The 67,968-nt window shown below is 42.7% G+C and overlaps 1 protein-coding gene across 1 annotated transcript; it reads right to left on the reverse strand.

Annotated features, from left to right (window-relative positions):
* Positions 1 to 40,122: 40,122 nt before the first annotated feature.
* On the reverse strand, positions 40,123 to 56,282 carry LOC308127907 (transmembrane protein 47-like; the record flags this gene model as incomplete). The annotated part of the gene is made up of 3 exons (XM_080493317.1): positions 40,123 to 40,301; positions 43,949 to 44,089; positions 56,054 to 56,282. The coding sequence occupies 3 exons, from the start codon at positions 56,280 to 56,282 to the stop codon at positions 40,123 to 40,125; spliced, it is 549 nt and encodes a 182-aa protein (XP_080349443.1).
* Positions 56,283 to 67,968: the final 11,686 nt, after the last annotated feature.

Genomic DNA, 67,968 nt, shown 5'->3' on the forward strand with positions numbered 1-67,968 from the left:
GCAAAGTGTCTCCCTCTCTCCTCCTCCTCCTCCTCTCTCTCTCTCTCCCTCCCTCCCTCTCCTTCTCTCCTCTCTCTCTCTCTCTCTCTCTCTCTCTAATTCTCTCTCTCTCTCTGCGAGGCGCTTCATTCTGCCAGATGTGACGAATGTACTCTTTACTCAAGTAGAATAACAAATATACCTGCGTAAAATCCAACAAATGTACCGATTCAACTCATAAAGTAAAGCAACTTTACTGTATTTCAGTTGGATAGTTGTGTTAAATAACATACAGCAAATGATTTCCTTTATTTATTTTTACTTTAAGATAAAAATGGTTAAATAAAGGCTTTGGATCACTTTTCTTGTGCGTAAATATCACGTGCGGGTAGTTTGTTCAATTTCTTTTTGTATTAAGGTGAAATGTATCATAGTTTTGAGTCAGAAATCAACTTATTTTCTCATTAAAAAGCAAGTTTAACCTGACTTATTGTAAAACACAATGGATTCAAACTTGAAACAGGAAGCCTTGGAACCATTATTGATATAATATCACCTGTTGCAGCTTTGATCGTTTCACATCGAGCTCTTTAATGTCATCATAGTTATAGGAATCTAAGTACTGATATCTGCATTCAAAAAGTAATTTTAGAGCAGCTTTTTTTAACACTTCTCATCAGATGAAATATGTTTGGAAACGCAAATCATGTTGAAACTGAGGATAACAGCTCAGACAGTTTTATATATAGCTTTACTACAAATACAAAATCTGCATCTTGCGTCACAATTATCAAGTTTCATCAAAAAGAAATAAAATAATAGACATTCTAGGAGATTTTTTAGTAGTTTTTCTAGCTTCTGTAGACATTTTAAGTCTTTTTAGCACTTTATTAATATATTTAGTCATTTCTGCAATTGTACTTAATTTAGTCTTATGAGCTGTTTTTGGCCATTTCCCAAGATTTTAGCCATTTGAGTCTGAGCATAAGAGTCCTTTTGTAACACATAGCCAAGTACTTTGCACTCTTCAAGAAGGTTGTGGGGTCAAAACTGGGCCAGGCCTTTCTGTGTGGAGTTTGCATGTTCCCCCCATTGAATCCAACGTTCACCCTAAACCTCAAAAGATTCCTCTGTTGTGCTTGTACTGATCCAACTGTGTCTAATTTCAAAAGAAAAACCTGAGTTTTGTGTGGATATTGCAGGAGTGAAGCCAGTGATGTCAACATCGACTATAATCTGCAAACAATTATTTGTTACGGCTCCTTTTTCTCCATGTTGGCGAAAGCGATCAGCGTTAGCAGCAGAGAACACGAGAGTGACTTTGCTCCTCGCTGTGCGGCACCACAGAGGGTTTCATTTTCCTCTGTGCTTCATCACTCAGCCTTATGGGCAGAATCGGATGTAAAAATCACTTCTGAATAAAAACATTCCAAATGTAGACGATCGGCTTGACTGACGACCATTAACTTTAATGAAAAATGTAATTCTTTCCGCTCTCCCCGTCTCCGTTCCAGCCAGCTGAGAGCTGAGCTGCTTGTTAGGTGGCCTCATGTTGTGATGGATGAAGTTCATTTCTCCACATTTCCCAAATATAGACGGCTGCATTACCTTAAGTGTTGTATTTTGTAAATATTCGCCTCTGCGCAGCTAATGGCTTTCATAAGCCGCGGTTAGTTTCTCCATCACATTCACTCGGTGGGTGTACATGCTATGAAAAGACGTAGCTCCCATTTGGAAATCAACTTGACAAGCTCCTGATTTATTCCTCCGTCGTCGACTTTTAAGCGTGTCCGACTGCTTCCGCCGGCTGAAACATTCATCAAAACCCAACAGTGGGAGAGAAGATTATTCCACAGAACCGAGTTTGATTTTAGAATATCCCGGTGAGATGAAACTTAAATGAGGGACAATTATGGAGCGTGAGGATCGGAGCCGGGGTGACTTGATCTCTGAGCAGATCTGCAAAGTGTATTTTACTTCTCATGAATAGAACATCAGCTCATTTCCTGGGTCATCTGATGCAGGGGTAATTGGCTGGAGGGCTCGGGGCACGCTGAGCACATCCGACCTCTACATCCAGAGAGGAGGAGGAAAAAAGACCATGTGGAACGCATTATGAGCATTTTCAGCCACGTTTTGTCAACAACACTCTAGATGCGATCACATTCTGCAGTGTTGTTAAGAGGAAAGACGATTCACTGCAAAACAGCACACAGTTGTCTTCTAAACCTGGAACTTTGATGAGTCTTTCTACTTATCAGCGATTAAACAGACTTCTTAACTCTCCAAACCCTTTGAAAGGTGTTTGCCACCAAGACGTGAGCAGAAGAATCTTTATGTCCTAAAAGTGGGACCAATGAGCCTTGGTGATCCATGACCGTGTCGCTGACTCATCTGTTTTCCGTTCTGAGACCATTTATAAAAGATGCAGACCAGGAACCTCACAGGAACTTCAGGTATTTGTCAAACTTGTGAAAATCCTTTGCCAAATTGTCGACGTTGGTGTGTTGTTCACACAAACGTCACAACTTTTCTGATGTTAAGTTGGTAGAGCTCATCATCATCATCATCATCATCCAGTCTCTTTATCTGGTGCCTGATGTGAGATTATCGTTAGTAAAGACACGGAACAGATTCATCATCCGATCACGTAAAAAGCATATTAGGACATACCGACTAACGCTACAAACTCTTTTATTACGCAGTGAACAGGATACTACCTCTTTCTTCTGAAAGGTGCCACATAAATAAAGTTATTTATTATTGTTCATGTCACCACAGAAAAAGATTCCCTTTAGTTTCCACACAAAATCCTAAGTTATGTCAGTTTAAGTGAGTGTGTGTGTGTGTGCTGGTTGTTGTGTGTCTGGACGAGCAGTTTCCAGCTATTACACTCACACACAATATACACACACCTTTTCAAATGCAAGTTGTGGTCCAATGACACAGAACCTGCACACTGGAACACGACCCGCTCCACCCACTGCTCCACAGCCGCCTCAATAACCACAGATATCACGACCAGCAGGTGAGCATTAAGCCACACTCTGGTGTTTGAAACTAGGCGCTGGCATGAATATTTGCAGTCAGATAAAGAATCCAGTCCACTGCACTGAGTTTGACTTATCTATCGTCTGATGCCCAACGGTTCGGGGCTCCACTCATTCCTCTCGCGTGCGTCTCGCCGTCTGCAGCGCGTCCCTGTGGCATATTAACACTGTGCGTTTAACACTGGAAAATGAATATTGAGCGAAGGCATTTGCATTCTGCTATTAGTGGAATCATCCTCAGGTGATAAGAGCAGAATCGGTGTGAATGCGCATCCTCGCTATCTGAGCAGGAGGGGCGGCCATTATTCACAGGCGGCGGCGGCGGAGGCCGGGAGGCTGAAGCCGTTCATTCACCTGCAATGGGAATAAAGCGATCAGTCATATGAAACTAGTTCTGTCAGGCGTGGCCTTATCTATCCAGGATTAAAGCGAGCTGACGGGATAAAGCACCGACGTGACCGGACGTCCAGCGTCCCCCAGGTCCCTCCGAGTCGTCAGCACCCGAGTTAGAGGGATACCAATCCTCTGATAGCGATGCAAGGAGAAAGAAGGTGAAGCGGACATGGTCTCACACCTGGGATTTTCCCACTTTGACTACAGTTCTGCTCAAGGTTACCAAGGAGAGCGAGGAGTGATTTTTCCAACCAATTAGAGCAACGAATGGAGCAGTTATTAAAGTGTCGTCTACGTCCAGTAAACAAAAACACTTAGAAAAGCTCCTAAACACAGATTGACTTCTTTTCTTACTATATCATAACTTTGAATAATCATACTTTTACTACTAATGTGGAGTTTCTTGGGCGATGCCTGATGTATTTTACAGTTTTCTTCTCGTCATTTTTTTGTGGCGTGAAAATAAAAACCAACAGATAGTTAAGAAAACTATTGTTTTTTCCACACAATCATTCCTAGTAATTTTTGTCATCAAAAGATGACATTTCTACTTTCTCTGATACCGTGTGGTGGTACGATGAAACAAGGTTTAACGTGAAATTATATCATTAGAATAGTGGGTTCATTTTGTTTTTGTTTTTTTCCAAGAACTAAAAAAGTGGAATTTATATACAATCAAAGATTTGACTTGACATTAGTTTGTTTGCTCGATTAAATTTGACTGGATTTAGTGATTTGGAATAATTTAGTGGTTTGATGTAAATGGACTTGGGGCTTGAGTAAAAAGTGGAGGGAGTAAGAATTTGAATATTTAAGAGACATGATTAAAGGATTGGGATTAAACGTGATTTCATGATTATTATGGGAAAGTCGGGTTGTTTCATGAAGTCAAATATAATAAGTATATTGTGCTGATGTTTGATTAAAGAGTAAGAGAGTATTTCTTAAAAATGTCATTCAATTGGTCCTACTGAGTGATTTAATTCACATTTTTGCTTTTTCATTGACGGTTGTCAACCTGTCAAATGAACATTTACTGTTCCTTTCTAATAAAAAAACAACTGATTCATTGAAGAAAAAGGAACAAAAGCAGGAAGTTGTTCCCTGTCCTCCGTTCTCCGCTATGCCAGGTGAAGTTTAGGCTGAAAATTAAAATAACTCCACTTATATGAAGCAGAAAACAGCTGGTGACTGGAGTATTTTGGCTTCAGTGCTGTGCACATTAATAAATCGACTGAAGAAAGTCAGCTAGTTTGACTTTAACAATAACTTATTGCCTTTATTTTTTACATGAATTGACATTCTGCATTGTCAGGTTGAGGTAATAATCCCCCCCAAAAAACCCAAATAAATGATAATTTAGCATATTCGTGAATGTGTGGTTGTAATCTGTCTGCTGTAATCCTCCTGATGGATGTTTTACCGAACCCTGAAGGCATATTGTACCGATGTGACATGCTTCTGTGACTTTACTTGGACAGAAATGAGTCTTTTTAGCATCCATGACTTTGCTATATGTGCTGTCTAAAAACCCTTAAAACTACCCGTCTTTAAAGTGTCTCTAAATGAAGAGGAGACAAAGAGGCAAGCTCAACTTTAATAACACCCACAGGGACACAAAAGTTCACAACTGGTGGAATTAGTTCTCCAAAAAGTGGAAGTGTGATTTCACTGCCTGATTAACAAAGTGACTGTGAGGGATTGGAGGCGACTGTGCTTCCTCAGCAACCATTAAAATCCCCACCACTACATTTTAGAATCTCTATTAGCGGCTGCAAATATTTCAACAGGGCTGTATTAACCACTTAAAGGGCCACAAAGGGGCAAATATTACTTGTTAGGCCCCACCTTGAATCCTTTAAATTTCAATAATTGATGGTGATAGATTTTACATACTGGTTAGTTTTAAATCAATTAAAAGACCAATTTGCTTCTGAAGCATGATAGGAAATAAGTTATAACACCATGTCTGAGGTCTTTATGTTTCTTTATTTTAATTTGGTAACTTCCCCATGGGAGTTTTGAGAAAATATCCATATTAATCTCACTTTGTTTCACTTGATTCATGTTGATCTATTTCCATATAAGTTCGTGGCTCCAACACTTCCCAAAGTTTATAAATCCCTAAAAGTTGTTCAAGACACCGACACTGAAGGAATTAAGACTGAGCTTATCCCTCCATCCTCACTTTCACAAGTCCTCCACTTCCTCTGCATGACACATTTAATCTAATTCTATTCAGTTAAGAAAACAACATCGTGAATGAAGAATTGAAGAAAAAACACCTGAAACGATCCAGAGATGGAAGAAAAGACGAGCCAGCAACTTTCAACAATTCTCAAGCGAGGAATCAAACAAATGGAAAGTGTGGAAAAAACACACACAACAGCCAAAGTAGCTGGCACGCAGCATTAGTAAGATCTTTACAATCTACAAATCATTGAGGAGTTTAAGTGAATTTCACTGAATCGAAGTGGTTTCAGGTCTTTATTTCTTGGTTGAACTCCACATCGATGAAGTGCTGCTCAAAAACAAAGCTGTAGCGTCAGAGACTTCTGCAATATATAAATTAAATTAATGATTACTACAATATCACTATGTATGATGTGATGACCATGTGTTAGCAATTCTATCCATTTTTAACCAGTTTTCCCCTTTCGCCATGTCAGATCAACTGAATTGTGATAAATTGTGCTTTAACTCGCTATTATTTCACAAGACGTTTGCAATTAACAAATTTAAACATTTCGATCAGGCGTCAGCACGATAGTGGTATCGTACTGTACCTGCTGACCACAGAGCAGAAGTCAGCAGCACAATTATCAAGGAAATGGAAAAGACAACAGTCATAGCTGGTGTCTCATCTGCAAAAGTGATTTTTGAGGCCATTTATGTTTAAAAAAAAAAAAGAAAAAGACAGATGTTGTTGACTGACTGGAGCAGAAGAGGTTTCATCACGACTGAGTTGTGCATTAGTTTCACCACAATAATCAGTAAACAGCCGTATGACCAAAACTCAAGTTTTATACGGATGATATGGTTCAACCGATGTTCACGTGTTCATGAATTATTCAAACGCAAATATTTTAGATGTGAAGGTGTGTGTGTGTGTGTGTGTGTGTGTGTGTGTGTGTGTGTGTGTGTGTGTGTGTGTGTGTGTGTGTGTGTATGTTGTGAGAGAACAGCATATGGTCGGTGTGATTTGTGAGCAATAAAACCCAAGGGACGATGTGCTTTTGGAATATTGACAGTGTACAGTATGTTGCTGTTCACAGTCACTGCATCAGATCTGCAGCCTGGTTGATGGTTTTTAAACTTTAAACACTTTTTCTAAACCCCCCCAAAAAAAAGATCTGAATCTATTATGTTTAGAATAAGTATCAGTGTTAATGCTTTCAGTTGGTTACTTTGCATCCTCCACCGATTTGACATTATGCAGCGACTTTCCAGTTGAAACTAAAGCAGAACTTATTAATATCAGCGTTACTGAAAGAAGAAAAAAGGGCTTGAAGTTTGGCTAAAATATCACAATAATATGATTTTGGTTGTAATCTACAACTTAAGGGAAACTAAGTATTTACAGATGTTTCTGGTCCATTAATCCTTTTTTCTTCCCTGATGTTGTTTTTAGCTTTCAACCTGGAGAGGAAACTAAAACCGATGAACAGATAAAAACAACCTCCAAAATCTTTGCTGCTTCTGATATCTGTAGAAAAGCTTTGAACACTTACGTGACTGATGTTGGTGCATTCTGACAGAAAATTACGGCCAAAAGCGGCTGTGTAAAGTTACTTCAAACCCCCCCAAAAAGCTAATACAGAGTACATAAATCTTTAGCGCGATAAGGCCTCTTAATCTCTTTAAAAAGCCTGTGGGTCTGCTTTGCAATTATCACTTGAATCAAGAGGATGAAGACAAAGAAAAGGCACATAAAAGAAATTAATAATATCACAGATTGTACGCGGCCCTCATTCATATTCACAACGTATGTCCTTTTAAACGCCGCAATAAAGCATCTGGCTCTTTTAAGGAGAGTGACGGGAAACAGGAATCCAGACAGAGAAAACCTGCAGAGTTGGGCTTTAACCGCCTCCAGGAGACGGGTCAGCCTCCGCAGTGAGGAGGATTACTGATAACCGGAGGGCAGTCGGACTGATCCCCGGCACTGCCTGCAGGTTGAGTTCCAGTGGTGAATTGAGGACCAGAGAACATCTGTTTTGTTGTGTTTTCATTCATTTTTTTATTCTATTTGTTTAAATCGTCCATGCTTGCAGTCAGTGCTGACCAGCCCTGGAGCAGAGACGCTGAACTGCCTGGAGGACGGTGCAGACTTTCAGTACGAGTCTGTTCACATCCAGTCTGGCCTCGAAACCGATTCTGATGATCACGAGGCAACTTGGAGGCCGGTCTCGATCAGCGCCGTCATACTTTTCATGGATATACTCCACACTCGGCTCAGACAGCTCTGACCTGAATCAGAGCTTTAATGAATTCCAGGAACTTTGTGTAATTGGTTAAAATTTGGTATCTTTGTTTCTATACTCGATTGAATCCCAGCTCTACTCAGCTTTCATTAAAAGTCAACTTTGAGCCACTCACTACAACATTTCTCAGCATTGTTCAGAAAAGCCTTGAATCAGTGTGAGTTAAGGGTTAGTCAACTGGTAGCATCGCCAGGGGGAAAATTGTTTCCCCCTTCAATCGCCAGCATACAATAGCTAATAGTTAACTGCTGCAAGTCCAAACACAAACAGACTTTTGACTGACTGACAAATATTCAGACGGAAACAGGCCAGAAGTTGCGACTGCGATTGGTTGTGCCATCGAGTCAGCCTGAGCAGGAAGCAGATTCAGTTTTCGTCTGCCACATTTAAGTCATTATGCCCATACCCCCCCCCACCCCCCGATTTCATTGTCCGTGTAGAAAAGGTGAAGCAGTACAGTTGCCGCTGGAATCAAATATGTTTCCCTGCACTGTTCTCATATTATGCCTCAGCAGAACTGGGAATATCATCATTCTATTCTGGGCAGGCATCCTCTTGCCAACTTCGCGACTGCCAAACCTGTAAGAGCAAAACTAAATCCTACAACGCGGCGCATCATCCCCAGCAGCTGAGCAAGCCTGCCGACACGACACACAAACCGCCGAGCTGGCGTGTCCTCGCCCCGCGAACATATGCCTTTATTTACAGCAATCACGAGCGCCATTAAGCGCTGCCGTTAGCCAGCCAGCGCAGGAAATGGCACGGATCCCGCTTGCTCATTGGCTGAGGGACCTCCTTAAGGGGTGCTGATTGGTTTGACGATGACCTCCCTGTGTGTGTGTGTGTGTGTGTGTGTGTGTGTGTGTGTGTGTGTGTGTGTGTGTGTGTGTGTGTGTGTGTGTGTGTTGGCGGGGGTGACAGATAGGAACACAGCCGGACCAGCTGGCTCAAAATCACCACAATCTGCTGCCGCGTTCAGTTGGCACGAGTACACACACACACACACACACACACACACACACACACACACACACACACACACACACACACACACACACACGCACACGCACACGCACACACTTAGTTAAACACTTAAATACATTTCATTATTTACACTATTTTGTACATTAAGAGTTCAGAGTCTGAGATGATTACAGAACAGTTCTATTAAGTGAGAATATTTGGGTAATGAATATCAAACGGCTGTAAGGCAGGAAGTGGACTCATTCGTGGGCCTTGGTCCTGACAGGAAAACATCTCCTCTGTCCCCTGGTGACACCGCCGGCGTGCGTTCGCTCTCTTTCTCACTCGCCCGGCGGAGGAGCGCAGCCTTTTGCAGCTCATTAAAATAATTTATTAGAATTCTCAATATTCTCTTAATTAAAATTCACTTATCGCGGTCGGGGACTTGAGAGCAGGGCCATTAAGGAGACAATTCTGTCGGGTGAACGTATAGGACGGCTCCCGGTGTGTGTGCCTGTGTGTGTTCACACCAGAACGTGTGTGTGTGTGTACACCAAATTTGTGCTTTTAATCTCAGGTTTTCTTGATTAAACCTCTTGTGAGGCAATTCACTTGCAAAATATTGCAGCTTGCAATCATGGTCTGTAAACAAGGAGCCAACTTTTTAGCTTTTTTTTTTAAAGCCAACTTTTCAAACAAGAGCTGGCCCACCTATCAATGAGGGACTTGACCAATTACAGTTTCTTCCAATTAGCGAGAATACTTCCCTTGGCATTGATAATTCCATTTCCTTTGACTCATCAGGGTCATCACATTTGTTAAAACACTGCAAATCTGGTTGGACAGTGCGCAGCTGAATGTGTCTGATGAATTCCTTTTACATGTGTTTATAGTCTGTTAGTGCAGTGTTTGTTTGAAAGAGCTGATGTAGTTGTGTGATCTGAAATTGTCTTCTGGCCTTGTATCGGTTGTATTGTGACCACATGGGAATGTCCATTCACATGAAGACAAGATCAGGTTCGATGCGTAAACCAGAGCATGAAAGGAGGCAGATCAATAATCCCAGATCAAAGAGTTTGAAGTAGAAAGATCCTCCACGCTTTATGTTTTTTATTTATGAAAGCGAGGCTGTTTTAAAGAAAATCTTTATAAAATAACCTTATCACCTATCAAAGAGGGAGACATACACATATTAGGTGACTACAAGTAGAATATTTAAAAACCTGATTTTAATGCTTTAAAGTGGATGCATTACCAAGGATGTAGCTTGGTGTCCATGAAAAAGGAAATTAGAATTGTCTCTGAGTTCAAATAACATTGCAATGGAGTTAATTTAAGACTGCGACCCATAGCTGTCCACATTTCTGTTTTAGTTGAGGTTTCATCTACGCAGACTTCAGAAACAAGTTCAATTACCTTCATTCATTCCATTGAGGAGATGTTTCCTCCGTAATTTGGCCTCCAGGATTTTTAGTTAGACCAATCTACACATGTGAGGGAGTGTCTTTGACTTTCCCCAGAGGAGAAGAGAGGAAAACTAGGAAGTCAACAATTGTAGCACAAGTATTGATACTGAGAAAGAGGAACAACTTGATCTCCAACAGCAAAAACTTCCAGCTTTTGTTAATGGCTTCGAGTCTCAACACTGCCCCCCTATGGCGACGGTTGGTCCTGCTCAGTTGGTCTGTACGGTTTCAGGAAACTGAATGAAATACGAGCGTGACGAACGTACATTTGCAAGGCTCTGTGCCTATCAGATGAAACATCAAGCATAAATAATATGATCTCCACTTCATGGTCTGCCTGAAGGAAACATTGCACTCCCCAGTTTCCTGATTGCAGAACTCATGATTTGCTGTCACATTTTCTTTTAGATCAAAAAAAGCATTGTTTTTTTTGGTTTTTTTGACAAATGCTGACTGGCGAAGATGGATATCTCTTTTCCACAGACACTGATGCACACTATGAAAGTGACAGATGATAGTGACGGCCCCAATTCTCCAGTCGGAGCCATTAAACCACTGGAGAGGAAGGAGCCCCGACGAGATGATAAAAGAGTGCCAATCAAACCTGGAAAAAAAGCAGAAAATAGGATGGCAATACCTCCTTCCTATTGCAGTGGAAGGAAGCATCAGTTCTCTTGTACAAATATGCCAAACATGAACGCTTTTTTGCCGTTCTAGGTCTGCTAATTAAACGCACATGACTTTCTATCATCGTTTCCAGCAATGCTGTGTCACCGGTTTTCCTGCTCACCCCCAAGTTCTCAGTATAAACCGAGGTGGCAGCTCAACAAAAACACGCCGCGGGCAAAACAATCGGCTGCAATTTCAGTCATGGAATCTTTAGAAAGGATTGGTTGGATGCAGCATCTCAACGAATGGAGAATGAATCTCTCCACAGAGACAAACCCCTCATCTGAGCACCCGCCGGGCGCGTACCACCACAGCCATATGTCGGCTCCAGCTGCCTTCAGGCTCCTCGGGACTTTTCTGGGGGACTGCCCAGGTTGCCAAGGACCCCCCGTGCCCCCCTGTATGGTTTCCCGGCCACAGTTGCCATGGCATCTGTATTGTTGAGCTGCCAGAGGCAATGGACGTATGCATGTTTCCCACAGAGAGCGTTCCCGCGGAGGGGTGGAGTCATTAGCCTAACGAGCGGCGCTCAAAACGATAGCACAAAATCACAGATGGAGACACACATGTTAGAGTGAATAAAAATACTCAGACACATATTTGCACACTGGTATGCTGTAATTACCGGCTCTTTCCTCCTGGCAGCGCAATAAAAAGTCAGCAAGAGCGCTTTTGTCTATTTACTCCCTGATGTGTGCACGATGTGCCTCAGTTTGTCCGCTCGGGTTACTTCCCAACGCGGCGCCACGCCCACAATTCTCACAAAACTCCAGAAGGACGCGTGGCAACATTGACCCCGATTCTGAAGCGCTCATCAAAAAAGAAACCCACCAATCTACAGGTAGCTTGTGAAAAGAGAATGTGAGATGGGCTTCTTTGAGTGTCTGTGACTGAAAAGTCAAGGGCAGCACCAGCAGCTCGCAGGTTTTGAATGACACTCAGGAAACACTGGAACAAATTACCATCTTTTAAAAGGAACAATCAACATCGTTGTGTCAGTGTGAGTTGTGTCAATCAAGAAGATGATAACAAATGTCAGAAGTGTTTGCAAATGCCTCAACAATGCCTCAGATTGTGTTTCTTTCTCCATGTTAACATTATCGCTACGTTTTGCCGTCATCATCGACACTCTTCTATGATCGAAACAAAAGTTGGTATTTTGTGATTATATTCATTCAGACTGGCACCATCTGGTAGATTGATCGTCGAAGGCTTATTAAAACGCATCGAAGTATAAAGGCAGTGACTTACTGTATCTGTTTGATGTATCTCATCTAAAATTGTAACGTCGTCTCAGAGCACTTCTACAATTATTCTAAAGGCAGTAAAAACAGTCAATACCCAACACTTCAAGTATCGTCTTTTCCATCAGTGTTTACTAAGGCGAAGACTGGAGGAAAAAGCATGCACGATCCAGAAACAATGTCTCTGCTTCGTGTAGGTTTTCCCAGATCTGAAAGGCCATCGACTGAAGGGGTTCAAGGTGCGGGAGAGGCCAGGACCTCTAGAATCCTGTGGACGGTTGGTCGATGGGGGCTGCGCTCAGGGTCAGAGACCCAGCAAAGCGTGGCGGAGGCACACGCTACCACACTTGGCCTGACCTGAGATCGCTCTGTGAACGCTGTAATCATAGGCGAAGCAGGCCTGTGATTAAATAAAGCACAGCACAACCACTCAAAGTACATTTTTCCAGAGTGTTGTGGACGTTTCCACAACACTCTGGAAAAATGTACTTTGATTAACTTTAATGGAACATTTCATTTCAGCGCTGAAAATATCTTGTAATTTTTCCACTTCCCAGCTTCAAAAATCCCTTTCGAGCTTTTTCTTTTATCGTTATCGGAACAAAAGACATTTGAGGCTGCGTCCAGTTACCTTTGGCTTCACTGAAACGTTCTAGTAAATCAGAGATGAAGAGAGGTAGGAACATTTCTTCCGGGGGAGCTGGAACGCTCCACGGACAAAGGTTGGGAACCAGAGCATTAAAAACCAAACTAGATTTTTCTGTGTGCTTGTATGTGCGTTCGACTGCAAATAAAGCCGTAGATTACCACAGATGAAGTGTAAGTCCTCAGTAATCTACTCCACTCATGTTTGATTAAACAAACAAGCCAGGGGAGGTTGGATCATTGAAAAGTCTCAAAGCCTGTTTGAGTCTATTCAAAAGACCCCCGGAGTCAGACAACCTGTGAGCTAATCCAATCCCAGTGTTTGTTTACTGGTTCAAGTTTGAAAGCCCTGCCCTGAATGAAAAAAAACAATCCGAGGGGTAATTTAATTGTGTGTTTTGTTTGTTTATTAAGAGCGTTTTTCGACCTCCCGTCCCCCGGTGAGCAAACAATTAACCTGTGTGATATTCATGTGACAGCCTCGAGTCAAGCAAGCTGCACTGTAATAATTTCCACCATATTGCAGGTCTCTGGGACCATTTAGAAAACACTAACTGACTCCTCTGCTTCCACACGATGAACGGAATTATCATAATCATCATTACTATTATTATTATTAGAGGAAACAGGCCAGTAATTTTCCTCTGTGATTTAATAATTCAATTAGAACACACTTTGACACACATTCCTCGAAAACTATCAACGGAAATGAATAATTCTTCCTTGCATCAAACTCTGAAGGACATCTGAAAAATAAGAAGGTATAAAATACCTGTTTAGACAGCTGGGCCTACTTCACCTCTCTTAAAGATACTGCATCACTAAAAAGTCTATTTCGTTCAGGCAAAGCTTTTCATCTAAAACTGGTCCAATGAGCAGTTTGAAGAAAAGAGTTTCCAGAGAGTCTTTCTATTGCTACTACACCATACTACTACTTTCTATTCTACTGCATCACAAAAAATAGGACTGGAATACAGCGGAACAATAACAACCAAAGTCATATCACAATGATGCTACCAATAAAAGCCATCAAGAGGCCGATATAAACATGGAGGAAGCAAAACTAGTGACTTAGAAAGTCTTTTAAAAGCGACTACAATGCCTTAAAATTCCTATAACTGCAAAAAAGACTTAATATGGCTAAAATAGCTTAAAATGATTTCAAAAAGACACGGCTGCATTGGCAATGCAACAATGGCAACCAAAAAATGGAGGGGGGGTTACAAGAAACAGCTGAAACAGTAAAGAATTGTTTGAAAAAAGCTTAAAATTGCTAAAATAATGGATTCAAATACAGCTAAATTGTCTAAATATGCAAACAATATGTCAAATAAAAAATACATAATTCAATGAAATGGGAAAACAAATACTGTATAAATGTTAAAAGTGTAAAAACAAATTGGCTAAAAAAAAAAGGCCTGAATGGATAAAATGGGTACAAGAGCAAAAGAAAAGCTTATTGTCAATCAGAGCATATCTCAAGGAACAGTACAACAGCAGTGGGTGATGGTATTGTTCTTTATGGGTTTGTTTTTGTTGAGTGGGAGTCTTGATTAAATATTTAGGGACGAGGTGCCGGGTGCAGTCTTCAGAATTTCTTATACAGTCTGACTGGATCAAACTATCAAACCAGACATCTGTTGCACAAAACTGTCAAGCTCTAAAGTAGCTTAAAAAGCCGGGAATTCTTGATAAAGTCAAGTTTAGCTTTTTTTCCTTCCACACACAAGCTGACTGCAGAAAAGCTTCACATCGCTCAGTTCTGTTCACTACAGCAGAACACTTCTGCCTTCGGGAAATGTGAACTGAATAATTCAGTGGAACGTTTGACAGAAGACTATAACAATATTAAAGAATCCAGCAGGATGAAATGTGACGTCCAGAATTGTTGGGCACAAGCATGACTCAGCACTTCTGCTCTGATCGACTGAGGATACTAGATTTGGTGGTATCTTCAATGCCAGGCTCCTTCAACAGGTTTCCGTCACCGTCACTGATGGCTGCCATAGAAACGAAGCTTCCAGAGTTAGTGACTTCGATTGGTCGACACTTGGCGTCTGCCACACGCCCCCATCCAGTTGCCCTCGGGATCGGCTCCCTGCAGCTTTAAGAATAAAATGACTCACTGTAATTTCAAGGTTTGACCCTGGAAAACCAAACTGACCTTAAAGTGGAGCTAAAAAGGTGAACAGTATAATTACATTTAGACAAACCTTCAAATGCTCTCAAATCCACAATATACATTTCATAAGCTAAGACAGGGTCAGACGTGAATATAACGCCTATTAAACTGCACCCAAGTGTGAAAATACTTGCAACTGTTACCGTATTGTGTGTATAACTTGTTCTTGTTGGCAAAATAACGTCACAATGGACTGACAGCAGCAAAATGCCCAAACACAAGATCAGCCTTCATGTTTGACAAAAAAAAAAAAGAAGCCAACAAACTCATTTCCCTAAACAGTTCTTTGAAACGACGGCCAAACTTCTCCTACTGCACGTTCCATTTCACGCCAGTGTAACTCCCCGTGGTTGGCTTTTCAGCACCTTGCTGAAATTTCTCTGGTTCTGGCAAATTCTTGGATTAAATTTTGCAATTCCAGGCTGGCAAGTCGTCTACTGGCGGCGCTGCTCAGCGCTGAGGGCGAGAAGATTCAAACTCAGACACCTGGACTCCACTGACGATGGAAGAACTCAGCCATAACGGAAAAAGCAATACTTTCCCTTGAAGCGATTCCTCTTTTGCATTCAAAACTCAGGCTGGAAAATACTTGAGTGACTGTGGTATTAAAGTCCAAAGCCCTTTAATGACTATAATTCAAGCTTAAGAGCAAATAAACTGATCATTTAAAGCAGATTCCCTCATTAAGACTAAATTCGGACGGATAAGAGATTGGGCTCTGATCAGTTCAGATCAATTGATGTAAAATTACCACGACAACCACCAAGCTGGTATTGATTGGTAGGCGACGCCTGTCTCCAGAGCCGTCAGACAGCAGCATCACTAAACCCGCTCTGTTTGTCACAATTAAGAAAATTAAAACTGGGTAGATTAATCACTCCACCGGAGGCAACTGCATCAAGCCAAACGAGGGCTTCTACTTCTCACTAACCACACGGGCTAACTTGCCATCATTTACCCAGAGCCACTGTGACCCTGGCCGATAACCGCAGTCATTACACTAATGAGCCTTCAAGATGTGATTTGACTTAATAGAAGGTTTAACGTCTTCAGGGAGTTAATGGAAGCCTGGATACACAATGCAGGGACACTGAATGTTCAATGCTGAAACAGAGATGTATGCAACAAAGTTCTTGGTACAGTTACTGGAGATACTGGAAACTAAAGGCTTCAAAATGTTGACCGTTTCCTAGGCGCTTTACTTTTTTAAAATTGATGTTTTCTTTAGTCTCCAGGAAACCAAGCCGCCAGGTTACCGTTCATTTACATGCTGAAATCTCTTCCAGCTCATTAGTCGTGTTTAAAGTCAATTGGTGGAGCAGGACAGATGGAGGACGTCTCCAACCATTCGTGGCTCATAAAGTCCGGTCGCTATAAAGTTTGATCGCCGTCCCGCTGCGTGACGAGACCTCAGAGTCGGGATCCAGAAAGAAAGATGGGCGGCTCTTCACAACTCGAGGCAGTGTGGCTTCCTGTCTGGATGAGATGTGTGGGTGGCGTCAAGGTCCATTAGGAAGGGGATATATTTGAGCGAGTACACATTAGAGTTATTTAACTTCGTTATCAGAGAAACGTTTGCTCCAATCTGAAAGTAGAGTGGATATTTTTGGTGGCATCGCCTACTCAGCAACCCGGCTTTATGTTCTTCCTCTTTATCAATTCACATCATTGTGAAGCTAATTCCTCACTCTTGGTAAAAAAAAAAAAAAAAAAAGAAAAAGCGCTTTTCACCAGAGTTTACCGAATGTAGCAGACATGCTCCAACATTCTTGAACCAACCAAAATATAGGAAAACTCGTTAATTCTGGAATGCACAGGGCCTGAAAACATTTACTGTGGTTCAGTCGATGTTTAGTATATGCATATTGCTCATGTTTATACTGCGACCTTCATACATTGGTAATATTGTGCAGCCGGCAGCTTAATATTATGTAGAAGCTCAGTTTATTTGCAGCATGTCAAGGCGTGGCCTCCTGAACCCACACGAGCTGCCATTTCTGGAATCAACTCACCCAAACCTTTAACTTTGTTTGTTTTTCTGCTTCTAACACAGTAGCTGGGGGAACAAAATATTCCTTTTCTGTCCTTTTCTGCAAATTTCTCCACATGCGAGATAAATAAAGGGATATCTTATCTTATCTTATCTTAAGATGTCCTGTGGAAACAACTAATTAACTCTCAGTTGTGACGATTTGGTGTGTTGACACAATTTAGCCAAGCTAAACTTTACCGTCTCCCATGTAGAAAAGTATTAAGAAAGAAACATCAAAAGTCGCACCAAGTTAATTAGTAGCAATTCTGCTTTTTCTGTCACACTGCTGCTGCACACCGTCGAACAAGTCAGCAAGCGGCAGACAGAAGCAACCACTTTCCCTGAGAATCACGTTGTTTTGTTTAGTTTTTGGAATAAGACTCTTGTATTTACAATACTTAATCGAGGAATCGATGAAAAAAAATAACCGGTCGAGACGGTTCCAGTTTGAGGTGTACCGGGCATGAGCAAACCGAATGAGAGAGTTTATCGTTTGGTTGCATGAGGAGCAGCTTATGTTCCAAACTATGAGCTGGAGGAAGTGGAAGGGATTGGAATGACACAACTTATATTCTCCATTATGAAGTTTCTGGAAATACGGTAATCATCCTTTTTAATAAGCAGCCTTTGACACGTTGATAGCTATAATTGTAAATATCTTCAACTCCTACTGGTATGATATGGGGATCATATGGGCGGTATCACGAATCGCCGTATGAGCTCGGTAATGATAGCAGTGGTATCACAGATCGGTCGCTGTAAAGGAGACAAAGACATCGAGGCAGGCACATAAAATCAACGAGCGGAAGAATCGTTAAATACATACAAATACAGCGTTATCAATCATCCTGCTCCCTGTGTGGGTTCGGGGTGTGGAGGCTGCGACGGAGGTTTTGAAATATAATCTATGTGCTAATTATAAAGCAAGGCTAAAGCATGAGCGGGCCGTCGCTCCACTGCGCTCAGGGCGAGAGTCAGCCCAGAGGCTGGGGAGGAATTAGCATCACCCGCGCGCACGTGCACACGACGTGCACAGAGCCTTGGAGTGATTAGACCCGCCCTGGATGTGAACAGCAATTAACTGCAATCAGAGGCCTGTCCCTGTCCTCCCAGCCCTCCCACCTCCTCTCCCCGTGTCTCTCATCTGCACGTCAGCTCTTTCACACAGGTTTTGTGTGTCTTGATTATTTTAAAGAGGGATCCCATGATATTCGGGATTTCGCTCGAATTCTGTTGCACACAGATGGTATTAAGTCTGTCCTCGGGGCTCTGAGGCACGAGCTGGAGGAACCAGGGGAGCTCAGAAAATAAGCTCATATAAAAACTGAGGAATTCACAGTAGCAGCTCGTTTTCAAGCAGAACAATAACCCGCAATGTATCGCAAGTTCAGCGTTATCAAGATAGCAAGATGTAAATGTCGCAAAAGACCATAAGTTGTGTTTAAGAGACAGGCGAAAGAACACTGTTAATTGGATGAGGAAATCTCACAACACTAAAGCACATCATCTGCATAAGTGTTTGCATTTCGTGCAATTTCACCTAATATTGTGCAACACGAGCGCCGTGTCGGGAGGAAAATCATATTCACGCAGGAACAGCCTGTTTAAGGCCACAGCATCTCAAACTAATCCAACACACCGTCAAACGATTGAAATATCTAAAAAATAAATAGGCATTCTGAAACTTGTCAATGTTGGCTTCATTGTTCAAGCTTTTTCTAAGACACAGTTTTGACCTGCGTTCTCTCATTTGCTTCATGAGCACAAAGAAATGAAGAGACCGTTTTCACCGCAAACCTGAACGAGAAGTAAAAGAAGGAAATGCATTATGCGTGCAATCAAGGCAACGTTACGCTATTATTTCTCCAGCAAATATGCAAATTTGAGGGAGTTCATGCATAAAATTACAAGTCGAGGACAGATACCAGTGTTTTGCAGTTTGTATGTATGTGACTGTTTATCTGCAGTAGCAGCAGCTGCCTCTGTGAGAGTCTTTATATTGCATTGTGTGTGTTTTCTAAAGGCGTCCTGCTTTGAGCAGCGTGCAGGACTGTGAAGGTGCCGAGGATACACCTGGTGCAGCTTGTGGCTGAAAGGACGCAGCTTTTCTGCAGAATGTGCTCGAATGACCCCTGAGGAAAGTGTCAAACTTGAAGAACGCTGCTCGGGTTTGAGGTTTTTTCCACAGGAAGGCGATGGAGTCGGTGGAAATCTGGATGATTTTTTTTAAATTTCCTCTCCGGGCACTTTGGTCTTGCATGTTTCTTCCATGTTCGGCGGGATATCATCATGTTCCAGTGGCTCTGATCTCCAGGCCTCTTGTAATTCTGATGATGAGAGCCGGGGCTTATTCTGACGTAACGTGCTGTCAGGGGCTGAGAACACCGAGAGATTTATGAGGGGGGGTTGGAGATCGGAGGGGGTGAAGGATGAGGCGTTTGGTGGGTTCAGGAACTGGACGCACGCTTGCTGCACTGATCCACCAAAACAGCCCGCAGCTTTTTAATGGATCTCTGGAACATTAAGCCCCTGCTATGGGTAACAGCGGCCGGTGGCAACGTGCAGCACCAGCAACAGTGTTTAAAGGAGAGATTTCTGCACTAGATTGGACCGGGGAAGAATCTACAGAGACTACCGAGTATTTCATACTTTCATACTTAATAGCAAAGATGAAACGTAATAAATAAACAGCTTGATTTATTCTCCTCCTGATCCCAGGCAGAGATGCACAATCGCTATCTCGATAGCTACAAGTGCAAAACAACATGACTCATGCGTCCGTGTACTGGGCGATTCATGTTCTGCAAACTCAAAATGATTGTGGAAGAAAGGTGTTATTGAGTACAATTAAGGTAAAAGATTATTCGTTATCATGGCAGAAATTCAGTTATCACCAAAGCTCCACGGTGCACAAAAGATAGGACAATATTAAAGAATCCTAACGATTAACATATGATGAATACTTAAAAAGAAGATGGGGAGAATAAGAATTTGCAATAAAATCCTGAAAGGGAAAGTTTCTGGCTATGTTGGGCCGCCGGTGTTTTTCTTTTTTCTTTTAACTTATTCTAGTTATATTTTATGCCCTTTGGTTGTTGTATGCCAGTACGCGCTGGCACTTTAAATTTCCCTTGACAATAAATATTCTATTATATTGTACAGTTTTATTGCAGCGTATGAATGACCTGTGGTAAAACTCCTTCTTGGCAGGAGCTGAATCACAAAAACTGTGATGAACTAATTAAAATATGTTATTGGATTGACAGGAGGGATTATTTCATAGTCACAGGACAGAAATCAGAAGTACAAAAATCAAAGAAAAAAAAACAAAAGTGATGAATTTAAAACTTGATATAGTTCAAGTATGGAATAAAATATGACTCCTATATCATAATACATGAAACAAACAGACATATTCTGAAGGAGTGGGAGGGTCAAACGTATTAAATCCCATTCCAGTAATCTTTTTTTAATACAATATATAACTATATGTGCCTTCATAGCTGACATTCTTAAATTACCATGGAAAATACGTGCTGAAGATTGAAGAAGAATAGATCCATGTGTCTCATAACGCCTGCAAACACAAAATTATGGTCATTTCACCCATGAAATTAGACAATATCATATCCCTATACCTTCCGGTTTAATATTTGAGGATTGATTTAACTCCATTTTATATATAAAACACAAAAAAATTGGATATGAGGCACAATGAAGGTGAACATTTTCAATCTCATGCTTGAAAAACATCCATTACGCAAAGTTGGGGTATGTCCTGTTGAGCATTAATGCATTAGCTGTGATGGAAGACGTCATCCAAGTCGAGACGTTTGGGTCATTATCGTTACAACAAGACGTGATCAGGTTATCATGCCACATGCAGTAATGGCATAACGATATAGTTTTCAGATTTGGTCGGCCAGCAGGAACGATGCTCTTTCACCTAATTTCACCAGATGCTTCTCAAAGAGACAAAATAGACGGACGTTACACTGGTGTTTTATTTTAATATGAGTCAAATGAGCGTCAAACAACGACGAGTAAATACTGGAATTCATCTCGTGTTTGGTTGACGTCTTCACGAAAAGAAAGATTTTTCCTCATTGTTCTTTAGACTCATCCTCCAGCCTGCACTTCATCAAAAAAAACCTTGAGTGGCCCTCTCCATCGTCTCCTCATCCCTCCGTCCTTCCCTCCTTCCAATCATGGTTTCAACCTTTCAACCCAGCCTGCCCCCTGGCCATCTGTCTCCATTTATCAGGACGCTCCTCATCTGTATTTCCTAAATCATTCCTCCCTGCTCCCGTCTTTGCTTTTCATCAACACATCAAGGAGCGAAAAATGAAAAGAACATCGCTGACGGTGCGTTTTTTAGAGCGGATAAGGAAGAAAGGTGCGAGCATAAGACTGTATGCATGAGAGAGAGAGAGAGAGCAAATAACTGAGGAGGAATACACGAAAACAGAAGCAAAAATGAAGAAGGATGGAGACAGAAGGCAATACCAGAGCAGAGAATACAGAGACGCTCGGAGAGATGTCGAAGGACTGAGAGAGCAAACATGATGGACGGGGAGCAAATATCGCAGCCAAAGGCCAGAGTAAGAAGTACTCACACACACACAACTGTACTCATCCAGAGAGTCCGAGCAAATACTGCACACATCCGGGGAAAGACACTCAGGGACACGAAAGTCCATCCAAACCCAGAAAGCACAGCAGCAATATTCCAGCACCTTGCCTGGATGAGCAGGCGGCAGCTTCACGGGCTATTAAAATTAAAATTCAAGTTCTTCTGATTAACGTTTTCACTTAAATTAAATGAGGCAGCATGAAGCATTGTTCATCGTGTCCGACTGACAATAACTTCAGAATTTTATTTAGTTTAAGTTTATAAGTATTGTAAGTATATTCTGTTTTGAACCCCTTCACTGAACCAACCAACCAGCCTGTGAAGCAGACTTTGTTCTGATGCTGGTCCATCACTTCCTTTGGATCTCAGGATTTAGATCTCAGGATTTACAGTGAACATCTGCAGAGCAGTTCAGCATTTCTTTTCTCAATTGTCTTTGAATAATGACACTAAATAGTGAATTAATTGGATGTGATGTGAAGCTGACGCTTAGCAGGTACACAAGCCTCATAAACTTTATTAATACCGTTTATTCTCTCAGTGTTGAATTGAATTCCAGTTTTTTTCCTAAATGTTGTACTGTAAACTGATCAAATCAAAGAATACTTGATTATAGTAAAGTGCTGCTTAAACTGAGACTAAATGTTCATTTCAAAATGTCATTTCTTTTTCACAGAAACCCAGGAAGAATGTCAATTTTGGAATTTTAGAGCGAGAAATAGTCAAATTTGGGTCATTTTCATCAGTTTCTATACCACAACGTAGCAGTGAAAGTTCTTTTTAAACTAGTTGATTGGTTTTAAGACTCCATGCGTTGCCTCTGCACTGCTCACAGTTCATTACGAGGACCGAGTGTATAAAACATGTGCACTGTTTTCATTTACATACCACTAGGTGTCCCAGTGGCTGAGCCTGTAAATAAAAGATCTTTGGATCTGACAATGTGAGCGGGCTGAAGACATCACATCGGGCTCAGAGAATCTGTGATGAGACTTCTCCCTGCGTTCTGCCACTTTATGGATTAACTGACAATGAGATTCTCATTAGTTGCAGCCGCGGCCGGCTTGAAAAGAAGGTCTTTATCTCTCCTGAGTCACTGGGTTTTTGCTCTCCATCTAAATCAGGAGCTCCTTTGCCGTCTGTGTACATCCACCTATGTATATATGTATAAACGCTGGCTCCTCCAAAGCAGCATTTATTAGGATGAGAGGAAGGAACATCTCTAATGCAGGCTCGCTGACAATGGAAATACTTTCAGGAGTTGGCGCATTTGAAAGTCTCGGAGAGAGAGATGGCTGCAAGGTTTCCAGCCAAACGTTGAAGGATGCACTTGGAAGAAGGAGATGGGAGTCAGACGGGAGCTGATGTCTCTTATAAATTAAACTTTTCCTTCGTTTCCGCATTTGCTGCCATCTCCCACCATTTCCTGTCGTTTGTATAACTTAGTTTGACTTATTCGCTGGCAGGAAACACGGTGTGAAGCGAGCGGTGCTGAAGCGAGCGGTGCTGAAGCGAGCGGCGCTGAAGCGAGCGGCGTTACATTCAGAAGGTAGGGAGCTAATATAACGTACATACTTCACCCAAAAAATTTACTTTCTGTACATATTTTGTCTCGACTTCTGTCTCTTTTTATTTTGAACTCTTCTCTTGGTTGGTAGTGTTGAAGTTTAAGAATTCATTCTGAAATTTGCTGAAAGTGAGAGAATTGTCAGTATCCAGTCTGACTTCATGATAATGTTTCAAAATAAAAGCAAAAATACAAGCGATACAAATATCACACATATCAACATCACAATGATAAGTTTGTGATATTGTGCAGTCATGGTGAATAAATATCACACGCGTACTTACCTCGAGTGAAGAGCATAAACTGATGAGTTTTTCAAAACTGTTGAAAATTAACAATTAAAAACAAAAAGAAATTGTAAATTAGCTACAATAACTTGTGAAAATTCTCCTGGAGCGACAGTTGGTGATCAGAAATATTCAGGGAATAAAATGTTCAGAAATGATTTGTGATTGGTCACCTTGGAAAACAAACATTAAACTAGTTCACCCGTATTTTATAGACCTTAGCCAGGATGCATTTTGAAACTAATTGTCCACTTTACACAAGTAAACACACACACACACACACACACACACACACACACACACACACACACACACACACACACACACACACACACACACACACACACACACACACACACACACACACACACACACACACACACACACACACACACGTTGATTTGCTGAGACTCTGGAGGCCGCGCTGCTCATCCCAACACCCCCGCCTTTGTGATGCACCTCAGACTCAATTGTTTGTTTAAAAGTTGCCTCCAACTATTGATCCGCACTTTGACAAGTCGTAAATCTCTCGCGTAATCCCGACCCGGCGAGGATTCTGATCCAGGGCCCGGGACGTTTGCGTTCAGATTCAGGGATTCAAATTGAAAACTCTCCACACTCGCACGTCGGCCGCAAAGTTAATGTGACGCCACAACAAGTGCTGCTGGTTGATAACGGAGCATCAATAGAGCATGATTATCTGTTGTGGCTCACGCTGACCCAGCTTCACTCCGTCCTGGTCTTACAGTCGGACCGTTATTTAGACCGTATTTCTAACAGTGTCAGAAATTCACAGACGACAACCTGCAGCTCCTCACCAGCCGGAATATGATGCAACGATCAGCCGATAGACTGCAACTGGATTTCACTAATGTAGCACTTTTTTAAGTGACTTAAATCTTACATTCACACACCAAAGGGAGCAGAAAGCAGTCAAAGAGCTCAAACCACCAGGCGCACGTGTCAAGATGGGGGAATCGAACCTGCAACATTCCAACTGAGCGACGACCCATAATAAAGTGATTCTGCCAACGCCGCAATTTCCTGAGGTGAAATGCAAAAATCTCCCTCTACAGTAGGTTTTTCCCTGAATGTTTACGCCACAAGAAGATTTCAGTGACACATGATGCAGCCGAAGGACTTTCAACCAAGTTTTATGACTTTGTGTCAAGTCATCAACTTAGCAATGTTAAACTCGTACTGTAGTAGTACTACTGTAGTAGTACTGTCGAGGCTCTCACCCCACTTTCCTCGTATTTTGACAAAAAGACTTTACCAGACATGACCCTTCCAACCAGATAGTTGTTTTTGTGTGTGTGTGTGTGTGTGTGTGTGTGTGTGTGTGTGTGTGTGTGTGTGTGTGTGTGTGTGTGTGTGTGTGTGTGTGTGTGTGTGTGTGTGTGTGTGTGTGTGTGTGTGTGTGTGTGTGTGTTCAGGCTGTTGTGAGTGTGACTGAGATAAGGGGGGCTCCGGTGGGATCCTCTTTACGACGCCGCCCCTGTACATGCTGCCTCTGCTCCTTCACTCTGTAACGACCCAGAAACTCCATGTGGGTCAGACCGTACAGTGAAACCCTCTACATAGTGACATCTATCACAAGCTTGTCATTTATTCTGCCACCCATCTTTTTATGTTCCCTCAAGAAAACAACAGATGCCTTTCTTCTGCAGCTCATTTTTCTTGTTTTGTTTGTTTTCCCCTCCGTCCGTACTCCCCCCCCCCTTCCCCCCCTCTCTCACTCTCTCTCTCTGTCGGTATCAGTCCACCCTATCTTTTCCTCATACACAGCCAGACTGAAATCTCCCCAGAACAGGCGGATATGTTCCCACACATTCATCTAATGTGCCAGCAGCCTCTCGGAGGACCCGGCCAGCGGCTGCCTCTGCTGCCATCTTCTGCACAGAGACGTCATTACTCGACCGCACAAAGCCTCTGACCTGAAGCCTGGGTTTCAAACCTCTCCATGAGGACAAACACAGCCCAATTTGATGTATCCTGAGAGGTTTCTTTTCTTCTTCTCTATATGTTTGTCTATTTCATTGAAGCACATTTCTACTTCTGCCGTTGCCTTTCTCAAAGGCATCATTAGTCGAGCTTGTTCGCTCGATATAAAAAAAAGGTTTGCACTGAGCTGCACAATTTATGCTCTGGGATTTCAGTAGCCAATGCTCTTTCTCTCCGTGGGACCAATTTTAATCAGATGCAATTGCGCAACACATGTTCAACCGTCAGCGTTTCAGACCCGCACTTTTTCTTGTTTTCAGTCATTTTTTCGTAGATTTGATTGTTTTTGTGCTTCTGGCCTGCCGTCACCAGGTCTGATGTAACGTTGAATTAATGATGTGAAACACAATCAACACGATCCAGTACTGGAAGCTGTTGACATGCAGAGCATGGATGTACAAGGCATGGAAACTTCTTCAATACGTGTTCTGTGTTATGCATAGATTGGAATTCCCAGGAACAAATGGAAAGCTCCGTAAGCCTCCCGAAATTTACTCTTGGCAGCAATTGATCTATTGGTACCATCCCAATTGGATGTTCAACCCAAAATCTTCAGACAAACATGGGACGATCATAAAGTACCAACTCCTTAGATGTATGTCGTGCAGTTTAAATTTGAGTAGATTCTATTTTTTTCCATTCAGAATTCAACCAAATGGTCAAACAGGGTGGAAAATATTGAATCATCTCCATGAAGGAAAAAAAAACAACACAACTTAAACCTCTAATTCTTGAATATGTGAGAATCTGGCTTATTTTTCTGGGGTTATTTCAACTGCTGCTGAAATATTCATCGCAGCAAGCCGTGTTTCAATCAGATCGAGCATCCTAGCGACCGAAGAACTTAATTTCCCGAATGGCACACATCAGTCAGGCTTGAAAAATTTGTCTTTTGTGTCGTTTCATTTTCTTCTTTTCACTGAGCTCAATTCAACAAGGGCAGGTACACGGCGCAGCTGCCTGCCCGGAGCGCGGGGTATGGCTTGTACACTTCGTTCCTTGTTCGGCTTGTTGGCGTTCTTCTTGTTCGTTCGGTGCGTGAGAAGTTAGTTTTGTTTTCGCTCCTCGGTTGAAGTCTGGAAGAAGCAAAGTGGAAGCTAATAAGACCAAGAATGTAAGTTGTAGGTGCTTTTACACGAAATTGTCCAAAGATTGTAAACCTGATATTCTTAACACAGTTTTATTTATCAATTAATTTGTTTTTAAAATGCTTCAGTGTCATTCAATACATACGCCCATAGGCGCATACAACAACAAATGTTTTCACACAAGGCTCAAAAAGTAGGCTTCTTAAAAAAGCCCATTAATCTGATGCAGTGACGATCACATTCCCAAGCACAATTCTAGCAATTTTTCAGTTTTGTTTTCTAAACTTTAAAACCGAATGCCTTGATTTCACCAGAAAAACCAGCATTACACTGATATAATCTCACAAGTTTCAGAGAAAAAGAAGCAAAACTGCAATAAGAAGAATCAGATGATAGTCAACAGCCGCACATTGTGACTCATCTGATCAAACCTTGTGGATTAAAACTATTTGTCTGTGACGACAGTTTGTTTTCAGGACAGAGAAAAATCCCAGTATCAGAGCACGGAGGAGGCACCATCAAGGTATTGGTGTGCCGTTTCCCTCAAGCAAACAACAAATGAAGGCAGTTATTTTCATCCTCTGGGTAAAGGGGTCTAACGCAGAAGAAGTCAATGAGACAGGAAGTCCAGCTGAAGCTCCAGAGTGGCCAACAACCAAATAGTTGAAGAAGAAATCATATAAATATCAATTATATATCCAGAAGGTGTTTTTAATAGACGATCTGTTTTCACTCCCACCTTTAGCTTAACCAGTAGGAGTCGTGAGTTTTCCTTATCTCAACCGACTTTGCTGTTAAAAGATGGATCCTCAGATGATATTTAGAAAAACACAGAAATCTTGTGATTGATTTCATCATAGATTAATGAATTCTGCTATTTCTAACCTTTCTGTCTCAGCATGTGACGGCACTTCTTCTTGCACACAGTTGATGCTCGGTACCGGATCAGGACTAAATGGTGCTGCACCAGTTTAACAGGCCTTTTCTTAGGTTGTCAAAATTAGATTAGAAAGGAGGTCTGTGGCCTTTTTTACAGGCAATCTGGGTGGGGTGGGGTGAGGTGGGGTGGGGTGAGGGGGCTCCCAGGAAAAAAGGTTAGGAGCCACTGGTCTATGTAATTAATGGGGAAGAAGTAAATGTCAGGCCGAGTAAACTGACCACAGAGTCCTCGGAGGACTACTTTTATTAAGGGTCCACTTTGCTGTAAATTACAAAGCCGTCCCCAAAGTGTGTTTGTTCACATTATGAGAGACGCTCACGGTGAGTTCGTCTCAGGATGAAGATTTTTACACTGAAGGTGTTCCTGCTCACACACTCTCCCGACTCCCAAAGTCAGTGAGCGCCGGCCAATGTTGATGAATCCTGCAATGTAAAACAAACAACAACCACCTATGGACTAAAACAGTGTCACACGCCGACATCCACGCACGGTTGGTTGTTGGTGGCGCCGCATATTCCTCTACAAACTGACAATCACGGCCAAGAAAAAACACCTCTGTCTCATATTAACACTAACGTGTAAACTAACTAAAACACACGTTTTCTTTTTTGTTTTATTCAAACGGAAGAACAAGATATGAGATTCAAACTTCTTTTAGGATTTCAATCCTTTAAATGCCAATTAATGCAAATTGAAATATAAATAAACTAGGATTTCAGGAGTTGTTCTATAATGGGTAAATGATTTATTATGGCGGAATACAGTAAACATGTGAAATCTCACTATTTTTAAAATGCTAACAATGCAAACTATTCAATTTTCTACTGTGATGGCACTGAGAGTAGAAATTGTGTGGGTCTTAATGGAAGCCAATTTGTTGTTTTTGACCACAAAAGCAGCAGAAGGAAGAATCTGATAAAACATAGAAAAACAATGCAATCAAATCAATCAAATCACCCATATATTTACATTCTTGCTGGTGTTTTGCTTGGATTCAATGGAGGAAAAATAAATAAAGTGGCATTTACACAGTTTAAATGATTGACAGTTTGGTCATTTGGAGAGTATTTGAAGTATCTGAACGGGAAAAAAAAAAAAAGAACGGAAAGAAATAGCTATATGGCAATACTGAATCTTGGTTCTTAACGATGCAAAATCCATTCAGAGAGGCGACAGGAAAACTTTTGTTTAAAAAAAAAAAACCTAAATGATGGATAAAATTAGAAATGACTGTGGTGTTTTTAATGCCCGCTGCAGACAGTCGGCAGGTGCAGGGGTGGAGGGTCGGGTTGGGCAGGGGGGTCTGAGTGCAGACAGTGAACATTGGTCATGCAACAACCTCCCGCTGCATGACTCCTGCACACCGTCTGCTCCTCCACGCCCAGGGGACATTTGTGGACAGATTTAGGCCACCCTGGTGCAGATCTGCATTTCACATGCTGTAGCTCACATGCTATATATTCGCGCTGTCAGAGGTGACGATGTGAGGCTTTCTTTGGGTTTATGTGACAGTGAAGAAGCTTTAAGGAGATTTCGGATCACCAAACAGACTTAACGATCTCTTAAAATGTCCAAGTGTTAAAAACTTTTCGAAGAAAAAGGTAAAATAATTCTGTTTAATGATCCAGGTAAGAACCACAGGTCTGTGTGAAGGGAGATCTTTACACCGGGTCGTGGCTCCAGACGCCTGACCGTAGTGTCAATTAGCATTCGCACTGATTCCTTTTAAGTAAATACAACTCGTACTGAAGGTTTTTGAGAGAATTCCACAGCCGCACAGTGCATATTAAACGGAAATATGGCCTGGAAATGGACTTTTGATATTACAAGACACCGTGTGGCATGTTTAATGTGGGAGAGAGAACGAAGGATGCACATGAAGAAAAGATGCTCGTAGAAAAACCGAGCAAGGGAATGCAGAGTGAGAGGGAGCGTGGCTGCCTCCCAAACTTTGCTATCTGACACCACACAGCAACCGTCCATCAGGCCAGCTGAACGCTATTTAAAGCTTGAGACGACCCACCAGCTGTAGCTCTGGGGGGGCGGCGGGCGAGAGACGGCCACACAGACAGGAGAAAGTGAGAGAGAGAGAGAGAGAGAGAGAGAGAGAGAGAGAGAGAGAGAGAGAGAGGGTTTATTTATTCATGTAAGTTTTATTTAAGAGGTCACTCAAGGAAAAAGGTTACCGCCCACCAGCAGAACATCCGTCTGTCCCCATCAGTCTGCCAGTGCCCCCCACCACCCACCCTTCCCACACATCCTCCACCCTCAGACCACTCCAGGTCATCTACTATTTACAAGAGTTATAACAGGAAATAAAACCTTGGTGGCTGCCAGCGATTTGGTGTCACGCACACACATCGTACATCCGAGTGTCTCTGAGCCGTTAGCAGGGCACCTGTTCAACCAGTGCAGCCACTGAGCCTCTGAAATCTGCAGGGAACCACCGGAGAGGATTTTTATTTATGGTTTTTGAGTTTTTTCTCTAAACAACACCAACAACTGTTCGACCTCTGTTTCTTAACAAATTATAGAGGCAAAGTTTGTTTTCAAAAGAATTCAATTCAGTGAAACATCCTTATATTTTCTATTTAATACAAATAATAAATATTTTATAGGTTTTAATGTTTTAAGAAAGTAAATTTATTAGTATAGCCTTTATCACAAAGTGCTTCACATTAAGTGAATTAAAAGCTTCTCTTAATAAACTTATGTTTTATGTAACTTTTTCTTCTATAAATGTGCTATTAAGTCAGGAAAATCTCAAAAACAGTATTTGAAAATATTTGAATTTTTTCTAATGTTTTTAGCCAAAAGCTACAATTATCGCAAATAAAAGTTTAAAAAAAGCTTGAAATGTTTTTTTAGTGCACATATTAAGTGTAAAAGTTTTTAACTTTAGACTAAAGTTTTATTCATTTTCCGGTAGTAACTTCCACGCTGCACTTTGTACAAGAAAAGTGATGATTAATTTATTCCTCATGAATTACGACAATTATGTAATTAAGCACTGTTACACAACTTAATATTTCACATTTCTTTTTTTTGCCAATTCTGGGTGAAAACAATTTTTTTTTGTCAGTTTTATACTAAAAACTAATTTTACATTACTTATTAAAGCACTAAAATAGTATTTTTTAGTAACTTTAAAAAGTCCCTTCCCGTATTTTCCAGACTATAAGTCAAACTTTTTTGTTGTCGTTTGTCTGGTCATGCAACTTCAGGTATCAAAATATATAGTACAAACAGTTCAGAGTCAAGAATGAAACCCTGATAGACAGAAACATACAAACTCTTCACAGGAAGGACCCTGATTGTGAGGCTCCAGAGCAAACCACTTCACCACCGTGACACTTCAAGTTAACTTAAAGAATGGAAACATGCAACTGCAGCAGAGTTTGAGTTTCTCCGTAAATGTCATCTGCTCCTTTCAAATCTAAAGGTATAACTTTTTTACATGATGACACAAAATTACTGACAAGACGTTGTCAACAACAACAACAACAAACCCATCCTCACTGGGTTACAGCAGCTAATATGATGAAGAGTTTTAAAGGCATAACTAATATTATTCCACATGCCTGCCTTCTTGGAATAAACTCAGTAAGTTGAACAAATAAATGATTCAAATGACCAGAAAAATATTGATATTATTACTGGTGTGATGTAAGAATAGAAAAACCTTTAAACGTTGACGCACACAGCTGGAATAACGTGTATAGGTGGAAAGGGAATTTGGGAAAAATGATATTTCTTGAAGTAACAGAAAATGGAACACTTGAATCACTTTCGGGTGATTTTGGTGTGTTGTGGGGCATCCTGATTTAGCCTTGGGGTGGGGCAGATGGTGCTTTCATATTACATACATCAGCAGCTGGCTGAGACCACACACGCGCGCACACACACACTTCGATCTCCTACCAGATCTACACTTGATGATCTCTCCGAACTCGTCCTCCACCGGCTCGTCGCAGTAGTCCTCGGGGCGCACACCCTCCGCCATCTAAAAGTGGGTGTCAAAAGTTACTGAAAGGGGAGTTTTTCGATAAAAACACGCTGTTAAATCCACAGGGAGGAGAAGGGAAGGGGGGGAATCAAAGATCAGAATCCAAAAGGACCCGTCTAAAGAAGCGCGCACGGTGTTTCCACACAAGACCCGAGAGGACGAAGGCTGGGGGAAGAGGCGCACCGGCCGGGGCGGAGGCTGTCACACAGGGGGGGCAGACGGAGAGGAGCAGGTGTGTGAGGAAGAGTAGGGTGCGGGGTGGGCGTCAGAGCATTCCCACCTCTAAATAGTAGGGTGTCGGGGGGAGGTGGCGCGCCGCGGGCCCCCATTCCGTGTGGCGGACGCCGTGCGTAAAACCGGACACCGAGCGGACGCATCAGCGCGCGGGTATTTCAGACGGGTGATGTAGCCGTGAGGCGTCAAGGTGAGCCATCCGAGCAGTCAACCTTGACCCTCTCCGGGTGGGTGCTGCTGCTCACGTGACAGTCTGGAACAATCTTGAGAAAAGAAAGAAAAAAAAAACAAAACAGTGACGCGTCACGATTTTCCGCCGAACCTCAACGTGACGAGCAGAATGAGTTTAGTGGGTCAGAGAAGTGGAGAAAAGAGAGAAGTGGAATAAATCAGAAGTCACATGACTCTCAGCAATGCCCCCCGTGGGGTGGGACCAGGGCACTAATATTAGCGCTGCTGATAAACTTGATACTCCGGATTTCCAGACGGGACTTCAGAACTTCTAGTGTTGGCTCCATTACGCACGACGCGCTGCGCATTCATGACTGTTACTATAATTAGAAACTATGATATGATGGAGCGGGGACGCTGTTCCTGGGTGGGGAAGCACAGGCTGGCCTGGTGGGGGTAAACCTGGGGGGTTGGGGTGGGGGGGGTTATGCCAGGTTGGGGGGGGGGGGGGGGGGGTTATGCCAGGTTGGGGGCTACTGATGCTACTCAGCTGCTGCATTCATATTTACAAGAAGTAAAGTCATTAAAGTTACACCTGTTGAAACTGGATTTTCTATTTCATCCTCCTACCATTCTTTCATCCCTTTTTTCGCTTATTTTCTTCTCTTCCCTTTTGTCCACCACTCTTTTCTACTTCTTCCCATCTGTCTTCTTGGGGACGGTTTTTCTCTTCCTTCTTCTGGTCCTCCTGGTTTCTGCCTCGTCCATCTTCACCTCCTTCTTAATTCTTTTCATCTTTCTGACTGTCCTCTAACTTCTTCACTTCTTGTCACCGTCCTCATCTTTCTTCTTCTCCCTCTTCATGTGAGCCGCTCTTTGCTGCCATCTCTTTTCATCCTTCCTTCCTTCACCTTCTCACATTGTTCAGTTGAAGCACAATACAATAGTCGCCAAATCAGCCAGCTTTTCTCACTTTTTGGAACAGTCTCAAGTTTTAAAGTGAAAGCTGCTCAGACATCAGGGCGACCACCAGACGGCAGCAAAATAAAGTCAAGAAACCACGAAAGAAAATTCTGCAAACAAGACGTGAGTGCATCTGGAGACTGATTGGTTAATGAGCTGCCGGTGTGGTGAGAACACAGGAAGTGACCAGGTGCGCAGTTTCTGACTACAACATTAAACAGGAAGTGACAAGAAAGCAGACGATTGTCACACAAACTTCCATCTTTTACATTGTAGATGGAAGAAAATCTGCACTTCTTGTTTGAGTTAAAACCTAATAAAAAAGAATGAATAAGGTTAATTCTTCCGGTTTCTTCCAAATTAATTCTGTTAAACGAATAGAATACGCGATGATCCAGCTTGTGTTATAGGATAAAGAAACTACGGAAAAGAGCAATTGAATTAATGAATAATTCTGATTAATCTGAATTATCAAATCCATTATTGAAGTGTAAAATTTAATATATCTTTATTTGTGTTTGTATATATGAAACATGACAATACTATATGGTTATTTATTTTAAGAAAGAATATAGTATTGTATATTATATATAGTGTATCTATTGTATTCCTTTTGAGATTCATGATGAATTCAATCGTTTTGCATTAAGACTGCCTGCAGTAACTTTCTCTGGCCAGCAGAGGTCAGAATAGGCCCACATCTGTTTATAACGTTCAATACTCATTTTGTTATGTCTATTTTATCTTTATTAACACTCCTGCACAGTCGTCCAGGCTCAATTTGATTACATTGGATGATAGATATAATGCAGTCGATAAAAAACAGGCAGGATTCAAGGAATATGAGAGATTTAATAGACATTCTTTTACCCTTTAAAATACAAACAATTCTTAATTATGTGGAAAAAACCAACCTAATTCTTCAGTTTATGAATCTCACCTGAAGTTCCACTGTGTGGAGTTGGTGCTTGTTGCACGATGTGCCCAGCAGGGGGCGGTGCAGCTCCACAGTACAGAGAACTCAGAGTGTGGAGTACAGTATGACAGTCCTGTAAAGTAGGCCAGGAAGGCTTTGGGATGATGTTCAGAGAGGGCTGAGTAAACAATACAGGAGCTGAGCGACGGAAATATAATGATCTCCTCCATTAATGTTGGAAAAGTGGATTTTATGGTGGTGATGGAGGCTCCAGCTGTGATCGCCAGCTCTCCTGCAGCCTCAGAGCTTCTGAATTTATTGCACCAAATTAACAGAGTGCAGGTGGAGAAGGCTTTGTGTGGACTGAAGTTCCGTAACTTTATGAGATCCTCTCTCTCCTGCTGTGATTTCCATGTTTCCTGACACGGCAGCGGTCATAAACCTCTGAACCTCCAGATGCACGTCACAACTCTTTTTATGTGTGCGAGACTCACAGGGTGTTTACAGTCGCCTCCTGAAGCAGCAAAATGTTGACATCACGTTGGTGTTTCGGGTTGTGCTGGTCAAGTGTTCGCCCATAATCGGCAGAGGGAGTGTTCAATAAGAAGTCAGGAGAATGTTCTGATTCCAGCTAATGAGTGAGAAGTTTCTTTGATTACCTGGTGGTGAATTCGTAACTCCCTGGCTGCCTGGTTATCTGGCCTCCTGGTCTGGGTCAAAGGTCATCCTGACACACACCTGAGTCCTCATCCTTTTCTGCTCCTTTGCACTCTGCACACACCACCGATACGTCACTTTCACTGGTTTCCTTTTTGGATTTATTCAACATTTTGGGACTGTGCTTATGTAGTAATTTGGATTTAGGTAGATTTGAACCCGTGTGCTCCAGTTAAGTAGCTTTGGATCAGAGTGGGTGCACCTCAAGGTGCTCCCAATGGAGGATGAGCATCTTGCAGGAGTTTTCTTCCATTAATGTGTGAGAATAATTAAAATGAGGCCTCGGAGGTGAAAATGTGCAGTCTAAATTCATACGTCTGGTACAGTAGTGAAGCTACTATATAATTGGAGATTTGTACAATGAGGAGACAAACTCATTTCCAGAGGTTCTACCTCCGCGTACCTGGAAGGGACGAACCCGAGAGTGAATTAAGCCGGGCTGGAAATATTTCGGGTCTGAATAAGAAGCGATGGTGTACTCACGTCCGATTAGACCCGCAGTCCTTCCAAGAACGAGACAGAGACGTTCTGCTCAGTGCTTTAATGTGCCAACGTACAAAGAGATAAATGCTGATTACTGACATCTCTACAGTGGCATCTAAAACATGCCATATACACACACACACACACACACACACACACACACACACACACACACACACACACACACACACACACACACACACACACACACACACACACACACACACACACACACACACACACACACACACACACACACACACACACACACACACACACACATCCTAAATCCCTATGCACATCATTAGACAGTTTCTCGCCAGTCTACTGGGAAATGATGCATAAAACAGAGCTGCCTCTGTTTACGAGCCTCTACGTTTTCATCAGTAAATTAATAACCAAACGAATGCTAATAACTACGAGTCAGACCTGGGAGAAAGCGTACGAAGAGGCAGCGGGGGTCAAAAGATCAGTAGCGTTTAGCGAGGTTTCCCCATAGAAACGACACCGAGGGGCCCAACATAACAGTAAATAATCATATTCATATGGAGCCATTATGACGGCCTTCATTAAAAAAGTAAAATAAATCAAAGCATGTAGGTCATTTTTCCCGCTGCTGCAAACACATTAGCATCGTCATTTAGCATCAGAGGCTGTTAATTACAAGTGACGTGACACTCCCAATTAAAAATAATGGAAACAGGCAGCAGCTTTGAATGCATGTACTTGGAGACAGACGGTATGTTTAGTTTTTTTTTTTTTTTAACCATTTTAAAAATATACAATTGTCACTTTGAGTCCAAGACTGACGATGCACTGATATCAGCAGCTAGTCCAACGTCAACCTATCTGATAAGATATACGTCTGAATGATTTCTAATTGTCATTTTTATGTAGTTTTCCGATTAAATCAATTATGACTGGCTCAGAAGTCAAGCTTCAATTTAAGGAATCAAAAAGCATTGCTTATACTTGTAATAACAATGTTCGTTGACATTTTTCTGCAAGTTATAATGGTTTGACTTGCGACCTCTCATTCACAGTTGAGTCCAGCGCAGTCATTTTGAGAAGACAAGAAGAAGAAAAAGTGTTGAATCAGCTTTTGTCCTGCACACAGTGCTATTAAGCATCCTTGTATGTTTTAACCCAGGTCTGTTACAGTATTAGTGCCTAAGGCTCCGCTACACCACCAAAGCACGGCGACATTTCTAGGTAGCAAAAACACCCTCACTAAGAAGTGATCAAACGACAGTAAATACAGTATGAGCACGCCACATATCCCACTGGTGGCGTTGATCTCAATTACAGCTCATTGTTTGAACGGTCTGTCTGCATGTGTGAGTAAAAAAAGAAAAAGGCTTTGAAATTCAGGGTTTCCCACTTGCTCAAGCTTCATGTGCCGTTACATCCATGAGCTCCCGGCTAGATCCTACAATAAACACTGTGGATTTACATTATGAGGTTTGATGTAAAGTGGCTTCACTCTAAATCCTTTAGATTATAGTCCAGATTTAGGATCGAGGGACTCAGGAGCTGCAGTAGCTGTTTATGATTCACCATTAATTTCAGAATGAAATCCTCTCACAGCAGTTCAAATGCTTGTAATTTGTCACCAGCCTCTTTATAAAGCTTGTTTACATAACTTTCTAAACACCAGTTTACACAAAATGAGTCAGCACCACCATATTTAGAATATAAATTCAACCTTAAACTGTATGTTTGTGGCAGAATGATCCTGTTTGCGTGCTTCCTTAAAATACGGCGTCATGCTGCTGCTCTCAATGAAATCTCTGAGCTATCTTCTTCTCTAATGCGAGCACAGATCATTTGATGGATCTCTATACTAGTGTCTTTATCATTGATTTAAAACATACACAGTTTAGAGTCTCACTCACTTTGTTCAGGATTAAGGACGAAAGTAAGAATTTGGTAAAAAACACTTTGTTGATTCTTATTCCCACAAAATGTTCCTTTAAGTTTGCTTTCCTCTAAGATTTTAGAATTGATACCTCAGAATAAAACGCAGGGCATGAAAGTGACTGTGTTGAGTCATCGTTATTGTGTTGCCTCGTACTGGACTGGAATCTTAAGCAGTGATTCTCAACTTATATATATATATATATATATATATATATATCAAGACCTGTTTTGTCAAACTAACTTCAGGACAGGCAAAGCTTCTGACCCTCTTTGTGAGTCCTGGTGGCCCACAAAGAGGCCCAGAACCCAGGTTGGGAACCACTGAGCTAAAGCATTGAGATCACAAAACTCATAAGAGCTGTTTTTGCCGGATGCATAATAAATGGCGAAATGCGTCGTCGGCACAGTTCTACATGAGTTAAACTAACGGGGGAGGCAGCCTGAATCCTATTTCTGGGTGATATTTACTTCTCCAACAATGAAAAATGTAGAAAACCACAATAGTCTTGTTCGTCTCCCTGCGCGCTGACAGCTCACTCAACGGAGGAAAAGCAGGTCAGGAGGTGAACGAGAGGATTCAGCACATTGGGAGACAGAAAAGAGCTTTGTCACCCAATCTAAAGTGTAAAATCCCAATTAAATGTCGAACATTTTGCTTCTTTTTGCATCACATCCAGAGAAACGCTCCAAATACCGATTGGAGACGAGCCCTCGGGGTGGGGAATCAGCACAAACAGATAAACACTGATTAAATCAGCCTCTTGAGACGTGAAAACAGCAATAATCAGATCATCTTTTCTGTAGGATGTTAAAAGCTTCAACGATTATACAACCCGACTTTTGTCTATAGGCGACGCTGCTTTTATTAATTGTGACATTCAATTCTGGCTGATATTGACATTTCTTTCCCCGAACCAACAGATGTGTGCCAGGCTTGTTTTCCATCCAAAAACCTCTCAGTGTGGGAGCGGCGCTGATCTCTGACATTTACTGTAGACAAAGAGACGCTAATGAAACGTGGCCTGAACTTATCAGCAGACGCCATTTGAGAAAAACCTGCTTCAGTGGCTCTGTTTACATGCACACGGTGCAGCACTTGTCACTGTGACTGTTGTCTTTAATTAAAAATGCATTTTTTATGATGATTTGAATTGACACTTTCACCACATACCAATGTTTATAATGCAAACCTTATAACAACTTTACATGGCCTCTAGACTGAAATGAGTTCGACACACCTGGCTTAGATCCTAAAAAGATTCCTCTGTTGATCCACCAGTGTTCACACCTGAGGTGTGATCCTTTAGTCTGGACCTAAGAAGATAAAAAGGGGAATGTTTGCACTGTAGTAACAGTTTTTAACTTTGCACCAAAAGACGTAAACTGAATTCCTGCTACATTTGATAACCGCACCAGAGGTGGCTACTTACTGAGTTTCAGATGTGTCAGGCTTGCATCAGGGTTCCGAAGGTGGCATTCACACTTACACAAAAGCACAACGCTAACACTGCAGGTTTCTTTTTTAACCGGACCAAACCAAACAGGGGGACTCACACAGAAGTAACATGAATGTAGGCACTGTGGAGTACCTCAGGGTTCAATGTTTGGCCTCCAGACTTTTATCTCTGTAAGTATTCAACCAGGACAAGAGATTGTGTTTTTCATGGCGGAACCAAAGGTGAGCCACATCATGTTTACAGCAGGAACTTTAGAAGGGTCACGGTTGGTGAACGATGGCGAGTTGCAAGCAGTTGAGCTGATTTAGGAAAGAATACATGATAGGTTATAAAAAGGCAAGGCGGTGATCACTTTGCATTTCAAAGTGGAAGTCAGACTTACAAAGTGACGAGCATGAGATCATAAGTCGTAACGTATTAGATTGGTGTGATATGTACTTGATATATAAGTCTACATACATCTACTGTAAGTACAGTGCTCTATAGCTGAACCTGCCTACCTCCGCCTCAGCTGACCTGAAATGAAAAGGAGTAAAGCAAAGCCGAAACCCCACTGCTGCTGTGCATGTAAACATGGCCACCGAGAGGCTGCAGCTATCTGCGGCATGTAGGGCGAACTCTCATCCACACAGGACGCAGAGAAGCGGGACCGGAGGTGGAAAGGAAGCGTCGATTGTCATGGTGCTCAATGGGCAATCAAAATTTAGCAGACCCCCAGAGGCAGCTGAGCGCCGTCCGTCTCACACCTCCGACCATGGCTAATCAATCATGGCAGCTGCATGTGCACACCCTGTGGGTTGCCGCAGCAACAGACACGTGGGTCGATAACAGAATATTGAGTAGGTGTCTTTATTTCACCCTTCGCGTCCCCCCCATCCCCCAGAGGAATCTATCCGTCTTAAGAAAAGTTATGAGGCGCAACCAAGATGTCTAGTCTGCATCCACGTCCTTGTGGAAGTTTGAGAGCTTTGAACAACGATGGCAAACAAATGACACTGCTCCTAATGAAGCACTGGTGGTGATGAAGATGACGTAGCTGTGGCCCCGGGACATGTATTTCGAACACATCCATCCCAAGGATTTGTACAGGTGAAGATACACGTGCCTTTGCATGTGCATGCATGTGTAACCGTGCGGTAAAAGTCTCCCAGTCTGACATCCTGTTTTCTCGGCAACGGAGTTGATCGGTTGAGTTGTCACAACACCGTAACAGCAGTTCTCGCAGTTCAGAATGGAGGCGCTGTCGTCGTAGATCTCCTCCACGCTTTGTTACTGCAGGATCATCAGTTCTCCCAAAGATTGCGTCACAATGCTCGGGAATAAAATCAGTCAGCCCCCCCCCCCCCCACACACACACACACACACACACACACACACACACACACACACACACACACACACACACACACACACACACACACAACCCCAGGTGACTCTCAGGCTGTCACATGAAATAAAAATCAGCCTCAGACACATGAGCGTCCTTCTACTGAGGCAAGAAAAGTCATCCACTGACCACCAGAGTCCTCCCTTGGGTCACAGTTCTGAGGAATTGACAAAGACCCCCGTCCCTCCCTTTACCCCCCTGGCCCGATTCACCTCCCCAACATGCTGCTGCATGAATCCCGGCTAGTAGTAATCCTCGTAGTTTTTGGGGTTGAGGCAGTAAAGGATTCCCCCACCGAAGGAGAAGATGGTGCCCCCCCAGGCCAGGCCGTACCCCCAGTTGAACTCGTGGTAGATCCTCAGGTTGATGCTCTCGATGAACTTGATGGGATAGAGGACCAAGCTGCAGGCCTGGAGGACAACTGGAGGAGACATGCACACGTTAATGACAAAATGGTTTTATCAGGGGAGGTACAGTTTACATCCGTAGGTCTGACCCATACGCTCAGCTCTGCTGCTCATCCCACACATGCTCAGTTTTTTTTGTTGTTTTTTTTAGGTTTAGCACAACTTGCTGGTGTTGTTGGTGAAAATTGAATTTTTGGGAGAATAAACGCTTGTGTTTGTGTTGGAGTTTGTAAACCTTGACAGGCTGGTTCCCCTGCTGCGATCTTCACTGGCGTACCATTGGACCACATCCACGACAGGAAATGTGTGAGACGCGAGCTTTCAGTCTCTTGGACCTTTTTCAGGCGGTTTCCAGACTCAGCGTTAAGACGAGACTGCTCACACAGCCCCTGTGTCTCGACTCTCGCTGGCTCCAAAAAGTTTTCTCATCACTTTGCTGATTAGTTTGGCACCGATTTAAAGTCTCAGTGTGAGGCTTTGTGAAACTGATGGAGTCAGACGAGAAGTGTGGACGTTGTCTGCAGATGGCCCGTTTATGACGTTGCATCACTAATATTGATTCTCCATCGACCTGAACCTCGACTCTCTGTCGGTTTGGAACGAGCCAGCATTAATTTGGAGAAGTCACAAGTCACTGTGCTCCTCCACTTCCTGACCTGGACACCATAAACCTCCTCCGAGGCTCCAGCAGTCTGCGGAAACCTCGCAGGAGAAGCAAAAAGAGAGACCGGCAGACCAGCCTGCAGCGGTCTCACTCAAACACACATTATTGTTCTTTATTTTACTGTGTTTATTTGTACTATGTCATGCTGTATTTTGTTGTACTGTATTTTATTTGTTTATTCTATTGCATTTTTTTGTAATAAGGTTTATTCTTCTGTACTTTCTCCTCCTGTGTGCGATTCTATGGTATTTTTCTACTGTGTTTCATTCTACTGTATTTTATTGTAAAGTTTTTATGGTACTGTATGTAACGGTATTATGATTTATTTGGTTGTGTTTCATGTTTTTTGGGTTCAACCTTTTCTTTTTCATTTCATCATGTCAGATCTTCATCTTTTGATGGAGTTCAATAATAATTTTTACAACTAAATCAGAGACATAAGATACAATACCTGTGTTCTATTTTCAGAGTTAAAGTAAAGCAGAAGAATTTGTAAAAAACTAAAATGTTCTATTTAGAAAGACTGTTGCTGCTGGCTGGAAAAGATTGTGAATGTTAAAAAGTACATTTGTACTGAGTAAAAGTTCATTTAATATTTCAGCTTCATTGTCGTCTTTGATTATTGAGTTGAAAAACAAATTTTGGACAAACTTCCTCTGATCTCTCACGACTTTCCTGTGAAGTATGATGAGTTTTGCTGGTGGGACTCGCTCTTTGACACGTCTCTGATCGAACACAGGCGAAATGGGAGAAACGAGGAGGACGGCCGCGTGTCTGGAGGGGCGCCGTTTCTAACGCTTAAGTTCATTTAGCACATTTTAGAAAAACAAGATCAATCAAGCTTGATCAGACGGAGAAGGAGCGAGGAGAGGGCGCCATGGCGGAGCATGGGAGGACGGATACAAGGAGGGAGGATGAAAAGGGTCAGAGAAAACAGGGTGATTTTAGAGAGGGATGAAGGGATGAGGGTGGGTGGGTAGATGGAGAGAGAAAGATGTGTAAAAAATGGGGGTGGATGGCAGCAGAACAAAGGGGAAGGCATCAATCGTTATTCCCTCAAAGGGAATTCATCTTGTGGGAGCATAAACAAGCTCTGGCACTTTCCTGGAAAAAAACGAAAAAACAAAACAACAATAACAGTAAAAAAAAAAAGAAGGGAAGAAAATGAGGCAGAATGCATAATGTCCAATAGAACATGCAAATATTAACACAGATGGTGTGAAAAACAAGCCTTAAAGAGGTAGTTGGGAGCTGTGATCTATCATGCACTGAGGGTGCCTCTAAAGTCCACCCAGAACACTCGAGAGAAGCTTTACTGGGACTGTCTGCGTCCCACAACGGCACCAACCAGCACAGTTTCACAGCAACTTGTCCATCTCCAATAGAACACAACGCACCATTATTTTTGTATTCGTAATGGATTCAACTTACCCTACGCTTCCCACGAGGTGGCACAACACTCGAAACAATCTGAAATGTGCTTTTCCAATCAATATAAATCCCTCCCACTAAATCCACTGGCTCCTTTACAGAAAGAAAATCTTGTTTATGGTTTGACAATTCCTCGGGGTTAATAGAATATAATAGAATTTTTGCTGTTATTTTACACATGATAGTAATATTTTAGGAGTGTCCTTTTATGGTGCCCTTCAGACACGCATACAATTGTGGTATTGATAAGCAACAAAAGGGGAGAGTGATGAAAGATGTGGGAGAGGGAATCAGTGCATATATTACTCTGGAAGAAGCTGGAGGACTCTGCTGCAGATATCTGTAGGAAATCTGTCGACACTTAAACAACATTGATACTGTTTTACTTTTAATTACAGCCGTTTGTCTCCAGTCTTAACTATTGAGAAATGAATGGTAATACCACAGTATTTTCCACTCCAGATATCTGTAGAAAAGACGTGAAAACTTAAATAACTGATCTTTTTGACATGTGACCCAAGATTTAACACCAAAGTAGCTCAGTTCTTGATATTTCTTTCTGTATTAATAAATGTTTCACACAAGTCTCGCTGAAGAGAAGCCCCCTGACGACATTTGCAAAAAATGCATTCTAAAGTTACCAAAGACTAAATAAAAGTGTATTTGGAAAAGACAGTATTTCACATCCTTTCCTTGATATATTTCAGTCGGACTTCAAGAAAACACTATTTTTCACTCCAGATATCTTGAGAAAAGCTGCGAAATGCTGAAGAGTCTGGTTTCACTTTGTGCAGCCGTGTCGCTGAGGGTTAACAGAAAAAAGCTTCTGCACCAGCACAGTGTGCAAAATGACAGTTTGAGGGGGGAGTCAACTGTCAATCCAGACATTATAAGAGTGCTTAATTCAAATCCTTTGATGATGAATATCCACCCTTCATTCCTGCTTTGAAATAATTTGTCGTCACAAAAAAAAAAGACTTCCAGTTCAGGAGGATGGAACACTGCAGCTTCTTCTTACTGTCATTTTAAGAAGATTTCCACTCATTTCTGCAGCTTGCAAAAATTTTGCATTTCAAACTTTTAAAAAATAATTATTATTAAATGCAATTTTTCCATTATTCCTGGATGAGAGGAAAGTGTGAATGTGGAAACTTGGTGGTTGTCCAAGCTGAGATTAGGACTAGCTGGGGAAATGAAACGGACAGGCATGACACCGGGCTCCCACCCTGCTGGGCCCCAATCAGTAAAATGGGATTTTCTCTAAATGAGTTTGAGAAAGAGAAGAATTATGCGTGAGCGTGTGCACTCTGTTTAATAAGTCCGTCAGGTTTATCATTTAAATGCATGTCAGTTTTCAATGTGATTACACTGCAACCTTCCAGCTCCCTCGTCTAAATTGGCTAATTAAGTAATCTTATTGTGTGTGTGTGTGTGTGTGTGTGTGTGTGTGTGTGTGTGTGTGTGTGTGTGTGTGTGTGCGATTGTGCACAGTGTGTGTGTGGCCTTTGACCTCAGTCTGTGTGTGTGTGTCTGTGTGTGTGTGTCTATGTGTGTGTGCTTGTTAACCTGCGGCGAAGAGCATGAGGGCGACGGGTGCGTAGAACCGCCGCCTCGTGCCGATGCACACGGCGACCAGGGCGACCAGGAATGACATCAGCACCAGGGCTCCGCCCCCTAGCAACAAGGCCAGCGTAGCAACCTGCCAGTCTTGGAGAAAAGAAGAAGGAAACACGTGAGTGTGTATTTGAACATAACCGAGATATAAAGTCGCTGCAGATGGGGGGAAAAAAGTTAGAAAGTGGAGAACAGACGAGGAAAGAAGAAGAATTAAGGAGGAAGAAGGTAATAATGATGAATAAGAAAAGGGAGGAAAGTGAATGATGAAGTCAGGAAAAGATGGAAGACGAAGATGGGGAATGAAGAGGAGGAAAAGGGCGAAATGATGGAAAACAAAACGAGAGAACAAGAGAGAGCTGAGAAACAGAGGGAGACACGAGCCAGATGAAGAGAGGGGAGCGCTGGTACAAGGACGCAGAGAGGGCAGCATGAAAAGAGATGCCACAAGGAGGAGAGACGAGCACGGGGTGGGGTAAGAGGGGGTGTGAAGGGGGAGCCAGCGAGGAGCGGAGAGTGAAAGTAATAAAGAGCGAGAGAGAGAGAGAGAGAGAGAGAGAGAGAGAGAGAGAGAGAGGGAGCGAGAGCACTTAGTCTACCTGAGCTGACAAAAAGCCTCGGCTAAAAAGCTTTGCTGGCATGCCATCAAAAAAAACATTCGCATTTCTACACAGGGAGCATCCTGCACACACACAAACACACACACACACACCCACACACTCAAGCAGAGACACACACAGAGACACACACAGAGACACACCCTTTCACAATTAAAAACAGCACAAATCATGTCGCGCCCCCACGCAGGGACCCTGGGACGCATTAGGACACGGATTCACCCACAGCAGAAGACGTTTTAACTTGATCCTGGAGGCTGTGTGAGGTGAGCTCCACTGGAGCAGACAGAGAATAACACGAGCGGGTGGAGCTGCTGCCGCGCCGAGCGATCCATCGATCGCAGGCCGAGCCGCCGTCTCGCTCGCTAGCCCACGGCTAAATTTGCTGCGTGTGGCACACACACAAGTTCCAGCGGTCACAGTGCTTCATATGAGGACCTGCTCACCTGACATCCACTTTTTAACCTCTAATGAAGCTTTTCATTGTAAGTTGGATGCATCCTCATCCTCGCACACAGTGGCATTTCTACACCCTCTGGTGTTCCAAGAGGCAAGGAGTAAAGTGACGCAACTACGTTTTTATGTGAGACATTAATGTAATTCAGCCATAATGTTTCTCAGTAATATAATTTCTTCCTAATACAGAAAGTAAAAAGACAATCTGATCATCAGTAAAAGAAAGTAGCCTCGCATGAGTAACGAGCCAGGTTTTACTCCCAGCATGCCTTGTTTAATGAGATTTCTTTACCTGAATTCATTATAAAAAAGCAATAATAGTTTTCAGAAAGTAGCAGAGAAATCGGGATGCCGAAACAGGTTTCACTCTTGTGATAAATGAAGCTGCACATGAACTCGTTGGTTCTGAACTGACTTGTTCCCACCTGGTACTAATAACTTCCCCACCTCATGGAAGGAACCATGAACGAGCTCTGAAAGTAAAGATCAGATCAGATTGCATCTTTTTGACAAGAGTGCATCATCTGTCAAAAATGTAACGTCTCAGAATGAAAGTGGACCTTATTTGTTTTAACAGCTTGCTGAGTCGGGACGCCACTACAGACAGTCTGACAATAACTCTTGGGAAGATTTCCTGCAGAACGAATCCCATCAACATGACTCTGAACAGCAAGTTCAAGCATTTGTTCCCAGAGCGTGTGGTGATCGGTGGGATCCTCCTCAGGTAAAACTCAAGAAACAACAACAGTTGGGTCGATTCATTGGAATCTGAGAGGCTCACCGGGGGTTAATTCCGAGAATTCGTGACTACAAAACGCATAAAAGTTGAACTGGACACGAAAATGTCCCGTGAAGCTGCTTTTCCTCACATGAGGATCAGCGACCTGATGGGATGAATGGATTTCTCAGCATAATTTCCCAGTTTTCTACGCTGGTGTGACAGGGAACACACATTCCTACACACACATGCGCGCTGTCATTTAATCCATCTGGAGGCTGATGAAAAAACCGAGATTGTGACCATGTTTTCTAACCTGTTATTCCACCTGTCTGCCTTCGTGCTGTGATCAGATGTGATGCCGTCAGATCTGCCGGGCGCATGTAGAAACCTATTTCTGTACAACGGCACTAATCCTGGAAGTGCTGTATTACAAAATAGATCCATAAATAAATAAAATAATCCGTGCACCTTGAGGACATCCTCAAGATCTTAAAAGGCAAACTTCAAACTGAAGGTTCTCGATAAAACATCAAGGAGATGTAGCTGTCAGTGGAGATGCAAAGCCAACACACAGCAGCTGGTTTTAAAGGCGCAGCTATTTAGGTGAGTTTTTCTTTTCCCCAGCTACGTGAGTAGTGTCAGTGCGAGTGACTCTTGAATTTACTGCTCCGGCATGGCAAAAAAGCTCATGAAAGATGGATGGCGGAGCAGAGCGATAAGGAAAGATGAGAGATTTAAAGGCGGAGGGAGGCAGAGACGGAGATGGAGGTGAGAGATGAGATGCAGAGGTGGACGGTGGGAGGCAGCGAGGGAGGAAATTAAAGATGAGAGGGAGAAAAGAAAGCAAGAAGGAATAAAAACAGCAAGAGGGATATGAGTTTAATTATACATCGAACATGGAGAAGTGAGACCAGCCCCGATAAAACACATTGATCCCATCTGAAACATGGCCAGAGCCGACTCAGGTAAACACATAAATAGAAAATAACGCATTAAAACCTACAACTTATATTAGCGTTTTTAGAGTTTGCACATCTTTAACAATGAAACGAGACTATGAAAAGTGCAGGAAACTGCATGAGACTTTAATGCTATGCTAAAAGTGTCTTTCCCGGACTGTATGTGACAGCAGAGCGGGTCATCTTCTCCGGGCTCGTGGTTTGACCCCCCGACTTGCACTTTCCATGTGTGGAAGTGACCTTGAACAAGAAACTGAATCCCCAAGCACACTGCATGCCAACTGTTGCCAATGGTTGAATGTGGTATGTATCTATCTATCGATCGATCGATCGATCTATCTATCTATCTATCTATCTATCTATCTATCTATCTATCTATCTATCTATCTATCTATCTATCTATCTATCTATCTATCTATCTATCTATCTATCTATCTATCTATCTATCTATCTATCTATACATACATACATATAATTCAAAATAGAGCGAAAAAAAAAAAATAGTGAATACTTCAGGGCTCTGTCTGTAGTAGAGGTCTATTCATTGACCTTTTCTTATAACATCCCCAATACTGAATATTATTTTCCCCTAGAGTAGACTGTTACTAACATCTCCTCCATCCTTGTATTTGATTCTTTCGGCATAAATGTTGGTTTGTCCTTTTTATTTACTTGCTGTGATATATAAAGGGCGGTTAGAAGTGCAATAAAAAAATAAACAACCAAAAAAAACCTGTTGTATGATAAATAAAAAATGTTATTCATGTGCTCTCTCATTGTGACGGACCAACCCTCAATTTCTCGCTCTGACACGCACACAAAACGGGAGATTTAACTGTAAAACCCTCTTTTTCTGTTCTATCTTTCACACACACACATGCAATACACAAAGCATTTGACACACACACACGCACACGCACAAACACACACACACACACACACACAAAGAAACAACTGTAGGATTTCTATCTTCTCCCCACAAGCAGCCACCTTGACGCATGCAACTTGCAAATTATCAGCTTCTCTCTCTCTCTCTCTCTTTCTCTCTCTCTCTCACACACACACACACACACACACACACACACACACACACACACACACACACACACACACACACACACACACACACACACACACACACACACACACACACACACACACACACACACACACACCGTTGTACTGTGACTGTTCACCATGTGACAGGATTACCGCACCGCACTGTCGCATTCTCCCTTTTTACTGTAAAAGCTGCTTGAGCCGTCACGCTGATCGTCTGACTCTGGGTCTCTGCATCCCAAACACCAGCCAAACAAATGTACAATCAAGAGCTCACACACACTCCCACTCACATACACACACACACACATACATTCACACGTACACTTCTTTCCATTTACCTCTTAAATGTGAGTGTTTCACAATAAATAGAATAAGAAAAAGGCTGCGGAAGGGGATAAACAGGAGCAAGGCAGGGCAAGATAAAGAGTCTCACAAAGTCATTCTGTGCTTCTTTAGCCTCTCGAAGACTCTTCCTGAATTGCTTGCCAGGAAAAAAAACTGCGAAGTGTTACGACACAAAATGTGATTTAGTCTCACTCGCAACCACTTCATCAACCTTCTAAAGTGAAAAATAGGATTCATGGTTGGGTTGAGGTAACTGTCAAAGAGATTTCTCATCAGATCACTGAAGTTTTATTTTTTATAGGAAAAGTTACTAATCCTTCGATTGTCCCAGTGAGTATACTCATCATAGTTGGCAGCAGTACAATAGTAAAACATGACAACATCTGAAATCTTTTTGAGAGGGGATGTTTCTGAGACGTTATCCTGAAAAAAAAAGGGAATAAGTTTAAAATCCACTTTATAGAAGCAAATGTGTGTAAATGTAGTGAAGGCTAACTGTCATGGCTCTAGTACAAAACTGTGAATGCAAAGTCTTCATTGAAAGCCTCCAGAAGGCTCCTTGAAGTTCAATTCCCAGCATGAACAATATCTTCTATTGTAAAATTAAAGGGGCACTGAGTGTAAGAGATTAACTCTTCATGGGTAAAATGTCACTATAGATGTGGGAGAGTTGGCAGCCCTGCTTCACCTTGATTTTAAGACACTTATCTGATGCTTTCGTGCTGTAATCACCGAGCAGCAGGGACATATGTTACTGCCTGTGGAGGGGGGGGATGGAAATTTGTCTGGAGGGTCTTATCTTTAGAATTAAACCTTCTAAAATAACGATTTTTTTTTCCACATTACAAAGGGGTGTTTTGAAATCGGAACAAAGCAAACTGCAATTACAATACAGAGAAAAACTCAACTATTACACGATGACACACTTCAAGAAAATGGTCAAAACCATCTTTAATGCATCACGTATATTAATACTTAGGCCAACTAATTACAAATTTTGTTACTGAATAGTTCAGAACCATTATCTCCTCCATTTACATCTTGATGTGTACAGTCGTCGTCGACCTTGAGGCAACAACACAACCCTTTCATGCACACTGGGTAATCTCATGAAGGTGAAATTCAAGCTAACGTGTCAGTTTAACAAGCACAGCAGGAGATTCGGGAATAAATCCACCTGTTTTTCAATAAAAGCTTTACGGGGAAACTGGCGCCGGAGGAATAACTGTATTTAAGTTATTGATATCCATGGATAATTTAATGATTTATTCAAATACGGGCTTGTGATGTGCTGCCACATGCTGCTCCTGCTGCTGTGACACTGTAAATGCTTTGAAGGAAGCTTGATTTGCGTCTGCCAAATGGATCATGTGTGCTTGGGCAAAAGCACATGTTTTTTTATTTTTTTTCCCCCCCAACAATCATACCCCCAAGAGTGCAGCTCTTCTGGGTGAGGTAGGCTCGGATATTCCCCCATCTGTCTGTCTGCCATCGACGCGAATGCCACATCATTTCCCACTCCTCCTCCAGCCACTACAAATAGAACAGGAGTCTCTGGGGTGGGGGCGGCAGGGGCTCGCTGAAAGGAGAGATGGAGGAAAGCGAGGAGAGGCTTGACCCCGGAGAAAATGGAAGGGAGATAGAGAGATGGAGCGGTCCGAGGAGAAGGTGGCTGGTGAAATTACAAAGGAGAAATGATTAACATTAGAAATGTAACAATGAAGCCCTCAGGGAGGAGCGAGGGATAGGAGGAGGAAGAAGAGGAGGAGGAGAGGGGATACAGACCGAACAAAAAAAAGGAGAGAGGGGGAAAAATGGAGAAAAAGACAATTCATCCGAGTGTGCACAATAAAGGTCGGAGGAGAGGAAGGGATCGATGTGGCTGATAGAGAAAGATGAGGGGGCAGAGAGCGAGGAGGCAACATTTATGGAGGTTTTTAGGTCTTCACTGACGACTGAGCTCACATCTGTAGCAATAACGACCAGAGGATGTAGGTCAGAAAATATCTAATCTAACTCCTGGTTAACCATCACTTAGGACTGTTAATCTGAAAAACAGAGAAGAGAAAATGATCCATGAGAAGTCAAAGTGTCTCGGTGAGCTCAGGACGTCTCTCAAGGTCGGCTCAATGACAAACACTCAACTGTAAACAGACGATGTTTGTACGTTTCAGTGTGAAGCGTCGAATTTGAAAAGGGGAATTTTCCCTTTCCACAGTCACTTATGATTGCTCATGTGGAATTGTTGGATTCTCTCTCTAAAATTGCAGAGAAATGACTGTGCTGAATTTGTTGCTATAATAATAAAGTTGAATTTGAATACAAACTGATCTATAGGCTGGAAAATGGTTTAAGAATTAAGAAACCTGCTTATGAATGACCATCCTAACAATCTTTAGATAATAAAACATGTTGTTTCCTCAGGTTTTGCTGTGTTGTAGAGCTCAGACAGTCTCTGAAGGTCAGCTAAATGACAACGGCTAAAGGTTCCTTTCAGTGTAAAGTGAGAGTAAATCAAAACAATCTCCACCCTTTGACACACTTCCACTGATCCACAGTCAGTAAATAGGCCATACGGGGGTCTGCTAGGAAGATTTTTGCTGATTACTCATCCTCAAGGGGAAAAGTACAATTTCGTAATCAATCAAAACAAAATAATTTGAAATTCAACAGTAAAATATGATGAAGAGATCGTGTGAGCACGACTGAGCTCAACAACTCTCCCAAGGTCAACTGAATGACAAAAACATCGAAGAACTAAAAGGCATTAAGTAAGACACTTCAACTGATCAACAGGCATTAAGGTGGACCGAATGGTTGTGTCTTATTTTATCATTATCTGCTCATGTGTGAAATAAACCACACTGTCATGAGGCGCAAGTGGAGATGAAACAAGTCGTAGCACGTTAAAATAAAACAAACGGCAATTAAGTTTCCTCGAGTCTCTCAAGGTCAACTGACTGACGATGCTGCTCTGAGATTTTTGATGCGCGTTTCTGAGGTTTGAAACAGATGGTTGTAGATGTCAGTGTTGAGAGTGGGATGTACGGCGAGGCAGGAGAGTAAAAGGATAACAGATGAGAGGTCGGGGGAGAAGACGAGGAGGAAGTTAGAACGACAGGAGGAAGTGAGGAGCAGAGAGAGGAGTGACCGTGAGGCAGCGGGAGAATAAAGCGGAGGAGAGAAGTCTGGCTTCCAGGTGAAACTTCTGAAGGTTCAAACCCCTTTCAGAAAAGTGTGTGTGTGAAAGTGTGTGTGTGACTGACAGGTAGAAGTCGCAGCGATATCTGCCTTTAAGGCAATACACCCACTATCATTTTCAGCTTCTTTTTTTTTTTTTTATCGCATTTTCCGACTGTTATGGAATTCAAATGCAGGGTTTCTGCTCGGAGCTGATCCTTTTTCATAGACTGGAGCTCGTTTGCTGTCAGCGCTGCCGTACACACAGGCTTACTGTCACCCCACAATTTATTCAAACATGACAAGGCGTTTGTCAAAAAGCCACAAACATATAAAGTGAAGCTACAACTTCATGGCACAACCTGTCTCTTTCATTTCTGACACTTTCTTATATTTTGCTCAACTTTAAAAGCTGTAAATCCTGTAATAGGTGTTGATGCGAAAGTGTTTAAAAGGCAGCCATACAGAGCACATTTATAAATGATTCTTTTTTTTGCACCATATAAGCAATGAAAGCAAAAAGTCATAATTTTCCTGAGGCACAAATAAATGAGCCTTCTTTTGTTCGCAGGTAAATTTGACCTGATTTCAAACATTAATATGGTCACAACTTTGGTTTTCCTGAAAATTACACATCAAGGTTCTATACCATGCTCTTTGCCAATCAAATCCATATTAACAGTCTTTTCTCCATTATGCGTTTAATTGAAACTTACAACTCACCAGGGTGAAAAAGTTCCAGGAGCACCAACTGATCCTATTTACCCAGGTTAGGGGTAACTAGACCCTCGACAGGTCACCAGACCGTCACAGACAAAGACAGTCCCACCTTTGACCAGAACTAAATCAAAGTTAAACCAAGAAAAAGTCTGCTTCAGCCAACCATTGTGTCTCACACACAGTGAAACACGAGACGAAAGTGAGTGCTCAATGAGAAAAAAAACAAAGCTATGATTTTCTCCTGAAACTTACCAAGTATCTTGAGCTTCAAACACACCAAACTACAGCCATTTCACAGCCACATGTTTTCGTTTAGTACGACAACAAAGGTCTGACATGCTGGTTTCAGGTACTTTCCAGTGATCCAGTGATCTCCTCTCCTCTGTCACTTAAAGGGCCCCTGGTTTGTTTCAGTTTTTATAAAGTGTGTTGCTCCAACCAGCCAATCAGAAATCAAACCCTATATAGTGTCATCGGGGGTTGAGCAAATCAAGGTAGGCCCTCCCTTTGACTCCTCCCACAATTAGGCAGCTCTGCTCTGGCACATGGCACCACGAGAGCAAGTACTTCCTCCTCTTCCCAACATGTGCGTGGAGCCAGTCCAGCTCACACAGACACAGCAGATTCTGAATGCAGCTCCTATGATCCAATAGTCAAATGAAGGAAAATCAAGGAAAAGCTGGATTTGGGGCAATAAACTTTGAATACAATGTTTTTTTGGACCAACAACTCCCATGTGAAAGTATTGAAAAGCTGCATGACATGACACCTTTAAGGCTTTTACAGACTGTATAATTATTTTAGAGCACGTTATCAACCTCCTGTGGCTGGATCATGCATCAATATGCACAAACAATGAAGCTGCAACACCATACTGTCATGGAGAGGAATAAGATCAACAAAACTTCTGCTGCTCCAAAACTTTTTTTCTTACAATCTGTCAACTTGTTTTGCCGTTCTTCAGCGGTGACGTGTTGATTGTTGTGTCATATTTCCCTGCGTTGTTATTGATTGGTGTGGAGCTGTAGATGGTACCTGCGTGGTGTTTTGTTAAATTATGGCAGGTTGTGAGCAGTCACACAGCCGTGACATCTCCCTCCACGATCACATCTCATGACATAAAACCACAGATTTTAAGCTATGATAACAGATATCACCACGATTGTTTAGCTTCTGTCCGAGGCAGCCACAATCACAGTGTTGAAGCAGTCAGACCTAGAACAAGTGATTTCCTTGTGTGGAGAGAAGTTCTCTGGACTTAACAGTCACCAGGACCAACAGAGCACCAGAGATGTCGTGAAATGTGAAATTTCACATCTGAGGAAGGAATTTGCTGATATGGCACTAACAGAGAAGTCAGATGCAGATAAGATGCAGCTGAGCTGGGGATTGAATGTAAGTTGTTCCTGTTATGGATTTACACTCATGAACAAATCAGATTGTTAGAATTCATTGCGACTGACCAGAGAGAATCGTTTAGCCAATAAACGATCGTCGAGTGTTCATGCAACACCTCCGATCTCTTAGAAACTTCACCAAGTTATCCTGTTCATCACTCTGCCGGTTCAAACACTTCGTGAGGAGTCTTCATTTTCCTTCTCTCGAGCAGCAGTGTCTTTGCATATAAAAGCAGAAAAAGTATAAAAATATTTCCCCGGGGCAGTCAATTCAATTTTGTAATACTAGAAAAAGAGAATCGTCACTGTGGAAGAAAAAATGAGGTAAATTACCAGAAACTGTGCTGGAACGAGCCAAGACAGTTGGCACAGGCAGGGAGTGATTTATTTTTTAAGATCAATGCGTGTGCGTCGCACTGAGGAGCTGACACACACATACGCACACTACTGCGAGAGACTTCTAATTAGAGAGGCTTGGACTGAAGTGTGTGTAGGTGTGTGTGTGTGTGTGTGAAGCAACGGAGGAAGAGAAAGGACTGCAGAAAGTTACCATCACAAAGTGTGTCAGCGTGTGTGTGTGTGTGTGTGTGTGTGTGTGTGTGTGTGTGTGTGTGTGTGTGTGTGTGTCTAATGTCCTGGGAGGGAGATGCAACAACAGAGAAATCAGAGTGTGACATGAAATATTCAGCTGGGTTTCAGAGGAGAATGTCCAGAAATAGGTCAGCCACACACACACACACACACACACACACACACACACACACACACACACACACACACACACACACACACACACACACACACACACACACACACACACACACACACACACACACACACACACTGACATGCAGACACTCGGGCTCCCCCTCACAGTTCAATATGAGCTCAACTTACACACACATGCAAACAACAATGATCTCAGCCCACCCATAGAGACAACACCCACAGATCGAGGGGTTGATAGATCGATCGATAGATAGATCAGCTCAGCCGCTCCCACCAGAGACCTCCTCTGTAAGCAACAGCCAGGGAACATGTTCCCAGACAACAAAGGAAGAACGGAAGATTATCAACTAAAAATAAGAGTGAGCCGCTCCTTCGCTTTTTTCTTTCACCCCACTCCCTCGTCATACCGTCTTTCTCCTGCTGTATTGAAAATTCATCAGTCGGAGGTAAATGGCAACACCCGAGAGAGTTGGTGCTCTTTAGCATGAGGACTGGGCCAGTTTTGCAAAGTTATTAATCACGACGTTGTGATAGCTTCTTTTTAATCACATTAAAAAAAACTAGATTATAGGTGCAATAAGCAATTTTTTTTCTTTAGAATTGAAGTAAATAAAACCTAAAATAATCACTGAAATGCGACAAAACAACAGCCCTTATATCAAATCAGTGACAGATAGGTAGCTAACTTGCCCCAGCCTGTTTTGTCTTGCAATACAAATTTGCACCACAAGATGGTGTATTGAGGAACAGTTCATACAACTAAAGCTTTTGGATGCTGTATGGCCTGCACAATTTTAGTTAAACATGCAATGATGTTGTCGAGTATTGCAATCACTGCACAATATATCCCAGGGTCAGGATAGCATGTGTAATATAAACATCGCAGAAGACTGATACGTTGTGTTTCCATACACTGTGTATTAGTGCTCTGCAAAATCTGAAAAATAGGAAAGAAAAGTGAAATTATTTGTGCAAAATTCACAAAAACAGTGCGATTAAGTGGTGTAAAATTGAGCCCGGCCATTTGGAGCAAACAAATCCTGAGGCATAAAGACAATAACATCTGTATAAGTGTTTGCATTTAGGCTAATACTTAACAATATTGCGCAAATGCACAGTACAGTGAAATATAGGTTAATATTGATACTGCAATCAGAGTAAATTTGTGATCTATATTGTGTAAACCACTGCACAATAACAGCATGGGCTAAAAGTCAAGATTATTTCCACCAGTCGGAAAATATTCTGTTAAGAAAAAGTGGAAAAGCATTCAGTTCAAGAGTGTTTGGTTGTTTGGCAAACAGTTAAAAACATAAATTCTTGAAAATCTGCATTTTTTTAGCTCACCAGAATGTTCTGTTTAAATGAAAAGAAATGTAATCAGTTAGCAGCTGTGATTGTCTCATACCTGGTTTCCACCGGGCAGAATTCAGAAGCAGGAAAACCAAAGGAAGAATAACCAAAACCAACAAACTGCTTCTTTTCTGAAACCATATTGCAATACTCCACATCCTTGCATGTTTACCTTGTGATTAACTCCCATTATCAGATTATTGCAGGGAACACCTGTGATAGTTTAACAACCTGCCTATCACACCCTGATGCTCAAGCCTGATCCTGATCTGGAGAGATTTATCTTTTTGTCCCTGCACATTGCTGAAGCTGAGAGCCCAGTGGAGTCACAGGTGACAGCACTGTCAGGATGAGCCTTGTTCTGGTTGGATGGACATGATGAGGAGCCACGGGGCTCTGAGATTGTCCTTCCAGAGGTGGTAGAGCAATGTCTCCATCATCAGCACCCTCCCTGCTGTCAGTCCCAACCACTCTTTGTTCCCGGTGAGCGGGTGTTTGGAGCGGAGCGCCCTGCGTACCTGAGCCCAGCGTGCTGCTGCACTGCCAGTTCTCCGTGCTCGCCGGCTTCCAGCAGGACTCCCACAGCGACAGGTAGAACTGGTCGTCGGCGGTCACCCACGCCGGACTCATCACGGCTCCCACGTCCAGGCAGAGCGCCAGAAAGACGCACACCAGCCCCACCAGCTTGAGCGGCGTCAGCGGGGAGCTGCGCGCGGACTCCTCGGTCTCCGTGACAGCGGAGGACATGGCGAGCCGGGGGGGAGAAGTGAAGGGGAAGGGGCTGAGAGGTTATCCGTGTCTCGGTGAGCGGATGCTGGCGCTGGAGTCCGAGTCTACTGCTCCTGCTCCTTGCTGCGGGGCGTGGAGGAGCCGCTGCAGCCTCCTGCTCTGCGCGCTGCACGGACGCTGCGCCTGTGGCACCGCCGCCGCGCGCACCGGAGACCTCCACCGTTTACTGACGTCAAAGCCCGGGGAGAGAGAGAAAGAGAGAGAGAGAGAGCGAGCGAGCGCGAGCGCTACATGTCCTCATTTCATCCAGTCACTCACCTCTTGTTTCTTCAGTCAGCTGTCACATGGCGCCATCAAATCCATTTTCCTCCAGCTGCAAAACATGACACAGCCCATACACACATTAAAGATTTATAAAGTTGACCTATGTTTTCCAAACGTGTACTTTAAGTTGCATTTATGAATTTAAACAAATGCCATTCAGAACTACAGATATGTTATTATTAAATGTACTGATATTCGTTTCAACTGCCCAAGCCATTATAAGTGTTTAGATCCTATTAGTAGTTATTTTATTTGTTGTGTGCATTTTGTGCATTTAAACAGTTTTAGCCAATTAACCCCTTCATTTGACATGTTTAAGCTATTTGTTGTAGGTGTTTTATCCATTTACAACTTTCACCTTTAACTCTTGTTAGAAAATGATTTACATTTCTAACGTCAGTCATTGTATTAGTTTACTCAAAAGTCACATTTGTCACCTCAAAGTTTGAGATAACTGATATGAACACATTGACACACACTGATATTTGACTGCATAGATGGACGACACAGCAAGAATGGGTTCTAAGCTATAAATCAAGTTTAATTACAGCAAACCCAATCAGGAATATGTATGTGTGCACCACCAGCAGCCACACAGCCATACCAGCATTAATCTGCATTCAGGGTACTTCATGCAATGGATTACTCCGATACTAACTCTCCTCTTTGCTTTGTTTTGCCCTCTACAACCCCCTGAGGTAATATGTAATCAACCATATACGGGTTGTGCTTGTCAATGTGTTGTTTGATTTTTTTAACTTCTAACTATCAAATATCTGAGTGTCCAACCTCTTGGTGCTGTGGTCACATACACACACATTTAATCAAAAATGACCCAAACCAGAAAAACTATCACAAAAAAACCTGCAAATACAAAAATATCCACGTGTTCATTTGATTGTACTCCAAATAAGTAGAAGTAAATTCTGCGGTGGAAGAGGAAGCAGAGAGTAGAAGACGAAGTGGAGCTGGAGAAAGTCAGAAGGATTGTTTTCGTTTCCTCAGTGTGCTGATGAGAAGAAGCTGGAGATGAGACGGGGAAGCTGGAGGAGGGAGGCTGGGAAAGCAGAGGTGAGCAAGTTCAGAGAGTCAGGGGACATCCGGGTGTTTATTTAAGCGGAAAGAAAGGAGCGACGGAGAGGCTGATGGAGAGGAGAGATGGCCTTGTTTACTCTGCGCGAGGGCAATAATGAGCAGTGATGAGGGGAGGCGGGGGAGGACAGGAGATAGAGGTGAAAGTGATGGAGGGAGGAGAGTCTTAATGAATGAACACTTCCTGGACCGACTCCATTTCGCTTAAAATCACAGGTACACAGTGAAGGCAGTTATACACACTGAAAGCATATTCCAGACGATTATATTCACCCACTCAACTGGAAGCATGAGGACATTTTTAATTTTTGTCTTCAAGTCGCTTATCTTATTACTGAGGAGAAACAACGAGTGCAGCCGTCAAGTTCTATTTAGGTTCTTTATGAGCTGACAGATCCGATTTGTGCAGGACGCACGTGCAGTATGGTCTTCTGCTGATTGAAGCAAGATGTAAAAACCTCTAGGGACTCTCAAAGATGAAGATTTCATTATAATTTACATACAGTCTGTCAAATATTAAAGTCATTCACCTCAGAAAAATGCTGACTTTTAATTTTTTTTTTTACCTAAGACAGAACTGCACAGTAGGAAGGCAATGACTGAATGAGAAAGAATATTAGAATAAGACAGTGCCTGAATATTTCAGACTAATGCATTTTCTAAATGAGAAATCTTGATACTTCACCTCATCACAGCAGGATCTAACTATTTAGCATAGTGAGGGTTGTCAAGAGAGAGCACAGACGGCAGGAGAGAGACAGAATATGTAGAGTGAGGAAGGAAAGAAGCTCAGGTTAGATCCCCCAGCACTCTAAACCTATAGCAGCTTCACTAGAAAATGGTCCGGGGTGTCCAGAACCAGCCGTCACTGTGAGCTTCATTAGATAGAAAAGTTTTAATCCTAACCAGTTTTTCTTTTCCATTTGTACCTGATTTGGTGTCTTACTAGATTCCTGGATTATCATCTGGTCTTAGTTTTTCCTCTGTGTTACCACATTACAATACAAACATCTGTTGTGTCCAACACTGAGATCTGCTTCCTCGTTCCTGATGGGTAATCGCGTTTCAAATGGGAATCTAATAACCTCCTTTTTCACCGATTGCCAGATGCTTTATGTGAGCATGCACCCTAACCACATCACGACATTATCTTACCCCAAGTGACAAAATATTTACCATCTGTTTTGGTTGAAATTGCATGTTTTTGGGGTTTTTTGTAGATTTGTCTCTTACATTTAGAACAAGCTTAAAGGGAATAGAGGGTTTCCAACTGAGGATTGTGTGGCTGGTTTAAAATAAACATCTGGATGCAAGAGTTGCCTTTCCAACAGACGAACTATGAGTGATCGCCACATGGAACTTCCGTCCATTAGAAGGGCTGGCTGGCGGATATAGGTTCAAAACACGAGCTCCCCTACAGTAAAAACAACACACAGAGAAGAAGAAGGAGCATCCACAGGCTGAGGGATTCCTTCCTATTAGCATGACACTCTGTCACAATGTGAGTTTACTGCCTGTGAGTTTTGTTTGATCATTATTGCCCCTTTAATGACCCGTTGTTAACGGACCAGATGGCTGTCTGATGGTGCAGCAGGGTAATAAATGACCCCGTTATCAAAGTGATGACATGGAGCATACAAATGTTCCGTATTCTAAAAAAAAACAACCAAAAAAACATGCTTTCGGAATTTTCTAAACTTTTGTCCTGCTATCCCGAGCAAAACTCATTTTTCTTCATTAAATCACCATAAAAGTGTTGTGAGCTACAGATGGTATCCAGCCATAGCATTGCTGATGTGTTCAAATCTCAGGACCAGATGGGAAAACATAAGCAGAGTACAAAACTCTTCCCTCCTCCTACAGTTACCTGCACTCTTTTGGCACCCTGCGCCCGACTTCTCCTGTGGAGTCGCTCGGAGGTAAACACTGACAGATTGCTGTTACACCTGGCCGTGTCCAAATGTGAATGCAGGTAAGTGTGTGATTGTTTAGAGGCAAAGGGCTGCTTAAGTTGAATGCGCTGCTCAGTAAATCTCCCGTGAATCAATAAAGGTGAAAAAGAGCAGTAAACAATGAAGTGCGCAGCCCTGCTCGCTGCTGCATTATCAAATACATGGAAGGACAAAGCTCCGGGTATTCATTTGAAATGTGTAACTAATCTGAAAAGGATAAGATACATTTACTGGCTTTGCCATATAATCTAAGCTCAACCTATAAAAACTAGTCATGGGAATAAAACTCCTGCTCACAAAAACTGGCACTTGGATGAACAACGTTCATCCGGAAAAAGATTGATTGTTTTTAAAGATCTATGACATTTATAAACTTTTTTGTTCATTTGAACTTTGAAAACATGAAGTTGTGAAGGTCGAAACACACAAAAAAAACATTAAGTATGAAAACTTTAATGAAGAAATATGAAGGATAAAAACCAAATAATGTGAAATAAATACACTCTTAGGATCGCAGAGACCTTGAATCAGAATCGTAAAAAGCTATTTACTGGGACTGTAATAACCTGATTTCACTTTTGGAGAAGTGTTTCTCTTGTTTTATGTAAATAACCAGTCCAGAATCGTCAATAAAGTCATAAATGGCTGTGTTTTGTGTTTGACTGTTCACACGACAAGAAGATGTTAGCCCCCATGAGATCATTCCAATTTCAAAACAAGGTCGGAAAATGACAAAGTCCCTCGCAAAGTTTATTAGTTTATTAGCATATTTCATATCCTGCTGCCGAGCCTGCAGCTCTGTATCTGTCTCCATCTGCAGCCACAGGTGCTGCCGAGGACGGCCAACGCAACACACCAACACATCTAAACATCGCTCGCTCATCCTTCAGCAAAGACATGAGCGAAAAGCCGTCACTCAGTCCTGCGAGGCTGTAATTACACTTCTTCTTAATGAAAAGCACACACACACACTCACACACACACAGCTACATGTCATCCACTCCCAATCTGTCAAAGACACACAACTTCCAGCACGGCAAACACATGCTCGCTGTCCTTCACACACAAGTGCTGCTTTGTCAAACACCGGGATGTACGCAGAGTGATAACGCCCACAATCATCAGTGGCATGAAATATGTAGCCACACACACACACACACACACACACACACACACACACACACACACACACACACACACACACACACACACACACACACACACACACACACACACACATACATACACACACACACACACACACACACACACACACAGGAGTTTCTATGTGTCAGAGCCCGGTTGTCAGGCAGTAAAAAGGGGAAGAAGATGAAAGCAGGGTTGAGCTGCTTGTTCTCTCTCCTCGTCTCCACTGTCATGTTCACCAGGGGGAGTTTTGATAGGTGTGTGTGCTCTCTCTCACACGCACGCACGCACGCACACACACAGACAGACACGCACACACATGCAAAGACATGCACGTGCACGCAGAGCCAGAATTGTAGGCCCCGTGCACGCAGCTTCGGTGAAGAAGTGCAGCAGCAATAATTAGATTTCACTTCAAAGGAACAGCCACTTGTTTCAGTGGGAAACGGCTCAGGCCTGATTGGCTCGTCAAACTTTCAGGTGAGTTTTTCTTTTCAGCTCCACCGCTACACTGCAGGCCAACTATCAATTTGAATCACTGTGTGAGCTTTCATGATGAGGATTTACCTGAGAAATTACTTTTCAGGCTTGCTTCAAGGCCATATTGGGCCCGGAGGCTTTTCACTGTGGAGTTTGCATGTTCTTCTTGTGCATCTTAAGGTGAATTGATTGTTCTAAGACATCTCTCTCGCTCTCTCGCTCTCATCTTTGTCCTGTAATAAAGCCAAAGATGGTCATTTATATTGAAAAATGCTGCAGAATTGACATTGGCCAGTGAAGTGATGAACAGTGACTGTTTTTATTCATATGCAACGAAAAGTTGAGGGAAACTCTCAGTTAACCCTTCATTTGCACCAGGCATGTCTGCAGAGTGGCACTCAAAATTATCTGCAGCCATAATTTCCCCCACAAGAAGGATAGTCAACCCAGTGATTCACTTCATTGAACATTATGTACCTGGTGGCCACCGGCCAAAAGCACTGAAATGAAGGAAAAACAAGTTTGTTACTGAAGTAATGCTGGTGGAAACAGCAGCGTTCCCAACAATACTGTATGTTGGACTAAGACAACGCAGTGCAATACATATTGGCTTCCAGGATCTTTAAAATGAGCTGTGGTGGGGCGCTGCTTTGTTTTACTTCATTGGAGCATTGTTTAATCAAAAATCTCAATCAACAGCCATTCAGTTAGCTCTTCATGTTAAATTAGTAGCTCCAGACATTGTTATAATGTTGATATTTACAGGAAGTAAAGCATCAATCTCGCTCTCATTTGTTGACTGGTCATATTAGATTACGGTGTGTTAAGTTGTGTTCTTCTGTGGTTCAGCAAGTTTTTACATCTAATATACAAAGACAAGCCACTGGACTCACTACTTATTCAGCCGTATTAAATTTCCCACTTTTCAATCGGGCATTGATATCTTAATTCCTAAATTTAAAATGTATACATATTTGTCAAACTGGAGTCGTTGAACTTGAGTGGCGATAATAAATTAACACAAGTGTGTCTTTGTGTGCGCGTGTTGTGCATCAGACAGGCTAACATTTACCGCGAATGTGCTCCTCTCACACACACGTGCGTACACACACTCGTCTACTGGCAGTCTGTCAAATAAGCGCGCGTGCATTTCAGGGAGAAGCAGCCCCTGCTTAATTACTGCCGTGCTAATTGAATCCCAGTGTGAGTGATGTATGGGGATCGGACTCGGTGTGACAGAATGAAAATGAAACAGTATTAAGCAGCCGAGTAGATAATCCATTTAGGAATGTCTGGGAAACGGGAAGGATTAGTTAATGCAGCACCATATGGCTCGCCTGTCAGCAGGCATCAAAGTTGTTTGAAATCTAAAATGTTTTCGTTCTCGGGCCGCTCTCTCTTTTTACTCTTCTCTGTAATCCTTCACATCTCCGACCCGCAAAACCAACCTGCCCCAGGCACAGCACAACGGCCTGTCAGTCCAACGTGTTTGCTGTTTTCCTCAGATGAGGTTGATTTTGCAGTTTAGTTGAGCTTTTATAAAGTCGACCCAAAGGAGATAAACATCTACAAAAAGAACTACTGTCAACAACTTTACTCTCACACTTTTACATCATGTCAAGTTTGATCGTTTTAATTTGTCCACCTTACTTCTACTTAAAACACACATTTCCTTCCTTTGGTTTCTTCTGCAAAATGACAAAACCTCACTATGTTGTAGTTGAAGAAGCAGAAAAAGAGATAGTTTTAAAAGCTGTTTGCACAAGCAGTCAAAAACGGATGTTTATACTCTTTTCGTTTTGTTGGATATGAATAAAATATGAGCATAAAGAGAGAAACAGTTTGTTTATTTGTTAGTTAACTTAAAGGCTCCGGTATTCAACCCTACTCATTAAAGTACTCAGAAAGTGGAAAAAATAAAAAGATCCAAGGATTTATTAAATGATATAAACATCATTGTATATTGGTAGACTAATAAATCTCTTCAATCTGGTTTCAATTATTATTAGCTGAAGAATCAAATCTTTCTCTATAATGAAAGTTTTAATAATAAGACTGCTCAAGCAGTTGAAAAGCAAAGTTTCGACTCAAATATATTGAAGTGCGGTGAGGAGCTGGAAGCTGGAACATATTGATTTAATGTATCCTGGTCTGAGACTTTGCTTGACCTTTTTGTTGGAGTGAATAGTGAAAAGTCACACACATTCATTCACTCATTCATTGCTAGGAGGAGTGTTTATGCAAATCTAACTCAGTGAAAAACTCTAGGGTGAAGTCATAAAGTTTTTAGTTTTTTTTGTGGTCACAGATTGCTGTGGTCAAGGCTTTCATTTCAATTACCAGTGTTGGGGTCAGCGTGTGATCAGAATATGCAAATTACCCTAGTGGTAGGCTACCGGAAGGTTCTACCCTGTCAGAGGTAATTTACATATAAACGAATCGCCAAACAGAAGTAAATTGTTATTTACGGGTTGACAATTACTGATCACTAGCGGTAGGCCACCAAAGTAATGGATTACTGGAGTAATAGATTACTAAGGTAATGTACCAAGTGTAAGTTATGCAAAGCTATAAAGGTTGATTGGAGTAAATAGTCAGTTATCGGCCAACAGCTTTGAGCTAAAAAGGGTCGCCTGACGGGAGGAACCTCCACGGGGTCCAATCGCGAAGGCGGTCCACCAGTGGCACGACCGGTCAACAGGCGTGACGGGTCACTCCTTTGTTGACAACTGCGGGTCAGTGGCGTGACCTACCGAAGCGCCTGTGGACCCACAGGAGGCGACTCGCTGGAGTAACCGGGGAAAAGCTCAAGCTGCGAAGGCGTCACAAATGGCTATTGACCTATCAATGAACAACGGTACTTGATTACGAGTGATGATTAAATTACGGAGAGCAACCTATGATTCAAGTTATCAATGAAACAAACCTGCGATTTGTAAGTCAATAACTGAGGGGAGGCTGAATTACTTCGGTGGAGTGGACCACCGAAGGTGATCTGCAAGTAATTTAGAATGGATTGTTAATCAAACAAGTTTGGTTATTTATCTAATAACAATCGGGAGTAATCAAGGAGGAGTTGGAATTAATTAAGTAAAGTCGGGGTTTACTAATTAAATACAATGAGTTATTTGAATGAGCTAAACCATTGAAATTGAATTAAATGCAGTTAGGATTATTAATTGGATAAACTTGCGCTTTATGAATTAATAATACTGGATAATTGGATGCTGAGATGCACGAAAACCACTTAAAAAATGATTAAAAGCACTCTTGAGTATTAATTGAATAAATTGACTAATTTATTAATTAATAAAGCATACAAATTATCTATCTGCAACAAAAATAAATGAACAATAGCTTAGAGACAATTCAAGTTGTGATTAGGTTAACTGGGTAACAGATCAATCAATAATAGTGCGGGTAATTAACCACAGAAAATGCGATGAAACACTTAAAATTATTTAAAAGCAATGCGGGTTATTCCCGTGGAAAACCTGCATTCATTCGCCAACGCCTCCTAGGTGTGTTAAATTACCCAAAGCGTTAAAATCATTGAAATTGATTTAAACCATTCAAACTATTAATCAATTGAATATTACCGTTACTTAATCAAAGTCGGGGCACCAGCTGAAGTTAGGGTCTTAAACGAAACATCAGTCTTAAAAAAAGAAAGTTCAATTAAAATGTTTAAATTATTATTTCTGATTGAAATGATAATCGCAATTTAACTGAAGCAGGAAAGGAAGGCTGTAAATCCGAGCACTGACTGTTACAACCAGCAGTTGTCGCTGAAAAGCACACAAAAACCACCAAGAATCGTTCAATTCAACTATTAAGTGTTTATTAACAAACGTCTATTCCTAAATCATCAATCTATGAATCACATCTAATCAATAAACATCAAGCAAGATCTCATAAAACAACACAATACAAAACAAAGCCAGCTAATAAAGTGTGTGTGTGTGTGTGTGAGTGTGTGTGTGTGTGTGTGTGTGTGTTCGAGTGTGGGGGAGCGATGTGTGTGAGTGGGTGTGTGTGTGTTCGAGTGTGGGGAGCGATGTGTGTGTGTGTGTGTGCGGGTTTGTGGAGCGAAAGGGGCGTGACTTGGTGAGAGGGTAATGACCACGAACGTCCACCAGAGGGAGGTAGACGTCGGCGGTCCGGTGTAATCACCCGATCTGGCCACTAGGTGCGCGTCGGCGCGCGGGGCAGTTGTGATGACTTAATGCAACCACCAGATGGCGGTACGAGCGGTTGCAATTACCCACGCGACTACCAGAGGGCGCCAAACGGCTCGGCGACCCGGCGAGGAAATCGATGTGATTACCCACCCGGTCACCAGAGGCGCTCGGCGTGCTCTGCCTGGGATAGCGTGACGTCACTGAGCTCCGCACGGGCCGTAGCCGTCGGGAGCGCGCCGGATTCCTTGTGGCCGAGAAATCCGAGCCGCAGTGAACTACACACGGTCCCAGGGACGCACTGAAAGGAGGCGCTTGGAGGCAGCGGCGGCCGTACCGTGCGCTGGTTAGTGAACAGGGAAACAGAGGAGAAGAGGAGAGAGAGAGAGGAGAGAGGAGGGGGTGTCTGACTGTGTACACTGACGCGACCGCCTCAGCTTACACGTACAGAGTCCAAAAACGGCTGTTCAGGCAGATATGGACTCTGGGAGCAGAAGCGTGAGCTGAGGATGAGGAGGCTCGCGCGTGCGTGCGATGATTCGCGTGGATGGCCGTCCACGCGTAGACACAAAAGTACTCAGAAACAGGGATCGGCGTCCCAAAGTTACAAGTACCAACAATAAACACACAGCAATAATAATATCACGTTATTCTAATTCCTGCCCAGACTCTAAGCCTTACTTGGTTGGACGAGGGGGAAACGTGCTTCCGTGGCCAGGTGAAATCCGTCGATTTGTGGCCGCGGGCGGTTCTCTGGCGTCCCAGAAAATAGAGACCTGACGTGGACTACGGAGGGGAAACCCGTAGTGTGATCCGAGGGGCGATCAGCAGCTTCTTGCGATGAGGGGGGGAGTGAAGAAGCGATGCTCAGGTCGGTCTGCAGACGAGCGTGCGGTTGCAGCGCGCGCTCGGGGTCCGGAGGATGCAAACAAAAAAAGGGAAGAAAAAAAAGAAGGGGAAACCAAAAATAAAGGGAATTCCCGCTTTTCTTGAGCTCGTCCAGCGAGGTGAAGAAAATTCAGGCCCGGTCCAGGTGCGTTAACACGAGGCGCTTTGTCTCCTTACGAAAAGGTGCGTCTGGGTTGACGCGATTTCGTTTTGGAAGAGGCTGGATCTCTTCCCGGGCCTGAATTTATACCGTTATGATGTCTTCCGGGCTCCCCGCGGCGTTGGCCGTGGTTCAGCCAATCCACGCGGGGTTGGCTTGCGCGTCACCGGGCCGGTGACCCGGTGATGACGGGATTTTGGGTCCCCCTGCCGTCGAGCTGCAGTGCCGCAGCTAGAGGAGGGGGGACCCGGGGGCCCCCCAGGGGGGGGTCATGTGATCAATGGCGAATTTTCCAGGGTTGAGCACATGGTTTCTTTGTTCTCAAAGAAACGTGGCTCACCCCCCTCCTCGCCCCCCCCCCCCTTCCTCATGAGGGTGAGTGAACAAAGGATTTTGGCTCCAACATCCCCCCTTTGTTCCGAAGAGTGGGATGCAGGTCACAGTCTTTGGAGCAAACCTGGGCCGAACAATCCATAGAATCTGTGAACGTCCCCATGTCCTGTGAAACATACTGTCCTTCTCTGTCCACCAGTTCACATGTGAGGTTATTTCCTGAGCAGGCTGGGCTAGTCTGGGCAGGCTAAGGCTAGTCTGGGCAGACTTACTATTTCTATTCTAACTATCTAAGCACACATACATTTCATTTCTTAAGGGTCGTCACCAGTGAACATGAAAGAGGTAGGAAAGGGACAGGAGAGTGAGAAATAGGAAGGGAACGGGTGGTTAGGAAAAGGGTTAGTAGGCCGTGCCTTCACCTCTTGGTTGGGTGAGGGCTGGCCTATTGTGTGTTTGTGGATGGGCCCACAAAACGTGGCGAGACCAGGGTCAGGGAATCCAGTCGGGCCTGTAGTTTCTGGATGTACTTGTACATCGCGTACGCCACTACGGCCGTGATGATCCAGCCACTGAGCAACATTCCGAGCGCTGCCATGCTGATGGGATGGTCTTGGTATGGGTGTCCACCTGCCCGCCTAGGGAAAGTGGCTGAGAGCCCTGTGGGCTTTAAATTGAATTTAATCAATTTGGTTCCCTCAGCCAGAAGCTGGCTTTGGAGGGTGGCATCAATTGTGAAATTGTGCCCGACGAATGCATCCATCATCTCAATCTCCACCTCGTGTCGGTCGGCATCGAGATGATGGAGGATTATGTCGTCAATGTGTACTGTAGCCCCTGGTGGGACATTGAGGAATATTGTTTGATTGGGCAGGGTGAGCTTGGTGGCTATATCATGGCGGTCGTAGGACATGGTCGCTTCAGAATGAGGTGTGTTGACGAGCCATCGACTACCTGCTCTCTCTACTCTGGTCTCGGTTCCCTCATCTTTGATGGACAAACTACCTTGACATTTCTGCTCCGGGGCGTCTGCCCTCAGCCCACATAGATAGTTGGTGACATCTCCAGTGAATGTCTTTGGTGTTTGTGCACATGCTGAGATTGGGGACCAGGTAGAGTGAGGGGTTGTCGTCGTGGTAGGCGAGTGTGGG

The sequence above is a fragment of the Lipophrys pholis genome (genome assembly GCF_963383615.2).
Source record: "Lipophrys pholis genome assembly, chromosome: 23".
NCBI classification, from domain to species: domain Eukaryota; kingdom Metazoa; phylum Chordata; class Actinopteri; order Blenniiformes; family Blenniidae; genus Lipophrys; species Lipophrys pholis.